General features: G+C 52.4%; 8 non-coding genes across 8 annotated transcripts; 4 read left to right on the top strand and 4 right to left on the bottom strand.

Moving 5' to 3' along the window:
* Positions 1-20509: 20509 nt before the first annotated feature.
* TRNAI-UAU (transfer RNA isoleucine (anticodon UAU)) lies at positions 20510-20583 on the bottom strand. Its single transcript has one exon. It is a non-coding gene; the product is annotated as a tRNA-Ile (tRNA).
* Positions 20584-22201: 1618 nt separating this feature from the next.
* Positions 22202-22274, top strand: TRNAF-GAA (transfer RNA phenylalanine (anticodon GAA)). Its single transcript has one exon. It is a non-coding gene; the product is annotated as a tRNA-Phe (tRNA).
* A 4426-nt stretch (positions 22275-26700) lies between these two features.
* Positions 26701-26772, top strand: TRNAA-UGC (transfer RNA alanine (anticodon UGC)). Its single transcript has one exon. It is a non-coding gene; the product is annotated as a tRNA-Ala (tRNA).
* A 6482-nt stretch (positions 26773-33254) lies between these two features.
* TRNAC-GCA (transfer RNA cysteine (anticodon GCA)) lies at positions 33255-33326 on the bottom strand. The gene has a single exon. It is a non-coding gene; the product is annotated as a tRNA-Cys (tRNA).
* Positions 33327-34857: 1531 nt separating this feature from the next.
* On the top strand, positions 34858-34939 carry TRNAA-AGC (transfer RNA alanine (anticodon AGC)). The gene has a single exon. It is a non-coding gene; the product is annotated as a tRNA-Ala (tRNA).
* Positions 34940-61513: 26574 nt separating this feature from the next.
* On the bottom strand, positions 61514-61585 carry TRNAC-GCA (transfer RNA cysteine (anticodon GCA)). The gene has a single exon. It is a non-coding gene; the product is annotated as a tRNA-Cys (tRNA).
* A 1754-nt stretch (positions 61586-63339) lies between these two features.
* TRNAS-AGA (transfer RNA serine (anticodon AGA)) lies at positions 63340-63421 on the top strand. The gene has a single exon. It is a non-coding gene; the product is annotated as a tRNA-Ser (tRNA).
* A 2250-nt stretch (positions 63422-65671) lies between these two features.
* TRNAT-UGU (transfer RNA threonine (anticodon UGU)) lies at positions 65672-65745 on the bottom strand. The gene has a single exon. It is a non-coding gene; the product is annotated as a tRNA-Thr (tRNA).
* Between the last annotated feature and the right edge of the window lie 4935 nt (positions 65746-70680).

The following is a 70680-nucleotide window of genomic DNA, read 5'->3' as shown; positions in this document are numbered from 1 at the left end:
TGTGGGTCCCAGCTGCTCCCTGCCCCCCTCATTGAAGCAGATGTGCAGGGTTACTGCCCTGGGAACTGCAGGGCCTCAGTGGACATGGGGTTGGCTAGAGGAGGGTCTGGCTGCAGGCAGGGCAAGGGGGTGCGGGGCTGGCTGGCTTCAGGCAGGGGGGTGCATCAGGGGTTGGATGGAGACAAGGCAGGGGGTGCAGGGTTGGCTGCAGACAGGGGGTGCAGGGCTGGTGCAGACTGGGGGTGTGTGGGGGCTGGTTGGCTTTGGGCAGGGCCACAGGAGGATGTGGCAGGAGTTGGCTGGAGACAGGGCAGGGGGTGTGTCAGGGGCTGGCTGTGGGGCTGGCTGCAGGCAGGGCAGGGAGGATGCGGCTGCTGCGGGCAGGGCAGAAGGTGCAGGGCTGGCTGGAGACAGAGGCTGGCTGCGGGCAGGGCAGGGCAGGGGGTGCAGGGCTGGCTGCAGGCAGGGCATGGGGCAGGGCCAGTGCGAGGATGTTTCATGCCCTAGGCGAAACTTCGACCTTGCGCCTCCCGCCCCCGAGCCCCCGCCCTGAGGCACCCCATCCATGGCAGCTCCCCCCCTCCACCCTGAGGCGTCCCTCTTGTGGTAACTTCCCTGCTCTGCCCTGTGGCACCCCCCTTGCCCCAGCTCACCCCTGCTCTGAGCAAGAGCACCCTGAGCACACCGTGGCCGCTTCACTTCTCCTGCCTCTCAGGCTCGCGGCGCCTAAGCCTGCCAGGCAGTCAAGCACCCTCCTCTGAGCCACAGCAGCCCTGACAGTTGACAATAGAAGCACCTTAACCCCTGAATTCCTTCAATGTGTCCCCCTCCAGGGTCCAGCTCCGATCACCAGATACTCAGGGTATGTCTATACCACCTGCCGAATGAGTGGGCAGCGATCGATCCAGCGGGGGTTGATATATTGCATCTGGTGTAGATGCAACACATCGAGTGCTCTCCCCTCGACTGCTGTACTCCAGCTCGGTGAGAGACGCAGGTAGAGTCTACGGGGAGCTGCAGCAGTCGACTCACCATGACTGTGACATTATAAGTATAATCTAATATCTCATTGAAAGGTGACAGGGCCAGAAAGAGTTAATTAACTCACTTCACCGACTGACCTGACCCGTGGGTGAACCTTAAGGACTGGTTAGCAAGGTATGAAAATGAACAGAGCTTTGAAATGCAAGTCTGCAGTGTTAGAGGTAGAAGAGGAGATGTTTGCTCAGGTCTTGTGATGTAAGCAAACAAGTCTTGTCTGTTGCTATAGTTTTAATTCAAAGATCAAAAAAGGAATATTAACATTTATGATGATACTTGAGTGAAATAGTATTATTGTCTATGTGTCTCTTTGAAGGTTGTGGTAACCTGTATTTGAACTGTTTGATGGATAAATTACCCTATACTAATTGCCAGGATGTTTGGAAGGAGAGTTAAGCCTATTGTTTTCTCAGGCCGAAAGGCTGCTGGAAATGTATAAGAACCTGGGACACGATCCTTCTTCATCTCAGATCTGCTTTGGGTTTCAAGAGGGGGAAACCTTAAGCCAGAAGGATTGAGATCCCCAGTCATTGACTAGAGCCACCCTGAATATGGAAATTGGACTATAACCTAAGGACTTTTGGCAACTAAAAGCTCATCTCTACTATGAATCTGAACCTCAAGAATTGAATTCAAGTCTATATGTCTATTAATCTTTTAACTAACACTCTATCTCTTTTCTTTTCTAATACATTTTAGCTTAGTTAATAAGAATTGGCTATAGCAGGTATTTTGGGTAAGATCTAAGTTATAGTTGAACCTGGGTGTGTGGCTGATCCTTTGGGATCGGAAGAATCTTTTCTTTCATATGATGAAGTAAGATTTTCAGGAATCATCATCATATCTGACAGGTGTGTCTGGACGGAGGCCTGAGGCTGGGTACTTTAAGGGAACTGCATGGTTTAAACTTCTAAGTAACCAGCGAGGTACTACAGAAGCTGTTTTGTGCTGGCTTGGTAAATCTAAGTATTGAAATAACCACCAGCATTTGGGATTTGTCTGCCCTGTTTTGTTTGCAGTTCACCCTGATCGAGTGACCTCAGCTGGCTCCGACGGGCAGCACCGTCACACCTACATCCAGGCTGTAGGGGTCCGGGGGATCTTAGGGGCTTGGGGTGCACAGATAGCTACGTCCAGGCCATAGGGGGTTCCTGAGGGGCTTAGAGAGTTTTAGGGGGGACACAGATACCAATCTCCAGGCTCTAGGGATCCCAGGGGGGCTTAGGGGGTTCGTGGGGGGCACATATTCCTACATCCAGGCTGTAGTGGTACCAGGGGAGCTTACGGGGTTAGTGGGGGGCATAGACACCTATGTGCAGGCTGGAGGCATCCTGGGAGTCTTAGGGGATTTTGGGGGGCCCAAGATACCTATGTCCAGGCTGTAGGGGTACCAGAGGGTCTTAGGGGTTCGGGTGGGCACAGATACGTATGTCCAGGCTATATCAGTCCCAGGAGGGGTTAGAGGTTTCGTGAGGGGCACAGCTATCTATGTCCAGATTGTAGATGTCTCAGGGAGGTTAGGGGGGTTGTGGGGGTACAAATACCTACGTACAGGCTGTAGGGGTTGCTGGGGGGTTAGGGGGTTTCTGAGGGGCACATATACCTTCATGCACACTGGAGTGTCCCGGGGGGCTTATGGAGTCTCTATGGGGCACAGATACCAATGTCCTGGCTGTATAGGTCCCTGGGGGGCTTAGGGGGCTTGTGGGGGGCACAGATACCTAAGTTCAGGCTGGAGGGGTCTCCAAGGGGTTTAGGTGTTTGGTGGGGGGCACAGATACCTACGTCCAGGCTGCAGGGGTCCCGGAGGGGCTTAGGGTCTGTCACGGACTGTGGGGGAGTCCGGTCCTGCACCCCTCTTCCTGGGACTCACAGTGACTCTCAGCCAGCCAGTAAAACAGAAAGTTTAATGGACAACAGGAGCGAAGGATACAGCAGAGCTTGGAGGCACAAGCAGAACCCCACAATCGAGTCCTTCTGGGAGTTCAGGAAACTTAGTTCCCAGTTTGGGATTCCCTGAATTCCAACCACCCAGACCAAAACCAAAACTGAACTAACCCAACTCCCTCCAGCCGGCCCCTTCCTGTGTCCAGCTTCCCGGGCAAAGGTGCTGGCCCCCTCCCCCTGCCTAGCTCAGGTTACAGGCTGAGCATGTGTCCAGTCCTAAAGTCACCCCCTGCTCTCCCATCCCCCACACAGACAGTCCCTACTCCATCACAATAATGCACAGAGCATTTCCCGCATGGAGCAACAGTGACACCGTGTGGCAATGCAGGGTAATGCATAGAGCATTTCCCGCATGGAGCAACAGTGACCCGTGTGGCCATACACAGTATTGCACAGAGCATTTCCTGCATGGAGCAACAGTGACACCATGTTGCCACACAGAGTATTGCACAGAGCATTTCCCGCATGGGCAAGAGTGACACCGTGTGGCCACGCAGGGTAATGCACAGAGCATCACGTCTATGTAGAGGCTGTAGAGATCCCTGGGGGGCTTAGGGGTAGTGGGGGGGCACAGACAGCTACGCCTAGGCTGGAGGCGTTCCGGTGGGGATTAGGGGCTTCATGAGGGACACAAATATCTACGTCTGGGCTGGAGAGGTCCCTGAATGGCTTAGGGGTTGTGGTGAACACAGATACATACATCCAGGCTGCAATGGTCCCTGGGGATTTAGGGATTTGGTGAGGGGCACAGAAACCTACGGATGGTCTGGAGGGGTCCCTGGAGGACTTAAGGGGTTGTAGTTGCGCAGATACCTACGTCCCAGTTGGAGAGGGACCTGGGGAGCTTAGGGGGTTTGTGTGGCATACACACACCTACAACCAGGCTGGTGGGGGCCCTATGGGTCTTAGGTCGTTTGTGGTGGGCAGAGATAACTATGTCCAGTCTGGAGAGGTCCTGGGGAGGCCTTAGGAGGTTCCTGGAGGTCACAAATATCTACATCCAGGCTGGAGGGGTTCTGGGGGTATTAGGGAGTTGTGGGCGGGGCACAGATACCTATTTCAAGGCAGTAGGGGTCCCGGGGTTGCTTTGGGGCATTTGGGGGTACAGATACCTACGTCCATGCTTTAGGGGTTGCTGGGAGGATCAGTGGGTTCTTGAGGGTGCACAGATACCTATGTCCAGGCTATAGGGATCTTGCGGAGGCTTAGAGTTTTGTGGGGGGGCACAGATACCTTCATCCAGGCAAGAGGGGTCCTGGGGGCCTTAGGGGGTTCGTGTTGGGCACAGATACCTGCGTCTAGGCTGGAGTGTTCCGGGGTTCTTAGAGGGGTTGTGAGGGCACAGATAACTATGTTGAGGCTGGAGAGGTCCCATCGTGACCTAGCAGGGTTGTGGGGGGCACAGATACCTGTGTCTAGGCTGGAGGGGTTGGGGGGTCTTAGGAGGGTTGTGGGGGCACAGATACCTATGTCCATGCTGGAGTGGTCCCGTCGTGGCTTAGGGGATTCGTGGGGTCAGAGATACCTACGTCTAAGCTGGAGGGTTCCCAGGGGGATTAGTGTGTTGGGGGGGAACAGATACCTACGTCCCGATTGTAGGGGGCCCTGGGGAGCTTAGGTGGTTTGTGGGGGTCACAGATACAAACATCCATGCTGTAGGGGTCCCGAGGGTCTTTGTGGGGTTCTGGGGGTCACAGATGCCTACCTACAGGCTGGAGGGGTCCTGTGGGTCTTAGGGGGTTTTGGGGGCATACAAATGCCTACATCTGGGCTTGTGGGTTCCCTGGGGGGCTTAGAGGTTTGTGGGGAGCATAGATATCTTTATCTGGGCTAGATGGGTCCCGGTGGGATTAGGGGGTTGTAGGGGGCACAGATACCTATGTAAGCAGAAGCAGGATGAACTCTACCCTGAGATCTGGTGGTGAATTATGACGAGTGTGGAAAAGAATTTCAGGGATTGATCGTGTTTGGATAGGCACACCCACCCTGCCTCACACTGCACGGCAGCCTGGGATGGTTGCTTTGGCAGCTGTGGTATCCCCAGTTTATTTGTTGCTGGGGCGTGAGATGTGGAATGTCGTCAACCTGATTGTGTGGATGAGGAACTGTGAAACTGCTTTGAGACAGGGATTCTCACCATCAATTGAGTGGCACTCGCTAGACAAGGGAGTGGGCTCCTTGGGTGAGCCAGAAACACCAATTGCCCCTTTTTCTCATTTAACAGGTGAATAGTAGAGCTGATTTTTGATTCTTTTAAGAATTGAAGTTTTAGGTTCTTGAGCTGAAATCAGTGAAAAGTTGTGCTAGTTAGTGGGGGAGTCTGAAGCTGTACAGCAGAGCAGTTGGCAGAAAGGGGCTATTTGTGAGAGTGGTCCATGGAGTGAGGTGAGCCTAGCAGTTTTTGGGGAAAGTTGGAGCAGTTCAGAGGTTGTCTGGCAAAGCAGCTAGTGGACCGAGCTGAGCAGTTTGTGGGGAAGGCGGAAGCAGAGTCCCATGGAGAGGCAGAGCAGTCGGCAGTGGACCACGTAAGGTGCCTCCTTTTACTCAGGCTAGCAGTGGGGGAAACTCTGCAGATAGACTCTTGAACTCTGGGGCTGTGGGACTGTGGGTGATTTTGGGGTTGCTGGACTCTTGAAACATTGGAGATATTGGACTTTGGAGCCTTGGGGTGATTTGGGGAGTGCTGGACTCATGAGCCCAGGGAAAAGGACACGGCCTAGTTGAGGTGTTTTCCCAATTTAATGCTATGTTGTTTATCTCACGTTATTAAACATTTTCTGCTACACCCAGACTCTGTGCTTGCGACAGGGGAAGTATTGCCTCTATGAGGCACCTAGGGGTGCGTATGTAAAATTTTCCCATGTCACTGGGTGGGGGCTCGAGCTGGTTTGCATTACGTTGTAGGGAAGGGACCCCTATGTATTGAACCCAGTCCTTGCTGCTCTCAGTTCAGCCTGGCAGAAAGGTCCACCTACATCCAGGCTGTAGGGGTCCCTGGGGGGCTTAGGGGGTCCGTGGGGGGAACAGATACCTAGGTCCAGGCTGTAGGGGTCCTTGGGGGGCTTAGGGGTTTGTGGGGGGAACAGATATTTAGGTCCAGGCTGAAGGGGTCCCAGAGGGGCTTAGGGGGTGTCACAGAGTTTAGTGGAATCCGGCCCTGCACCCCTCTTCCTGGGACACACAGTGACTCAGCTAGCCAGTAAAATAGAAGGTTTTTTTGGCCAACAGGAACGAAGGATACAGCAGAGCTTTTGGGCACAACCAGGACCCCTCAGTCGAGTCCTTCTGGGGGTTCAGGAAGCTTAGTTCCCAGTTTGGGATTCCCTGAATTCCAACAATCCAGCTCCAAACCAAAACTGAACTAACTCCCTCCAGCTGGCCCCTTCCTTTGTCCAGCTTCCCGGGCAAAGGTGCTGACCCCTTCCCCCCCTGCCTAGCTTGAGTTACAGGCTTAGGTCCTGTCCCTCACCTAAAGTCACCCCCTGCTGTCCCATCCCCCACACAGACAGTCCCTACTCCATCACAGTAATGCCCAGAGCATTTCCCGCATGGAGCAACAGTGACACTGTGTGGCCTCGCAGGGTAATGCACAGAGCATCACACCTACTGTAGAGATCCCTGGGGGGCTTAGGGGTCCTGGGAGGTACAGATAGCTACGTCCAGGCTGGAGGCATTCCGGGGGGGCTTAAGGGGGTTTGTAGGGTCACAGATATCTACAACCAGGATGGTCGGGACCCTGGGGGAGTTAGGCGGTGTGTGGGGGGCATACGTACTTGTGTCCAGGCTGTAGAGCTCCTGGTGGGGATTAGGGGCTTCGTGGAGGACACCAATACCTACGTCCGGGCTGGAGGGGTCCCTGGACGGCTTAGGGGGTTGTGGTGAGCGCAGTGATCCCTGGGGGTTTAGGGACTTGGTGAGGGGCACAGATACCTACGTAAGGCCTGGAGGGGTCCCTAGGAGGGCTTAGTGGTATTGTAGGGGACACAGATACCTACGTCCAGGCTATAGGGATTCTGGGGGGGGCTTAGGGCATCAGGGGGGCACAGATACCTACATCCAGGCTGGAGGGGTCCCGGGGGGCTTAGGGGGTGTGGGGGGGCCACAGATATGTACATCCAGGCTGGAGAGGTTCCGGGGAGGATTAGGGGGTTTTGCAGACGGCAGAGCTACCTATCTCCAGGCTCTAGGGGTGTCTGGGGGGCTTAGGGTTTTTTTGGGAGGCACAGATATCTATGTCCAGGTTGGAGTGGTTCCTGGGGGGGGGGTTAGGGGATTCCTGTGGGCACAGATACCTAGGTCCATGCAGTAGGGGTCCCCGGGTGGATTAGGGGTTTTCTGGGGGGCACAGATACATACGTCTAGGCTGTAGGGGTCCCTGGGAGGCTTAGGGGGTTTGTGAGGGGCAGAGATACCTATGTGCAGGCAATAGGGCTTCCAGGGGGAATTAGTGTGTTGAGGGGGCACAGATACCTAGGTCCAGGCTGGAGGGTTCCCAGGGTGGGGCTTAGGCAGTTTGTGAGGGGCACAGATACCTGCTTCCAGGCTGGAGGGGTCTTGGGGGGCTTAGGGGATTTCTGGAGGTCACAGATACCTCCGTGCAGACTAGACGGGTCCCAGGGGGATTAGGAGGTTTATGGGGTGCACAGGTGACAATTTCCAGGCTGTACAGGTCCCTGGGGGGCTTAGGGGGTTGTGGGGGGCACAGATACATATGTCAATACTGGAGGGGTCCCTGGAGGGCTTAGCGGTTCATGGGGGCACAGATACCTATGTCCAGCTGAGCTTTTCCCTGGGGGCAGCCTGCGCACAGCTGCGATCAGCTGTTTGCTGGGCAGGCTCTGCTCAATTGCTCCCCCCTCCCTGCTCCTGCGGGGGCTGAGTCCCCCCCCAAAACAGCCTCAGGGGTCGGGGTGGGCGGGGGTGCAGAGCCAGCAGCAGCACAGCCTGCCCCGCTTTCCTGGGGCTGCCCCACACCTCTCGGGGTGATGGCTCTGCCATGGCGTCCGTGTGAATCACTGCTCCCCGCCCGCCAGGCTCGGCTCCGGCCACAGCAGCATCGGGTGCCCCAGGGAGCCCGGCTACGCTGGGGCTGGGGGCAGTGGTAGGTTGGGGGGAGGGGAAGCTCCAGATACTGGCAGGGGGCGGGGGGGGAGAGGAGCCGAGCTGGAGTCGGGGAGAAGCCCAGGACTGAGCTGGAGCCACGCTGGGGAGGGGGCGGGGGGGAGGAGAAGCCCCGGGCCCCTGCAGGAGCTGCAGTGGGGGGAGGAAGGGGGAGAAGCGCCAAGCTGGGGCAGGGGAGGAGAAGCCATACAGGGTTGGGAGGCGGGGGGGGGGGCGGGAGAAGCCCAGACCCCAGCAGGAGCTGCACTGGGGGGGATGAAGGGGGAGAGGAGCCACCCTGGGGCAGGGAGGAGAAGCCCGGGACCCTGGCAGAAGATGTGGGGCTGAAGTTCCCGTCTCGGGAGCTTTTTAACAGGTCTGTGCATTTCATCATTTTATTTCTGTCTTATGCTTAAATTCAGTTTTTTGAGTAACGAGTTCTAAAATGCCTCACCTCTCCTGGCTGCAGTAATTATCATTATTACTGTTATTACCGTATTGTATCGCTTCTCCTCCCCCTAACCTCCCTCCCCGAACCCTGAGGCTGTTTGGGGGGGGAATCACTCAGCCCCCGCAGGAGCAGTGAGAGGAGAGCAGTTGAGCGGAGCCTGCCCAGCAAATAGCTGATCGTAGGTATCTGAGCTCCCCACGAACCCCCTAGTCCCCCACGGGACCCCGACAGCCTGGATGTAGGGTTATGTACAACCACAGCCCCTCTATGCACCCCAGGAACATCTACAGCCAGGACGTTGGTATCTGTGCCCCCCATAAACCCCCTAATCCCCATGGGAACCCTTACAGCCTGGATGTAGGTATCTGTGCCCCCCACGAACCCGGAAAGCCCCCCAGGGACCTTTACAGCCAGGAAGTTGGTATCTGTGCCCCCCATAAATCTCCTAAGCCTTCCCGGACCCCTCCAGTCTGCACGTAGGTATCTGTGACCCCCAGAAGCCCCCTAACGCCCCAGGAACCCCTACAGCCTTGACGTAGGTATCTGTGACTCCAACGAACCTCCTAAACCACCCAGGACCCCTCCAGCTAGGACGTAGGTATCTGTTCCCCCCTCAACCCCCAATCTCCTGGGGACCCCTAGACCCTGGACGTAGATATCTGTGTCTGCCCTGATCCCCTAAGCACCCCCATTACCCCTTTAGCCTGGACGTAGATATCTGTGCTCCCACAACCCCCCTAAATGCCCTAGCGACCCCTTCAGCCTGGATGTACCTATCTGTGACCCCCACGAACCCCCTAAGCCCCCAGGGATCCCTACAGCCTGGACACAGGTGTCTGAGCACCCCACGAACCCCCTAAGCTCCTCGGGACACATCCAGCCTGGATGTATCTGAGCCCCCAGTGAACCGCCTAATCTCCCCGGGACACCGACAGCCTGGACCTAGATATCTGTGCCCCTCACAAACCCCCTATACCCCCCAGGACCCCTCCAGCCTAGATGTAGGTCTCTGTACCCCCACGGCCCCCCTGGGACTCCTACAGCCTGGAGGTTCGTATCTGTGCCCCCCACGAAACCCCAACCCCCCCCCCGGGACCACTCCAGCCTGGACATAAGTTTCTGTGCACCCCACGAACCCATAAGCACCTGTAGGGACGCCTACAGCATGGACTTAGGTATCTGGGGCCCCCGAAAACCCTCTAAGCCCACCAGGGACCCCTACAGCCTAGAGATAAGTATCTGTGCCCCCCCCGAACCCCATAAGACCCCCCATACCTCTCCAGCCTGGACTTAGGTATCTGTGTCCCCCACAACCCCTAAGTGCTGAGGAACCCCTCCAGCCTGGAGGTAGGTATCTGTGCCCACCAGAAACCTCCTTAGCCCCCCAGGCACCCCTCCAGCCTGGATGCAGGTATCTGTGCCCCTCACAAACTGCCTAAGCCCCCCGCCCCTAAAACCCACCAACCTGGACCTAGGTATCTGTGCACCCACAACACACTAATTCCCCCTGGAAGCCCTATTGCCAGCATGTAGGTATCTCTGTCCCCCCCAAAGCCCCTAGCCTCCCAGGGATCCCTACAGCCTAGATGTATGTATCTGTGCCCCCCAGAAAACCCCTAATCCCCTGGTGACCCCTACAACATGGACCTAGGTATCTGTGCCCCCCTCCTAAACCCCCAGAAACCCCTCCAGGACATACATAGGTACCTGTGCCCCTCACCAAAAACCTCTGTGCTCCCACAACCCCCTAAGCCTAGGGACCCCTAGACCTGAGTAGGTATCTCTGCCATCCGCAAAACCCCTAATCCCCCCAGGACCTCTACAGCCTGGACGTAATACCTGTGCCCCCCACAACCCCCTAACCCCTAGGGTCCTGACCGTCCTAGATGTAGGTATCTGTGACCCTATGAACCCCCTTAAGCCCCCCCGGAATGCCTCCAATCTGGACGTAGCTATCTGTACCTCCCATGACCCCTAAGCCCCCCAGGAATCTCTACAGCCTCTAAGTAGGTGTGATGTTCTGTGCATTACCCTGCGTGGCCACACGGTGACACTGTTGCTCCATGTGGGAAATGCTCTGGGCGTTACTGTGATGGAGCAGGGACTGTCTGTGTGGGGGATGGGACAGCAGGGGGTGACTTTAGGTGAGGGACAGGACCTAAGCCTATAACTCGAGCTAGGCAGGGGGGAAGGGGTCAGCACCTTTGCCCGGGAAACTGGACACAGGAAGGGGCCGGCTGGATGGAGTTAGTTCAGTTTTGGTTTGGAGCTGGGTAGTTGGAATTCAGGGAATCCCAAACTGGGAACTAAGCTTCCTGAACCCCCAGAAGTACTCGATTGAGGAGTCCTGGTTGTGCCCAAAAGCTCTGCTGTATCCTTCGCTCCTGCTGGCCAAAAAACCTTCTGTTTTACTGGCTGGCTGAGTCACTGTGTGTCCCAGGAAGAGGGGTGCCAGGCCGGATGTCACCACACTCCGTTACACCCCCTAAGCCACTCCGGGACCCCTGCAGCCTGGATGTAGGTATCTGTGCCCCCCACCAAACCCCTAAGCCCCCCAGGGACCCCCACAGCATGGACCTATGTATCTGTGCCCCCACGAGCCCCCTAAGCCCCCCAGGGACCCCTCCAGCCTGGACGTAAGTGGAACCCTTCTGCCAGGCTGAACTGATAGCAGCAAGGACTGGGTTCAATACATAGGGGTCCCTTCCCTACAACGTAATGAAAACCAGCTTCAGCCCCCAACCAGTGACATGGGAAAATTTTACATACGCACCCCTAGGTGCCTCAAAGAGGCAATACTTTCCCTCTCGCAAGCACAGAGTCTGGGTGTAGCAGGAAATGTTTAATAACGTAAGATAAACAACATAGCATTAAATTGGGAAAACACCTCAACTAGGCCATGTCCTTTTCCCTGGGCTCTTGAGTCTATCAATCCCCAAATCACCCCAAGACTCCAAAGTCCAATACCTCAAATGTTTCAAGAGTCCAGCAACCCCAAAATCACCCACAGTCCCGCAGCACTAGAGTTCAAGTGTCTATCTGCAGGGTTTTTCCACCTGCCAGCCTGGGTAGAAAGGGGCACCTTACATGGTCCACTACCGACTGCCCTGCCTATCCATGGGATTCTGCTTCCGCCTTCCCCACGAACTGCTGAGCTCAGTCCACCAGCTGCTCTGCTCTACCAGCCAACCTGTGATCTGTTCCAGCTGTCCCCAAGAACTGCTCAGCTCACCTCACTCCATGGGCCACTCCAACCATCCAACAAACTACTCTTCTCCATCAGCTGTTCTGCTCTGCAATATAGTTTCAGACTCCCCCACTAACTAGCACAGCTATTTAGCAATTTCAGCTCAGGAAACTACAACTTCAATTCTTAGAAGAATCAAAAATCAACTCTGCTATTCAATTGCTAAAAGAGAAGAATGTGCAAATGGTGTTTCTGGTTCACTGAAGGAGCCCACTCCCTTGTCTAGCGAGTGCCACTCAATTGATGGTGAGAATCCCTGTCTCAAAGCAGTTTCACAGTTCCTCATCCACACAATCAGGGTGACAACACTCCACATCTCACACCCCAACAACAAATAAACTGGGGATACCACAGCTGCCAAAGCAACCATCCCAGGCTGCCGTGGCTGTGTCAGGCGGGGTGGGTGTGCCTATGCAAACACGATCAGTCCCTGAAATTCGTTTCCACACTTGCCATAATTCACCACCAGATGTCAGGGTAGAGTTCATCCTGCTTCTGCTTACATAGGTATCTGTGCCCCCCCCCACAACCCCCTGATCCCACCGGGACCCATCTAGCCTGGAAAAAGGTATCTGTGCTCCCTGCAAACCTCTAAGCCCCCCAGGGAACCCACAAGCCCAGATGTAGGCATCTGTATGCCGCACACACCCCCTAAGACCCACAGGACCCCTCCAGCCTGTAGGTAGGTATCTGTGACCCCCAGAACCCCACAAAGACCCTTGGGACCCCTACAGCATGGATGTTTGTATCTGTGACCCCCACAAACCTCCTAAGCTACCAAGGGCACCCTACAATTGGGACGTAGGTATCTGTTCCCCCCTCAACACACCTAATCCCCCCCAGGATCCCTCCAGCCTAGACATAGGTATCTCTGACCCCACGAATCCCCTAAGCCACAACGGGACCCTTCCAGCGTGGACATAGGTATCTGCCCCCACAACCCTCCTAAGACCCTCAAAACCCCTCCAGCCTAGATGCAGGTATCTGTGCCCCCCACAGACCCCCTAGGCCATGATGGGACCCCTCCAGCCTCGACATAGTTATCTGAGCTCCCCACAACCCCCCTAAGCCCTCCGGAACCCCTCCAGCCTAGACGCAGGTATCTGTGCCCAACACGAACCCCCTAAGGCCCCCAGGACCCCTCTTGCCTGGATGAAGGTATCTGTGCCCTCCACAACCCCCTAAGACCACCCCCCAGGATCCCTATAGCCTGGACGTAGGTATCTGTGCACCCTCATGAACCCACTGATCCTCCCAGCGACACCTACAGCATGGACATTGGTATCTGTACTCCAAAATGCCCCAAAGCAACCCTGGGACCCCTACAGCCTCGAAATAGGTATCTGTGCCCCCCACCACAACTCCCTAATACTGCCAGAACTCCTCCAGCATGGATGTAGATATTTGTGACCTCCAGGAACCCCCTAAGCCCTCCCCAGGACTTCTGCAGCCTGGACATAGGTATCTCTGCCCCCCACAAGCCCCCTAAGACCCATAGAGCCCCCACCAGCCTGGTTGTAGGTGTGTGTATGACACACAAACCCCATAAGCTCCCCAGGGCCCCCTCCAACCGGGATGTAGGTATCTGCATAACCACAACCCCTTAAGTCCCCCAGGGACCCATCCAGACCATACATAGGTTTCTGTGCCCCTCATCAACTCCCTAAACCCTCAGGGACCACTACAGCCTGGATGTATGTATCTGTGCTCACCACAACCCCCTAAGCCATCCAGGGACCTCTCCAGCCCGGACGTAGAGATTTGTGTCCTCCATGAAGCCCCTAATCCCCACCGGAATGCCTCCAGAATGGACGTAGCTATCTGTGCCCCCCACGACCCCAGTGCCCCCCAGGGAGCTCTACAGCCTCTACGTAGGTGTGATGCTCTGGGCATTACCCTGGGTGGCCACACGGTGCCACTGTTTCTCTATGACAGAAATGCTCTGTGCATTACCCTGCGTGACCACACGGTGTCACTGTTGCTCCATGCGGGAAATGCTCTGTGCATTACCCGGCGTGGCCACACGGTGTCACTGTTGCTCCATGCGGGAAATGCACTGGGCATTACTGTGATGGAGTGGGGACTGTCTGTGTGGGGGATGGGAGAGCAGAGGGTGACTTTAGGACCGGACACGTGCTCAGCCTGTAACCTGGGCTAGGCAGGGGGGAGGGGGTCAGCACCTTTGCCCGGGAAGCTGGACACAGGAAGGGGCTGGCTGGAGGGAGTTGGGTTAGTTCAGTTTCGCTTTTCGTCTGGATGGTTGGAATTCAGGGAATCCCAAACTGGAAACTAAGTTTCCTGAACTCCCAGAAGGACTTTATTGCGGGGTCCTGCTTGTGCCTCCAAGCTCTGCTGTATCCTTCGCTCCTGTTGTCCAATAAACCTTCTGTTTTACTGGCTGGCTGAGAGTCACTGTGAGTCCCAGGAAGAGGGGTGCAGGACCAGACTCTCCCACAGTCTGTGACAGACCCAAAGCGCCTTCGGGACCCCTGCAGCCTGGACGTAGGTATCTGTGCCCCCCAACAAACACCTAAGCCCTCTGGAGACCCCTCCAGCCTGAACTTAGGTATCTGTGCCTCCCACAACCCCCCTAAGCCCCCCAGGGACCTATACAGCCAGGACATTGGTATCTGTACCCCATATAGACTCCATAAGCCCCCTGGGACACTCCAGTGTGCACGTAGATATATGTGCCCCTCAGAAACCCCCTAACCCCCCAGGAACCCCTACAGCCTGGACATAGGTATTTGCACTCCCACAACCCCCCTAACAGCCCCCTGGGACATCTACAATCTGGACGTAGATATCTGTGCTCCTCACAAAACCTCTAATCCCCCCTGTGACCGATACAGCCTGGACATACGTATCTGTGCCCACCCGAACTCCTAAGACCGCCTGGTAACCCTACAGCCTGGACATAGGTATCTTGGGCCCCCACAAATCCCCTAAGACTCCTAGGATGCCTCTGTGCACCCCAAGGCCCCTAAGATCCCCCGGACCCCTACAACCAGGATGTAGGTGTGACGGTGCTGCCCGTGGGAGCTAGCTGAGGTCACTCAATCAGGGTGAACTGCAAACAAAACAGGGCAGACAAATCCCAAACGCTGGTGGTTATTTCAATACTTAGATTTACCAAGCCAGCACAAAACAGCTTCTGTAGTACCTCACTGGTTACTTAGAAGTTTAAACCACGCAGTTCCCTTAAAGTACGCAACCTCAGGCCTCCATCCAGACACACCTGTCAGATATGATGATGATTCCTGAAAATCTTACTTCATCATATAAAAGAAAAGATTCTTCCGATCCCAAAGGATCAGCCACATACCCAGGTTCAATTATAACTTAGATTAATAGATTCATAGATTCTAGGGTCAGAAGGGACCAATGTGATCATCTAGTCCGATCCCCTGCACAAGGCAGGCCACAGAACCCTACCCATTCACTTCTATAACAAACCCCTAACCTATGTCTGAGTTATTGAAGTCTTCAAATTGTGGTTTGAAGACCTCAAGCTGCAGAGAATCCACCAGCAATTGACCCATGCCCCACGCTGCAGGGGAAGGTGAAACACCTCTAGGGCTCTGCCAATCTGCCCCGGAGGAAAATTCCTTCCTGACCCCAAATATGGCGATCAGCTAAACCCTGAGCATGTGGGTAAGACTCACCAGTCAACTTACATCTCACCCAAAATACATGCTATAGCCAATTCTTATTAACTAAGCTAAAATTTATTAGAAAAGAAAAGAGAGAGAGTGTTAGTTAAAAGATTAATAGACATTAATCTTAAGGGCCCAAAAGCAAGCTATTCCTATGGGTAGGAAAGATAGAAAATGTGGCAAAAGAGCACCTTGGCTTAACCACGAGATCTTGCATGACCTACAAAATAAAAAGGAGTCATATAAAAAATGGAATCTAGGTCAGATTACAAAGGATGAATATAGGCAAATAACACAGGAATGCAGGGGCAAGATTAGAAAGGCAAAGGCACAAAATGAGCTGAAACTAGCTATCGGAATAAAGGGAAACAAGAAGGCTTTTTATCAATACATTAGAAGCAAGAGGAAGACCAAGGACAGGGTAGGCCCACTGCTCAGTGAGGAGGGAGAGACAGTAACGGGAGACTTGGAAATGGCAGAGATGCTTAATGACTTCTTTGTTTTGGTCTTCACTGAGAAGTCTGAACAAATGTCTAACAAAGTGAATGCTTATGGGAAGGGGGTAATTTTAGAAGATAAAATAAAAAAAGAGCAAGTTAAAAATCACTTAGAAAAGTTAGATGCCTGCAAGTCACCAGGGCCTGATGAAATGCATCCTAGAATACTCAAGGAGTTAATAGAGGAGGTATCTGAGCCTCTAGCTATTATCTTTGGGAAATCATGGGAGACGGGAGAGATTCCAGAAGACTGGAAAAGGGCAAATATATTGCCCATCTATAAAAAGGGAAATAAAAACAACCCAGGAAACTACAGACCAGTTAGTTTAACTTCTATGCCAGAGAAGATAATGGAGCAAGTAATTAAAGAAATCATCTGCAAACACTTGGAAGGTGGTAAGGTGATAGGGAATAGCCAGCATGGATTTGTAAAGAACAAATCATGTCAAACCAATCTGACTGCTTTCTTTGATAGGACAACAAGTCTTGTGGCTAAGGGAGGAGCGGTGGATGTGGTATACCTAGACTTAGTAAGGCATTTGATACGGTCTCACATGATATCCTTATCAATAAACTAGGCAAATACAATTTAGATGGGCTACTATAAGGTGGGTGCATAACTGGCTGGATAACTGTACTCAGAGAGTAGTTATTAATGGCTCCCAGTCCTGCTGGAAAGGTATAACAAGTGGGGTTCCGCAGGGGTCTGTTTTGCGACCAGCTCTGTTCAATATCTTCATCAACGACTTAGATATTGGCATAGAAAGTATGCTTATTAAGTCTGCGGACGATACCAAACTAGGAGGGATTGCAACTGCTTTGGAGGGCAGGGTCAAAATTCAAAATGATCTGGACAAATTGGAGAAATGGCCTGAGGTGAACCGGATGAAGTTCAATAAAGACAAATGCAAAGTGCTCCACTTAGGAAGGAACAATCAGTTTCACACATACAGAATGGGAAGAGACTGTCTAGGAAGGAGTATGGCAGAAAGTATGAGCTGCATGTCATTCTAGCCTCACTCATTGCTTCCCTTCCTCCCCTACCCCTCCTGGGCTACCGTGGCAGTTATCCTCCCATTTGTGTGATGAAGTAATAAAGAATGCAGGAATTTCAAACAACACTGACTTTATTGCTTCTGCAAGCAGAGATCAAAGGGGGGAGGGGAGCGCAGCCTCCAGCTGCTAGGATAGTCCAGGCAGGACTGAATGTCCATTAGACAAAGCTTAAAGAAGAGAATGAGCTGGGAGTCATTCCCATTTTTGCCCAGGCACTTCTGGCCGACCTCACTGTGGCCAGCCAGGAGCACTCACGGGATGACAATGACAGATACCAGTCCTACTGTACTGTCTGCCGTCTGCAAGGGAAGGGAAGGGAAGGGGATGCTGCTGTGTAGCGCTGTAGCACCATGTCTGCCAGCAGCATCCAGTAGACATACGGTGACATTGGAAAAAGGCAAGAAAGGATTTTTTTTCTCTTTCCTTTCACGAGTGGAGGGAGGCAACGACATATACCCTGAACCACCCACGACAATGTTTTTGACCCTTCAGGCTTTGGGAGCTCAGCCAAGAATTCAAATGGTTTTCGGAGAGTGCGGGAACTGTGGGATAGCTACAGTCGTCAGTCGCCCCTCCCTCCGTGAGCATTCATTTTATTCTTTGGCTTTCTGGTACGCTTGTCTCAGTTCCTTAAGTTTCAGCACTGCATTGAGTCCCTGTTGTGGCCTCTGTCCATCATAGCCTTGGAGATTTTTTTCAAATGTTTTGGCATTTCGTCTTTTGGAACGGAGTTCTGATAGAACAGATTCATCTCCCCATACAGAGATCAGCTTCAGTATCTCCCGTACGGTCCATGCTGGAGCTCTTTTTTGATTCTAGGACTGTATGGTCACCTGTACTGATCAGCACTCCACGCTGGGCAAACAGGAAATGAAATTCAAAATTCAAAAAGTTCGCAGGGCTTTTTCTGTATACCTGGCCAGTGCATCCAAGTTCAGATTGCTGTCCAGAGCGGTCACAATGGTGCACTGTGGGATAGTGCCCGGAGACCAATACCATCAAATTGCAGCCACATTAACCCTAATCCGACATAGCTATACCGATTTCAGCACTACTCATCATCAGGGAAGAGTACAGATACCGGTATTAAGAGCCCGTTATACTGATATAAAGGGCTTCGTTGTGTGGACGGGTGCAGGGTTAATGCGATTTAATGCTGCTAAATTGGATATAAACTCGTAGTGTTGACCACGCCAGAGAGAGCAGCAGGTTTCCCCTATTGTTTCCTGCTCTTGTTTTCTTGACTAGTTTCTCTTCTGCACCAACTTACACTTTTACTTGGTGAGCCTGGCTAGTTCAGTTGGTAGCACAGCAGACTGATAATCTGAGGGTCCAGAGTTCAAGTCCCTAGTCAGGTGATGAACTGCTCACTATATCTTTAAAAATCTGTCTTTCTGGAGTCGTCTTTTATCTTGTTTTTTCTCTTCAGGATTTTGCCTTTCCTAAGAAGGGCCTTTGTGGGGGTGGGGATTGAAGGGGCAACTTCCTGACATCCCCCCTGTCCTCACAGCCTGGAGGAATAAAGGCCTCTGAGCATATAGCATGTTCCTCCCCTGCACACATACACACAGAATATCCCTAAGGAATTAGAATCGCCTGCTGCCTTCCCCATCCTGCTGGATCCCCAAATGAGGATACTCTTCAGCCTAAACCCATGTCCCCTCTATTCCCAATGCCCCTCAGACCCAACCCTCAGTCCCTCCTATGCTCACTGCTCCTCACTCCCAACCAGAGCCTGCTCCTTTTCACCCTTCTCCTCTGCCCCAATCCACAGCCCCCTCCTATTCCCAGTGCCTCTCAATCCCAACCCACAGCCCCCTCCTATTCCCAGTGCCCCTCAATCCCAACCCACAGCCCCCTCCTATTCCCAGTGCTCCTCAGTCCCAGCCCACAGCTCCTTCCTTCCCTCCAGCAGCAGGTGCTTCAGACCCCCTCAGGAAGATTTTCTTGCAAGGTTTCGTGTATGAGTCTTCATGTGGATTTTACAGTATGTTGGAAATATGTTGGGTTGCTTGCCAAAATGATCACTTTTGGCTGGTGTTGGATTCCCAGTCTCCTTGTTATTGGGACAGGAGAAATAAAGGGTTGTTGTCCTTGTTGTGTGAATCGAGGGCAGCAGAACTGTGCTTGGCAGACCCCGATGGAGGGACTCACCCTCAATTCAATAGCACTCGCTAGGCAGGGGACATTGGTTCCAAAGCCAAGTGGGCTGGGGTCTGAGTCCTCATAGTAAAATTTAGGTATTAGACCAACTTTAGGACAGGGTGGCTGTGGAGGGGTGAGTGAGTCCCTAGACAACATAGTGAGTACGGTGCCTTCTTATTTTCCCCCTTTTCCACCCAGGATGGCAGATGAACTCTACAGAGGCACCTCTGGGCTTGCACTGACTAAGGACAACAGCTGTGAGTGGGGTGCAGAGAGGGGATGGCTCATGTTAAATGACTTTTGGTTGCTGGACTTACGAACCGTAGGGAAAAGGACAATGCCCAGCTTATTTGTGGGTGGATCTTTTCCTCGTGGTTTAGGTTTATGTGTTGGGGCTGCTGACATGACTTCTGCTAACCCTGGGCTTGCATTGCAATGTAGACGTACCCTGAGAGTGCAGCTATACTGAGATAAAATCCCTGTGGCCCGGCTGGCCTGGATGATCTGATTTGGGCTCCTGGGGCTCAGGTTGTGAGGCTAAAAGCTGCAGTGCAGACATTTGGGCTCAGACTGGAGCCCAGGCTCGGAGACCCTCACCCCTCGTGGGGTCTCGGAGGCTGGGCTCAAGCGCAAGTGTCTACACTGTAATTTTATTACCCTGCAACACAAGCCCCACAAGCCTGAATCAGCTGACCCAGGGTTTGAGAATAGTGACTTGGGTGTGTTAATGGCTGTGTAGACGTAATGCTAGGCTATGTCCACAGTGTAATGAAACACCCAGAGCTGCCCCATGCCAGCTCAGGCTCCTGGGGCTTGGGCCGTGGGGTGGTAAATTTGCAGTGTAGACGTCTCGGCTCAGGCTCAATACCGGGGTCTGGGACCCCACAAGGTTGGGAGGGAGTTTAGCAAGCCAAAAAGGTAAAACGGCAGTGGAGTATTACCGTGGACTCAATGGCATTTCTCCACTGGTCTGTCTGCTTTGGGACAGGGACAATGACATGTCCTGCTGCATTTGTTATTTCAAAGGGCGGTTTAGGATTTTCATTCTCAGACACTGGGCACAAAGCAGGACTCAACCCTCGATGCAAACTAAACGAGCTGCCCACAGATTCTGGCAGCCACAATGAGCATTTGGTGTGAGAGCTCAGATCTGCCCCTGTCCCAGAGGGAGGAGGTCATCTGCAAGGGGACTGGACCACTAAACTATCAGCTCCTAACTCCCAAACTTTCAGTAACTCTATTATCAGTGGCTGTGAGCATAATTTAAACCATAAGAAAAACCACACTGGGCTAGACCAAAGGCCCATCTAGCTCTGAATCTTGTCTTCTGACAGTAGCCAATACCAGGTGCCCCAAAAGCTACTCCCCCAGGCACCACTGGGAGTTGAACCCAGGATCCCCTGCTTATAAGGTAAGTGTTTTAACCAGCTGAGCCATGGTGCCTGCATGTAGCTAAAACACAGTGTCTGACCACACCTGACTCACTGACATCTCCACCAGGCCCTGACAAGCTTTGCTTGTGTTTGGATTCTGCAAAGCAGAGGAGCAGATGAGGTTTTCCTTGCAAGCTGTGCGTGTGTGTGTGAATCTTTGGCCAGGTCTGCACTACAAAGTTATTTTAGCATCATCACATTGCTGAGGTGCGTGAAAAACACACAACGCTCCCTCGGTCACCAGCTTTTGGCTGGTGCACACACTGCAATGCCACGTCTGGCCACAAAACTGCCCTGTTTTGGTGACAAAATAAAACCACCTCGACGAGAGGCCTAGAGCTTTTTGCAGCAAACTTAAAGTGACAGAGTGCCAGTTTAGATGCTGCCGTTCATTATATAACCATAACTGGCCTCCAGCAGTATCCCACAATGCCATCTGTGAGCTCACCTGCCCTGCATTCTGCTACAGAGCCATGGGGCCCTCCCCTTTCATAGCTCCAGGAAGTTCTGACAGCTGAGCCTGCTGCTCTGCTCCGGCAGCCAGGAGCAAATCTCTGCCATGGATGCTGCTCACTCCCACCCTGCAAACATAGAGCAGGTGGCAGGAGCTTCCTTACAGTGGGGGCGGCGGGGCATTGGCATCTGAACTCTGACACCCCCATGACACCCCTTCCCTCGAGAAGGCTCTTACCTTCTAAACAGGGATGGCTGTTTTCTAGTAAAATCACTAAAAGGGAAGGAGAAAACTTGAAAGAGGTTCCTCCTGGCGCTCACGTCCGTGAACCCGAATACTCTCTCAGTCCTCAAAGAGAGACCTGGAGAAGGAGACTTGCTGAAGCGAAGCAAAGCCACAGGGGTCTCTGAGAATTCCCTGGCCCCTTGCCCCGTCCTGCCTGGCTGATGTCAGCATCTCTCTGTGAGGTCACCATCTCCCCACCGCCTTGGACCAATAGTCTGAGGTCCTGCAAAAGGCCTTTATGATGTCACTGCCACACCCCTCCCTTGCTGTGCCAATGTCCTGCTCCTGGCCAGGCCCTTTGGAGGTCTGAGCTACTCCCTACTCAAGGCAAGAAGTGTCTTCGGTGCCGCCTACCCCTGCTCCATATGTTAAACCATTGAATACCTTATTTTTTATTGCATTTGTAGCTCATATCATGATTTCAATGCACAATCTGGACGCATGATTTTCTCGATCATATTAGACAATACATTTTCATGCTAGGATGTGTAAATCTGTATTTATTCATGCCATATATAAGAAAATAAAACAAATTCATTTCCTCTAAGCATATGGAAACTTTTTAATTTTCACAGTAACTGAAATGTACAAACACCTAGAAATGGAACTGTCACCAGCACAGGGTTGGCCAGTATTAAATAGTGTTACAGTAGGAGACAGCGTTAGGATGTTAACCCCAGGCCTTTTGTTCAAAGGTTGTGTCTCTCGCCTTTCCCCCATGAACTGAAGTGCAGCATTCAATAGATCCAGAGACTAGTTGATGACATTTCTGAGTGCTAAAATAGCAAGCGCTGTCCTTCCTGCATTGGCCAGTGGTGACTGGAGAGCTGGTTTGTTGAAAATAAGCTTCAAGGTGAGAAGCAGCAGCCCAAAAGAGGTCCCTACAGGTGCTGAAGTAGCTCAGTTGGGAGAGCGTTAGACTGAAGCTCTAAAGATCTGTGGTTCAATCCCAGGCTTCAGCAGCCTCTTCGATCCCTCTCGGTGCAGCTGTGGGCTGTTTCCTGGCAACACAGCAGTCCCTTTACCTAATGCACGTTCTTTCTTTCAGGCTATGCAGCAGGAAAAGGCAGCATTGGCTTCTGCAGCCAGTTGGCCCTCCTGAACTTTCTTTCTTCTCTTGCTCTTTCTCAGAAAGGGGAAGAAAAAGCAGCTCCCCCTCAAGCTGGAGTCACACGGGCGATGTAAGGACAACTTGCTGAGTGCCAGCTCCAGTCCTCTGCTCTGCCAGCTGACCCATCGAAGAGCTGCCGCCATTTTCTCCAGGTTCTCCCCTCAGTGTGTGCCAGGATGAGCACCACCAAAGTGCAGGGAATTTGAGGGCAGGGCAGGACAGGGCAGCGCACTGTGATGGAGTTTCTGTAGCGTGGTGGTTCTCACATTTGCCTAATCTGCAAAAGGGCCTCAGCCCGAAAACCAGGCAGAAACGTAGTGGCTTCCTTTTCCCAGCTCCCCTTGCTGTCCAGCAAGGCCTCCTCCTTCTGCCACTGGCCTGTCCCTGGGATAACCCCAACCCCCGCACGATAGAGGGTGGTGATATCAGTGGAGAAAATACCTTGGCGTCAGCCTGGGGAAGCTGGAGGAATTAGGCCAGTCGAACCCATGGAAGTGCACTTGGCTGCTGGGAGGTAGAATCTTGTTTCTACCTCTTGGCATCCCAGGGGTGGCTACTTGCAGCCCAGGAAAAGATGTGGGGTTCTGGGTGGAAGGAAAACAAGTTAAGGGTTAATGTCTCTTTTACCTGTAAAGGGTTAACAAACAGGGACCCAAACACCTGACCAGAGGACCAATCAGAAGACAAGATACTTTCAAATCTCGTGTGGAGGGAAGCCTTTGTTTGTGGGTTTTGGGTTTGGCTTTGTTCTCTTTGGGTCCTGGAAGGGGCTAGAGGTGCAACCAGGTTTCTGCCAATCTCCCTGCTACAGTCTCTTATCTATTCAGAATTGTAAGTAAGAAAAGGCGGCCATAGTCTTTTAATTTGTTTTTTTTCCATTTGCATATGTGTACTTGCTGGAATAGCTTAAATTGTGTTTCTGCTGGAGAAAGTTTCTTTCTATTGTTTATAAGTTGAAAGACCCTGTAACTTTTTACCATCTAAAATGCAGAGATAAACCTTTTACTTTTTTTCTTTCTTTTTTATTAAAAGTTTTGCTTTTTAAGACCTGTTTGATTTTTTTTCCCAGTTGAGGCTCTAGGGAATTGAGTCTGTATATTCCAGGGAATTGGTGGGGAGAAGGGAAGGATAAATTTCCTCTTTGTGTTAGATTCACACAGCTTGAATCTGTATTGCCTCTGGGTGAGGGGGAAGCAGGGAGGGAAAGGTAAATTTCCTCTTTGTGTTAGATTCACGGAACTTGAATCTGTATTGCCTCTGGGAGAAGGGGAGAGAGAAACTTGATCTCTCTGTGTTGTGTTTCAAGGAATTGAATCACGGTATCTCCTAGTGTACCCAGGCAGGAAAGATCTGGGAGGAGGTAAAGAGGTGGGAGGGAATGGTTTATTTCCCTTTGTTGTGAGACTCAAGGAATCTGGGTCGTGGGGTCCCCTGGGAAGGTTTTGGGGGGACCAGAGGGTATCAGGCCCTAGAAATTCCTGATTGGTGGCAGCGCTACAGAATCTAAGCTGGTAATTACGCTTAGAGGACTTTATGCTAGTACCCATATCCTGGACGCTAAGGTCCAGATTTGGGAATTATACTATGACACGAGTGGGCTGCTTTCTGGCAAGATGGTTTTCTGTTTTAGGCTTGGGAGAAGCCTGCGAGAGGAGTTGTTCCAGTGAGAACCGCTGCTCCTTTCTTGCCGACCTGGGGGTGCCAGTGACAGCTTGTGAGGGGGCAGGTGCTGGCTTGAGTGAATGGGATACAGGAAACCCCAGCCTGCCCCTCCAGGTCAAGTCCACTGCTTGGCTCCTGCGTTGTGACATCCAGATTTAAATCTTCCCAGCATGTGCTGTGGCTCGTGTATTAAGCCTTCCTGGTGGGCCTGGTCCTTGCCAAAGTAGCTCAGCTGGGAGTGCATCGGATTGAAGATCTAAAGGTTTCTGGTTTAATGCCAGGCGTTAGCACCCCCTTCACCCTGGGTGTGTTGTGCTGGGCTTTCTTCTGGGTGTGCAGCTGTGCCCTGAACTCACCAGTGTTCCTAATTTCAGAGGCAACACTTGCAGAGGGCGTGTGTGGGGTCATGTGCCCCACCTGGGTTAGCTATCGCCTGCTGCATTATGTGGTGCTGCCAGGCCCCCTCCCTGCAAAGCAGCTGCTGCAGGGGTGAATGGAGAGGGGCTGCCTTTGCTGCTTCCTCTCCCTGCACTGTTCACAGCTGAGGGGGCTGTTGATTGCAAGGGGATGGGGCTGAACCTTGACATTGTGCCCCCCCCCTTCAGGAGACACCAGTCGTCTGCACCTGGTTGGAAGCTCCGCAGCCAGAGGAAAAAGTGGTTTTCTGCACCAGAGCTGCCAGCTCTTACTTTCTTTCTCATGACGGGGAGGAAAAACGAATCTCTTTTTCAAAGCCCAGTCCTGCCATTGACCGAGGTCTGACTTTCTAAGTTCCTGCTAGAGTGGGGGATTTAGAGTTAGTGGGGTCCTGTGCACATAAAGTGCATTCAACAACCCCCCTTCCTCTGAGCTCTGCTATGTCTCCAGTAGCTGCTGTCCCCTGGTAGCAGGGAAGGACGTTTCTACCCATCCAGGAGATCCCAGCCTTGGACCAAAGGCAACTTCAGGCTTCTCCTCTCTCCTTTCTTGGAATCAAGTTCAGGTTTTTACCAGGAGTTAAAGCAGCCTGAAGCTGCAGAGTCTGGATCAAGGTCACAAGTTCCCAGTGTCTCTGTGGAAGGGAATTTGTTAAATCCCAGATGAGTGGAGTTAAATCAGTTCTCAACCTGAGTCCTTAGGTCTAAATCCTGAGGATATTGTCCCATCATGGGGCCATTTCCCACCTCTCTTTCATACCGAAGCACAATTTTCTTTGCACAGACACAGGAACAGCAGGATCTTTCTCTGTCCCTTGTGCAAAGCAGGTGGCCAAATTCCATGGAAACAATGGCCAAGCAGGGGGCCCTGGGCACATCCAGCCCTGGCCGTGAGACGTTCCCTCCCCTCTTTCTTTATACTGCTGTTGTCATTTCATGGAATGTCTGGGATGGGGAAAAGCTGAGTTCACTCCAGCTGGAGGGAAAAAGACCCCTGAAAATCTCAGGCCCTCAGGGAAAACCCAACCTCTGCTACCAGGGTCACTGAGGTGCTGGGGATTTGAGTAGGAAAGGGACTGTCTGAATTTTCAAGGTGGGGAATGAATAACAAACTACAAGATCCACCTCATTAACCACCGACACAGGCTAATCCTGCTGCAGACAGAGAGGAAACTGGGAGCTATTCTTTGTTGTGCAGCCATGGAAACACTGACCCAATTGCACTGCAGTGAATGTGCTGGGGAAAACCGGATTTTACAGGCAGGTGGAAATAATGGATCCTAGAAACACCTGGAGTCCCCCACACTGCGTCTGCCACCAGGGTTGGGTGTTGAGCTGCTCACAGAGTCCCCCACCAACATTACTTTCTAGCAGGGGATTGCAGCACCACCCACCCACCCAGAGCTGAAAGTAAGCCGGTCCAGTCTGGTATGGTGTACTGGCAAGAGCCAGTACGCCGTGTTGGACCACACTGGCATCCATGGCGGGCATTGAAAGGGCTCTGGACTGCCCACGGCCAGGGCTCTGGCGGCCAGGCTGGGGCCGGGATTGAAAGGGCTCAGAGCTCCCCGCGGCTGCGGGCAGCCTAGAGCCCTTTAAATCCCAGCTGCAGCTGAGATTTAAAGGGCTGAGAGCTCCATGCTGCTGCAGGCAGCCCAGAGTCCTTTGAATCCTGGCCGTGGCTCTGGTGACCGGGCTGGGGCCGGGATTTAAAGGGCTCGGGGCTCCCCTCAGCGGCAGGAGCTCTGGGCCCTTTAAATCCCTGCCCCAGTCCCGCAAAGCTTGGGGTTCTCCTGGTGGCTGGAGGCCTAGGCCCTTTAATTTGCCCCATGAGCCCCGGGGGGCTCCCAGCCCCCTCTTCAGCTAGGAGCCTCTGGTTGATTTAAAGGCTCTGGGTCTCCCAGCCACAGCTGGTGCCCCAGGGCCTTTAACTCTTGAGATGCCACGCCTCTTCTGGATGAGGCCACGCCCCCTCAGGACTCCCGCAGTACCGGTAAGTCCTGTAAGTTACTCTCACCCCTGCACCCAGCCAATGCAGTATGAAGGCTGAGTCTTGTATCGCTGCACCCTGGGTCCAGGGCATGCACTCTCTCTCCTCCTCTGCTGTATAGAATCCGGCCCTGCCGCAAAGTGTTCCCCATGAACCACCAACCTCCAGGACAGCAGGTTTGGCCCTCAGAGCAAGGACCAAACCAAGGTGGGGTTGTAGCTCAGTGGTAGAGCACATGCTTTGCATGTATGAGGCCCTGGGTTCAATCCCCCACATCTCCAGGTTTCTTTTTCATCCTGCTGCTTTGCTCATGCCCAGAGGGGATGTGGCCCACCAGGCTCCTTGCCCGAGCTTCAATCCTGCTCACTGAGGGGCAAGGGACAATTGCATGGAAGGTCCTGGGGGAGTTTCTGCTCCTAAGTCACCTCGGTATGTTTAAGATTCCCACCCGCTGTGCTGCTTGGGACAATGGTAGATGAGAAGGGCGAATCCTCCAGCACTGGAGGGAAAGGTCCCATCTGCACAGCCCGAGAGGCAAGGAAACAGAGGGGCTGTCAGTGCTCAGAGAGGAGAGAGGTCAGTGATTTACACCCACCAGGGGACACTGACTTTTTGAGGCGGGTGCAGCTGGCTTGAGATGGTGCTGACGATGGATAGAAAAAAGGCTGGAGTCAGTGACAGATGGGACCACAGAAGGGGAAGGGGAATGGCAGCCCCACAGAAGGTCCTGGGTGCTCAGATGCCCCAGTTATTGCACCCTGGCCTGTCCTAGAGAGAGAAAAGACCCAGAGGGACCCAGCCCCCCTACAGTGATCCCGTGGACAAGAACCTGGCTGGGAGTGGGGTGGTTTCCCTCTGGGCAAAGGGGAGCTGAAATCCCTCAGTGTCCTGGAATTTAAGCAATGAAAGCTTCAAACCCTGCACGGGTGTGGGCTGAGGTGCATCAGCAGAAGGTTGGGCTGGACAGAGCTGGCAGGTTTGTATAATTTTTGGTGGTTCCCAGAATGGGACCAAGTCCTGCCCCACCCCACACCTGTGTGAGGCTCTGGGAGGGAGTTTGGGTGTGGGAGGGAGGTGTTGGGCTCTGGGAAAGACTTTGAGTGCAGGGTCTGGGCTCAGTCAGAGGGTTGGGGTGCAGGAGTGGGTGTGGTGGGCAGCGTCTTGGAGGGAGTTTGGGTGCGGATATGGGGTTTGAGTTGGAGCAGGGTGTGAGGGGTGCAGGAGAGGGTGAGGGGTGCAGCATTTACCTCAAGCATTTCCCAAAAGCAATGTGCACCCCTCTCTGGAAGCAGCCTCTAACCAGGAGGGCTGGGAGTGTCTCTGTGCACCACTGCCAGCAGACTCCACCCCACAGGTCCCATTGCCACAGTAGGCAGAGTTGGCACTCGGGGAGACCCCCCACACACACCTCATGGGCTACAGTGACGTGCCAGCTGCTTCTGGGGGTGGCGTGCCACACGGAGCGAGGGTGAGCAGGAAACTGCCTTAGCCCCCTTGTGCTGGTGGTGGTGGCGGCGGCAGGGATCTCTGGGCCCTTTTAATTTCCCATAGGCAGCAGGCAGGACCAGAGGGGACACTCCCAAGGCCAAATATTGCTTTGCACAATGATAAATCTTGGAAGAGGACAGAAATGAAATGGCAGCAGAACCTAAGGAATGAAAAGCCTCCGGATTCTTGTGTGTGCACTGACGCTGAAGAGAAACTGTAATTTGACTCGCTTTGTGTCTGCGGCCGGTAAAATATCAAGGTAAAATCATTCCAGTGATTGTGACACCGGGTTTGAGGAGGCTTTGGTCTTATTAAAATGTAACTAGCATGATAGGTCCTGTCTTGATCATGGGTGGGAAGATGTTCTTTTTCAGGGATCTCAGACGAGAACTGGGCCACAACACCGGGTTTGTTTAGGCCACAAAAACGGAGGCAGGAACCTCTTCTCTCCTGCTGGCAAAGAACCCCAGGTACCGAAAAGACAGGGACTCACATCCCTGAATGGGCTTTTAAAAAGTTAGGGCCCGACCATTTCTTGTTTCCACAGACTAGACACTTTAGCAAACTTTAGAATTCCTTGGTGCTAAACACTGTGAAACTCCCCTTTCTCCATCACAGAGGGCTTTAACACCCCTTATCTCACTCAGGCTCACAACTGCCCAGAGTTCGAGAACTGTCCCTGTTCCCATTGGACAGACGGGGAGGAGCCTGAGGTACAGAGAAGGGAAGTGACCTACCCAAGGGCATACACAGAAAGGTGGTGGCAGAGCCAGAAAGAGAAGCCAGCGGTCCTGACTCCTGTTCTAACAGACAAACCCTCCCTCTCCTCCTTAGAGGTAGGGATAGAGCCCAGGAATCGAGATGGTGAGGAAATTTCATTGAAACCATTTCTGTCAGAAAATCCCATTCAGACTAAATCAGTTTGTTTCTCAAAATCATAACAAGTGGGATGAAAGTTCTTTGCAAAAGTATTTTGTTGCAAAACAAAAGCATCTCCTGTTTGTCACAGTGTGTTAAATTGTCTCCTCGCACACAAAGAGGAGACACTTAGATCTCAAACATTAGATAAGATGCTTCAGTCTGAGCTACGTCGTTGCTGCTTTTAACAATTTCAAAATAAAAACATACAAATCAAATAGACTATTTCAGCTATTCTATTATGTGTTAATCTGCTCTGAGTAAATGTGATAGGACACCTTATATTATGCACTATTCCTAGTGACACTCTCCAATGGATCCCCATCCTCCACCCACCGTGAGGTAGGTAGGAGCAGATCATTACTATCCCTACTTGAAAGATGGAGAAGCTCAGGCTGAGAAAGAGAATTGACTTGTCTCAGGTCACACAGCCAGTCAGGCTGGGCTGGGGCGGCAGGAGGTGCGGGTGGTGGGGGCAGAGCCCAGGGCTGAGGCGGCAGGAGTGTGTGTGGGTGGGGGAGCACTGGAGGGGGGGAGAGGAGAGCCCAGAGCTGGGGCAGCACGGGGTGTGTGCGGGGGAAGAGCCCAGGGCTGGGACAGCAGGGGGATGCGGTTGGGGGGAGGCCCAGAGCTGGAGTGTCAGGGGGTTCAGGTGGGGAGGGAAAGCCCAGGGCTTGGGCAGCAGGGGAGTGGGGGGGGCAGGGATGGGGTGGGGGCAGCCAAAATTTTTTTTTGCTTTGGGCAGCAAAAGACCTAGAACCAGCCCTGCCTCCACGCACCATGAGGTAGGTAGGAGCGGATCATTATTATCCCTACTTGAAAGAGGGAGAAGCTCAGGCTGAGAAAGGAGAATTGACTTGTCTTAGGTCACACAGGCAGTCGGTGGCAGAGTTGGGAATAGGACACAAGAGCCCTAATTTTCAAAATAACCATCGGATCTTGAATTTCAGACATTGAATGACCTGAATAAAGTGGTCTCAGATGAGCTCCAGACCAACAATAGTGACAGTAATTATTCAGCAAGTATTTGAGGAGAACTGCAATGTTAGAGAGAATCATGAACTGCTCAGAGACCATTAATGCAGAGAAGCAGCAAAATTCACCAAACATAGAACTGGTTCTGACTTATTTCCTTGGTCTTAAAAGAGAACAACAAGGACCTGAGTCTCCTCCCTGTCAATAACCCCCTGCTCAGCCAATCAGGGTAGAGACTGAGGACGGGAGGCTGAAGATGAGCCCAGAGAGCCCGAAGGATGGCCCAGGTCACTGGTGGGGATCACTGCCCAAGCACTATTTCAGCCCCACATTTTTCGGTGAACCTCCCACAGTGGGAGCTACAGAGCACTGCCCCGCAACACACACACACACACAAGCATACCTCCTGGTGTTGGGAGGGGAATAGGAAAAAGGAGAAAAGAAGCAAGAGAAGAAGAGAAACGAGGGAGGGAGGGTGGATGGAGGAAAAGGTGAAACAAAAAGGACAAACCCTTATGTCCCCACTGATTCTAAGGGACAAAATCCCAGCTGTGGAATAAAATTCTGCCTCCTTAAGCTCGTGTTTTCCATGCCTAGAATTCAACTCTCACCAGATGGATCAGACTGAACAGGTTTCAAACCTCCAGGAGGCTCTTACCTTCTAAACAGGGATGGCTGTTTTCTAGTAAAATCACTACAAGAGAAGGAGAAAACCCGAAAGAGGTTCCTCCTGGCGCTCACGTCCGTGACCCCGAATACTCTCTCAGTCCTCAAAGACAGACCTGGAGAAGGAGATTTGCTGAAGCAAAGCCACAGGGGTCTCTGAGGTTTCCCTGGCCCCTCGCCACTCTCCTGCCTGGATGATGTCAGAATCTCTCTGTGAGGTCACCACCTCCCCACCAATAGTCTTTGACCAATAGTGTGAGGTCCTGCAAAAGGCCTTTGTGATGTCACTGCTACACCCCTCCCTTGCTGTGCCAATGTCCTGCCCCTGGCCAGGCACTTTGGAGGTTTGAGCTACTCCCTGTGAATCACCACACTCAAGGAGCGTTCGTTCTAGGAAGCAAGTTGGCTAGACAGTAAAACATCAGACGCTGCTCCCAATGCTACACTCAGTTTTTCAGAAATTAGTCGATTTTATGTCCAGAAGAGACCATCAGAACATTTAATCATATAATCATAGAATATCAGGGTTGGAAGGGACCTCAGGAGGTATCTAGTCCAATCCACTGCTCAAGGCAGGACCAATCCCCAACTAAATCTTACCAGCCAGGGCTCTGTCAAGCCTGACCTTAAAAACCTCTAAGGAAGAAGATTCCACCACCTCCCTAGGTAACCCATTCCAGTGCTTCACCACCCTCCTTGTGAAAAAGTTTTTTCCTAATATTCCACCTAAACCTTCCTCGTTGCAACTTGAGACCATTACTCCTTGTTCTGTCATCAGGTACCATAGAGAACAGTCTAGATCCATCCTCTTTGGAACCCCTTTCAGGTACTTGAAAGCAGCTATCAAATCCCCCCTCAGTCTTCTCTTCTGCAGACTAAACAAGCCCAGTTCCCTCAACCTCTCCTCATAAGTCATGTGCTCCAGATTTCTAATCATTTTTGTTGCCCTCTGCTGGAATCTTTCCAAGGTTTCCACATCCTTCGTGTAGTGTTGGGCCCAAAACTGGACACAGTACTCCAGACGGGGCTTCACCAATGTCGAATAGAGGGGAATGATCACATCCATCGATCTGCTGGCAATGCCCCTACTTATACAACCCAAAATGCCGTTAGCCTTCTTGGCAACAAGGGCACACTGTTGACTCATAGCCAGCTTCTCGTCTACTGTAATCTCTAGGTCCTTTTCTGTAGAACCGCTTCCTAACCATTCGGTCCCTAGTCTGTAACAGCGAATGGGATTCTTCTGTCCTAAGTGCAGGATTCTGCACTTGTCCTCGTTGAACCTCATCAGGTTTCTTTTGCCCCAGTCCTCTAATTTGTCTAGGTCCCTCTGTATCCTAACCCTACCCTCCAGCATATCTACCACTCCTCCCAGTTTAGTGTCATCTGCAAACTTGATGAGGGTGCAGTCCACGCCATTCTCCAGATCATTAATGAAGATATTGAACAAAACTGGCCCCAGGACCAACCCTTGGGGCACTCCGCTTGAAACTGGCTGCCAGCTAGACATGGAGCCTTTGATCACTGCCCATTGAGTCTGACGATCTAGCCAGCTTTCTAACCACCTTACAATCCATTCATCCAGCCCATACTTTAACTTGCTGGCAAGAATACTGTGGGAGACCACATCAAAAGCTTTGCTAAAGTCAAGGAATAACACATCCACTGCTTTCCCCTCATCCACAGACCCAGTTATCTCCTCATAGAAGGCAATTAGGTTAGTCAGGTATGACTTGCCCTGGTGAATCCATGCTGACTGTTCCTGATCACTTTCCTCTCCTCTAAGTGCTTCAGAAGTGATTCCTTGAGGATCTGCTCCATGATTTTTCCAGGGATTGAGGTGAGACTGACTGGCCTGTAGTTCCCCAAATCCTCCTTCTTCCCTTTTTTAAAGATGGGCCTTTTTCCAGTCATCTGGGACCACCCCCGATCGCCATGAGTTTTCATAGATAATGGGTAATGGCTCTGCAATCACATCCGCCAACTCCTTTAGCACCCTCGGATGCAGCGCATCCAGCCCCATGGACATGTGCTGGTCTCCAGTTTTTCTAAATAGTCTCGAACCACTTCTTTCTCCACAGAGGGCTGGTCACCTTCTCCCCACACTGTGCTGCCCAGTGCAGCAGTCTGGGAGCTGACCTTGTTTGTGAAGACAGAGACAAAAAAAGCATTGAGTACATTAGCTTTTTCCACATCCTCTGTCCACTAAGTTACCTCCCTCATTCAGTAAGGGGCCCACACTTTCCTTGACTTTCTTCATGTTACTAACATACCTGAAGAAACCCTTCTTCTTACTCTTAACATCTCTTGCTAGCTGCAACTCCGAGTGTGATTTGGCCTTCCTGACTTCACTCCTGCATGCCTGAGCAATATTTTTATACTCCTCTCTGGTCATTTGTCCAATCTTCCACTTTTTGTAAGCTTCTCTTTTGCGTTTAAGATCAGCAAGGATTTCACTGTTAAGCCAAGCTGGCCGCCTGCCATATTTACTATTCTTTCTACACATCAGGATGGTTTTTTCCTGCAACCTCAATAAGGATTCTTTAATCCTTTAGAGGATTTGAACTGATTTCAGTGGAGGCACATGTTTGCTAGGTTTATATGCATTTGCACAGGAAGATATTGAGTGTTTGCATTCATTTCAGGGATCCCTACTCAGTGGAACTCGTGAACATAACAGAAATGCAATTACTTTTGTTGAAGGAAGAGGTGCGTAAGGGGGCATTTGGATCTGAACCAAGGACTACTTGATTTGCAGTCAAACACTCTACCACTGAGCTATACCCCCATGACTGCTATGAAAGTAAGTCAGTGATCTTAAAGAGTTTGAAGGACAGGCCCTGCCTCAGAGATCTCCTGTTCTCTTCCCAGACCACAGTGCTTTTAAAAATGGGGTTTCATTAAACTTATAGATGCATGGAGACACCACAGCTTGCACACCCACCCACATAGATTCCCCCAGTGACGTAGCTACCACCTCTCGGGGAGATGGATTAACTACACGGGCGGGACAGCTCTCTCCCCTCTGCTTAGAGCATCTTCATTATTTATGAATAGGTAGGAAAGAACCTCCTGAATGGACAGTAACCAATTGATCAAATATTGGTGGGTCTGCATTCAATATGGGTAACTGGTCATACTGGGCTGGATTAGAAGGAGTATTGGCAGCAGATGGAGGGAAGTGACTATTCCCCTCTATTCGGCATTGGTGAGGCCACATCTGGAGCATTGCGTCCAGTTTTCGCCCTCCCACTAGAGAAACAAGTTAGAGAGAGTCTAGGGGAGGGCAACAAAAATGATTAGGGGGCAGGGGACTTACAAGGAGAGGCTGAGGACAGGGCCACCCAGAGGGGGGGCACGTGGGGCAATTTGCCCCAGGCCCTGCAGGGCCCCCATGAGAATATAGTATTCTAGAGTATTGCAACTTTTTTTATGGAAGGGGCCCCCAATATTGTTTTGCCCCAGGCTCTGAATCCTCTGGGTGGCCCTGCCCACTCCACCCCCTGACTCATTCTCCTCCCTCTGAGGCCCCACCTATGCTCTGCCCTCACTCCCATTTGGCCACTTCCCACCCCTGCTCTTCCTCTTTGGCTGAGGCCTGCTGGTCCAACTTTCGCTTGCTCCTCTGCTGCCCGAAGGCCTCCTTATGCCTCTCCACCCCCTACCCCAAGGCCTGTCTGCTGCCCCCACCTCTCTGCCCTTCCCCTGAGACTCACCCTGCCCAAACCTCTCTGCCCCCTCCCCTAAGACCAGCCCTGCCCACCACTTGTGCCTCTCTGCTTCTCCCCTGGGACCCACCCTGCCCAGCACTCACACCTCTCTACCCCCTCCCCTGACCTGCCCTGTCCACCACCCACACCTCTCTGCCCCTCCCCTAAGACCCGCCCTGTCCACCTCTTTCCTCGGTCATCTCTTGTTATTCATTGAAACATCAAGGATGGAATAAATAGCTGAGTTTACTCCAGGGTGAGGAAGAAAGGAGCCACCAATCCCCTAGCAAAGCTCAGTGCCCAGGAGAAAACCTACCCTCTGCTATTGCAATCCCTGATGTGCTGGGGATATGATGGTAAAGGAACTGTCTGAATGATCAAGGCAGGAAATGGACAACAATCTACAGGAACGTCATTGACCACAAAAACACCCTCCTCATGCTCCAGCCAGAAGGGAAATGAGCAGGAATTCTTGCAGTTCAGCCATGGACACACTTCCACAACGGCACAGCAGTGTGTGTGTTGTGGAAGCTGGTCTGAGGGAACAACTGGAATTGATCACAGATTGAGAACAGAACTAGAGTGTAGTGAGAGACCCATCTCAAGCAAGTAGTTATGGCCGAGTGGCTAAGGCGATGGACTAGCAATCCATTGGGGTTTCCTGGCACAGGTTCACATCCTGTCAACTACAGGGGAAGTTGTGGTTCTTTAGTTTCAAGGGAGCTGGGTCTTGTCTCACTCTCAAGCTGTGGCTACACTATTGGGTAATGTGGCTTTAAAGTGTTTTAATTAAACAGCTGTTGCATATCCACACTATGCCCCTTGTGTCACCAGAGCACATCCAGGCTAGAATCTTGGATGGCCACAGAGAGCAGTGCATTGTGGGTAGCTGTGCAACTGGCTGCAGGTGTTTTGGGAAGGGTTTGCAAGACCTCATGGCTGGTACAGCATCACATGATGCAGGTTTGTCTATCCCATTGTTCCATGGGAATCCTACTAGATTGCCAGCTGCTTTTCAACTGCAATGTGCCTGGTGGGGTACAGAGTATGTGTGTGTGTGTGGGGAGAGTGAGTGTGTGGGCACACTGTCTCTAAGTCCAGACAGCTGCTGCAAGCAACCAGTCCTGAGGCAGGGGGAGGGAGACAGCCCCAACATCAGCCCCTGCTTCCCTCACTGGCTCAGGTCAGCACAGCAGCCTCTGTCACACACACACACACACACACACACACACACACACACACACTGCTGCCTGCTTAGCTCTGTGTCAGGGGTGCTGGAACAGGGGGTTAGAGGGCTGTGGCTCCACCACTGTTTACGAGCTGTTAGGACCAGTGATGGAGTGGGGGGAAGGGTGGAGTCTTAGGGGGGGAAGAGGCGTTCTGTGGGTGTGGCCTCGGGGGGAGGGGTGGTGTGAGTGTGGGTCCTTGAGGAAGGGGTGTCATGGGAGTGCCACAGTTCAGACAATGGTGCCCCCCCCACTGTAAGGAAGTTCCCGCCGCCCCTGCTCTGTGTTCGTAGCGCGGGAGAGAGCAGCATCCACGGCAGTGATTTGCTCCCCGGGGCTCCAGCAGGGGGGCTTTGGAGACGATTTAAAGGACCCGGGGCTCCAGCCACTGCAGGAAGCCCTGGGCCCTTTAAATCACCAGCCTGGGGAAGTCGGGCCGGGCTGGCACAGCATACCCGCTCTTGCCGGTATCCCATACTGGACTGGACTGACTTACTTTCACCTCTGGAAGGTCCTCACATGGATCAATAACTGGTTAAAAGCTAGGAAACAAAGGGTAGGAATAAATGGTCAGTTCTCAGGATGCAAATAGGTAACTAGTGGTGTCTGTACTGGGACCAGGACTAGTCAACATATTGATAAATGATCTGCTAAACAGCGAGGTGACAAAATTTGCAGATGATCCAAAACTACTGAGGATAGTTAAGTAGCCTGTGAGGAGCTAAAAAGAGATTTCACGAAACTGGGTGAAAGGGCAACAAAATGGCAGATGAAATTCAATGCTGATAAATGCAAAGTGATGCACATTGGCAAACATAATCCCAACTCTACATATAAAACGATGGGATGTCAAATAGCTGTTGCCACTCAAGTGAGAGATCTTGGAGTCACTGTGGATAGTTCTCTGCAAACATCCACTCAATGTGCAGCGGCCGGCAAAAAGGGAACAGAATGTTGGGAGTCATTAGGAAAGGGATAGAAAATAAGAGAGAAAATCTTATTGCCGCTGTATAAATCCATGGTACGCCCACATCTTGAATGCTGCATGCAGATACGGTCACCCCATCTCAGAAAAGATGTATTGGTATTGGAAAAGGTTCAGAAAGGGGTATGGAGTGTCTGCCATCTGAGGAGAGAATAATAAGCCTGGGACTTTTCAGCTTGGAGAAAAGATGACTAAGGGAGGATATGATAGAGGTCTATAAAATCATGGCTGGTGTGGAGAAAGTAAATAAGTAAGTGTTACTTATTCCTTCTCATAACACAAGAACTTGGGGTCACCAAATGAAATTAATAGGCAGCACGTTTAAAACAAACAAAAGGAAGTATTTTTTCACACAACGCACAGTCAACCTGCGGAACTCCTTGCCAGAGGATGTTGTGAAGGTCAAGACTATAACAGGGCTCAGAAAAAGAGCTAAATCGATTCATGGAGGACATGCTCTGAGCCAGGATGGGCAGGGAAGGTGTCCCTAGTCTCTGTTTGCTGGGAGCGGGTGACAGGGGATAGATCACTTGATGATTACCTGTTCTGTTCATTCTCTCTGGGGCACCTGGCTTTGGCCGCTATGGGAAGACAGGACACTGGGCGAGATGGACCCAGTCTGACCCAGTCTGACTGCTCTTACATCCTTATGCTCCTTTCATACAGATGCCTGGGATTCTGCCTGACAATGTGTCCCTGAGGTCTCAGCCAAAATGCCCAGACAGGCAAACACTCTGGGCTCCTGAAGCCTCTGCCCCCCACCTGGTGCCTATGGCTCATCCCTGCCCCTTGCTGCTGCTCCTTGCTGTAGAAGGTGAAAGGAGCGGAGGCAGCACAGGAGCCTTCTGGGGATGCAGATCTGAGGCTTTGGGAGAGACACATTGTCTGAGACATCAGAGCGCTGTAAACCATGCAGCCACCCCCTCAATCAGGGGCCTGTTCCAGCCCTGAGTCTGGGTTACCGTCATCCCACCCACACAGCAGGGTGCCCACTGTTGTGTATTTGGTTGTCATGGTTTTTGTTCCCATGCAACTGAGTTAGATTATTAGGGGTTAGCCCAGCCAGCTTCGGCCAATTGGGTGAGCTCTGTGTCTGTAAATAAATGGTAGTTTTGTTAGCTGTCTGCTGTCTGGCCTCAAGTGATTTCTTCTTAAACCGGCTGCCCCCAAGGATATAACAAGTGGCGACGAGGATGGGATTCTGGTGCTGCTCCAGCAACACAAGGAAGTAGAAGTCAAGGTACAGAAAGTGAAACTAAAAATCATGGCTACTCTGACCAGGCCACTGGAACCTTTTGATGAGAATATAGAGCAGTGGCCTGCGTATACTGAGTGTTTTGAGCTTTTTGTTATTGCAAATGACATTCCAGAAGAGAAGAAGGTGCCCATATTCTTAAGTGTTGTAGGAGCTAAAACCTACTCCCTGTTACGCAGCTTACTATACCCTGTTAAGCCTGAGACTAAATCTTGCAGTGACATGGTGGAAATCCTGGGGTCCCATTTTTCCCCAAAACCACTGGTAGTTGCTGAAAGATATCGGTTTCACAAAAGAGACCAAAAAGAAGATGAAACAGTTGTACAATTTGTAGCAATTTTAAAAAAGCTAGCAGAACACTGTGAATTTAAAGAGATGTTAAATGATGCCCTGCGTGACAGGTTAGTGTGTGGCCTCTACAGAGAAGCTATACGGAAGTGCCTACTGACAGAGGCTCAGCTTACATTACAGAAGGCTGTTGATATTGCTGTATCCATGGAACTGGCTACAAGGGAGGCGCAATACATCGGTGCATCCCCTAGGCTGCAAAAAGTGTCACAAGAACCTACCCACAAAACTGTGCAGAGTCAGGAATGTTACCGCTGTGGTAAGCCAGGTCACCAGGCATCAGAATGCTGGTGTAAGGACCTGGTGTGTCGACACTGTGGCAAAAAGGGACACATTGAGTGTGCCTGTAAACAAAAGAACAAGAGGCCTGTGGTCTGGCCGACAAAAAGAGGAACCCTGCATACCCTAGAGCAGACCCAGGATGATCAAGGTGGCACCTCATCGCAAGCGGAAGTGCCACTGCATGTTTTGTCTTTGGCAGTGGGCTCACATGAATTCGGGATAACCCCGTTATTGGATGGCAAACCTATATGCATGGAACTGGACACCGGTGCAGCTGTCTCGCTGGTCTCCGAAACTGTGTATAAAGAAAAGCTACAGCCTCTTCCGCTTAAGGCAACAAAAACTGTTCTGAAGACGTATACAGGAGAAGCTGTGCCCATGTTGGGCACTATTGATGTTAAGGTGGAGCTCAATGGACAGGCTGCTAAATTGCCACTGTTTGTGGTGAGAGGTAACTACCCAGCCTTAATGGGTAGGTCTTGGTTTGGGCAGATTCAGCTGATCTGGGCAGAAGTGCACCGGATGACTAAAGAAGAAACCAGTCTAACCCCTATACTAAGGAAACATGCTGCTGTTTTTGGAGAGGATTTGGGAAGTATGAAGGGAATCACTGTGACATTGAACATTAAACCTGATAGTCCACCAAAATATCTGAAAGCCCGTACTGTGCCATATGCCATCAGGCGAAAAGTTGAAACAGACCTGGAGCGCCTGGTCACCAATGGAGTCCTAACACCAGTTACCCATAGCTCATGGGCCACTCCTATCATTCCAATAGTGAAGAAAGATGGCTCTCTCTGGATTTGCGGTGATTTTAAAATCACTGTCAACCCAGTGTTGTGTGCAGAGCAATACCGTCTTCCCTGCATAGATGACCTCTTCGCAGGCCTGGCTGGGGGACAAAAGTTCAGTAAGATTGATCTGAGTCAAGCATATTTACAGACGCACGTCGATTACAAGTCCTAAGATCTGTTGACTATTGTGACTCATAAGGGGCTTTATCGATACTGTCGCCTACCCTTCGAAATAATGTCTGCTCCCGCCCTGTTCCAGAGGGCTATGGACCAGATCTTGTGTGGCTTGTCAGGAGTTCAGTGCTATCTGGATGATATCCTGGTCACTGGAAGGAATGAAGAGGATCACTTAAAGAATTTAGAGGCTACCCTACAAAGACTGGAAGAGTATGGCCTACGACTTCGCAAAGACAAGTGTGAATTCTTCAAGCTCTCTGTTGAATATTTGGGACGCATCATTGATTCTGCAGGTCTTCATAAGGCCCCTGCAAAAGTTAAAGCTATGGTAGAGGCTCCCCCACCTTGAAATGTAAGCCAGCTGCACTCGTTTCTAGGACTACTGAACTATTATGGAAAGTTCATCTCACAGTTAGCCACACTGCTAAAACCACTTCATGAGCTCCTGGGGCAGAACAAGGCCTGGAAGTGGACTGAAGCCTGTGATGTTGCATTTAGCAAAGCTAAGGATGCACTGCTAAATTCTGAAGTTCTAACGCACTTTGATCCATCCTTACCCCTACAATTGCCTGCGATGCCTCCCCTTATGGAGTGGGAGCAGTCGTGTCACTCATTATGCCTTCTGGAGAAGAGAGACCTATTGCTTTTGCTTCATGCACTCTAAGCAAAGCAAAAACTAACTACTCCCAAATCGAACGTGAGGCATTAGGAATTGTTTCTGGAATTCGGAAGTTTCATCAGTACCTGTTTGGGCGAAAGTTTACTATTCTCACAGACCATCGACCTCTGACGTCATTTTTTGGACCCTACACAGGCATTCCCCCATTAGTTGCTAGTTGTATGCAACGTTGGGCATTGTCACTTTCAGCACACACTTATAAAATTAAATATCGGAAATCCACTCTGCACGGCAATGCAGATGGCCTCTCAAGGTTGCCTTTGCCGATCAAACATCAAGATAGTGCCCAAAAGGAAATCTTCTACTTTGATCAGGTAGAGAATACACCCATCACTGCTACTCAGATAAAGAAGGCAACTCGCGTTGGCCCAGTATTGTCCCAAGTTATGGACCTGGTGATGCATGGAAAATCTCGACAAACCTTTCCGGTCTCACCCGACCTTGTTACCTACATGTCCAGGAGGATGGAGTTATCTGTCCAATCCGGTTGTTTGTTGTGGGGGAGACATGTCATTATTCCACCACCACTGAGATCACAGATGTTAGAACAGCTACATTCCAGTCACTGTGGAATAGTGCACATGAAGGAAATTGCACAAAGCTATTTTTGGTGGCCTGGATTGGACAGTGCTATTGAAGAGAAAGCAAAAGCTTGTATGTCATGTCAGGGTATGAGGAATGCACCCCAGTGGGCACCCCTACACCCATGAGACTGGCCTGAAAACCCGTGGCAACGTATTCACATTGACTTTGCTGGCCCCCTTGAAGGAAACATGTTCTTGGTGGCATTAGATGCCCATTCTAAATGTCCAGAAGCCTCTATAATGCAGTCCACTACTGCAGAGAGTACTGTCCAAAAACTACAGGGACTCTTTAGTCGTTTCGGTCTCCCAGAACAACTTGTGAGCGACAACGGACTGCAGTTCGTCTCTCAGGGGTTTCAAAATTTTATGAAGGCAAATGGGATACACCACGTCACGTCAGCACCATATCATCCATCCACCAACGGATTAGCTGAAAGATTTGTGCAGACAATGAAACACGCTTTGAAATCAGCAAGGGGACAACACTCCATTCAAAAGCGTCTGGATACCTTCTTACTTTCCTACAGAAACACACCTCATGCTACCACCCAGGCACCCCCGGCCTTTCTAATGATGGGACGACAGCTGCGCACTTGCTTTGATCTGCTGAAACCTTCTGAACCCCAACAAATTGTGCAACATCAGCAGCAACATCAAGTCATCAGACGTGCACCCAGAGCAAAAGACCGAACCTTTAGCCTGGGACAGCCAGTTTTGGCTCGGAATTATACTTCTGGAGCTAAATGGGTCCCTGCCACGATCATCACTCAAACAGGACCTGTTTCCTACACAGTCCGGACTGCAGAGAATCCTACCTGGTGGCGACATGTAGATCAGCTGTTGCCAGATCATGCCAGTCCTCAGACATATCTGCAGTTGAGTGGTCTGACTTCACCTCTTCTGGTCAGACACTGACTCACGAATCACCTGTTCCTGACTGTTCTACTCCCTTACTTCCGGCGGCTGAGATACCCCTTTGCCCAGCATGAGCTGATACCACCTCCTCACCTGTTCATGCTGCAGACCCTAAGCCCATGGTAATTTTCGGTGCAACAACACCAGAAGTTCGCCGTAATCCACCTAGAGACAGAAAGCCTCCTCATCGGCTGGATCTTTAGCTAGGGTGAACCCACGGTTATGGGACAAAATAATCCCCGGGGTTTAGCCGGGAATGGAGGCAGTCTACCCTCCTTCTCTAGTCTAGTATCAGAGGGGTAGCCGTGTTAGTCTGGATCTGTAAAAGCAACAAAGAATCCTGTGGCACCTTATAGACTAACAGACTTTTTGGAGCATGAGCTTTCATGGGTGAATACCCACTTCGTCAGATGCATGTAGTGGAAAGTTCCAGGGGCAGGTATGTATATGCAGGCAAGCTAGAGATAATGAGGCAGTTCAATCAGGGAGGATGAGGCCCTGTTCTAGCAGTTGAGGTGTGAAAACCAAGGGAGGAGAAACTGGTTCTGTAATTGGCAAGCCATTCACAGTCTTTGTTTAATCCTGAGCTGATGGTGTCAAATTTGCCGATGAACTGAAGCTCAGCAGTTTCTCTGCTGTACCCAGCAGCCTCCTACTGCAAGACAAACCCAAGAAAGAAACCAGCAGGACTCCACTGGCCATCACATACAGTCCCCAGCTAAAACCTCTCCAACGCATCATCAGGGATCTACAACCCATCCTGGACAATGATCCCATACTTTCACAGGCCTTGGGTGGCAGGCCAGTCCTCGCTCACAGGCAACCTACCAACCTGAAACATTCTCACCAGTAACTGCACACCGCACCATAGTAACTCTAGCTCAGGAACCAATCCATGCAACAAACCTCGGTGCCAACTCTGCCCACATATCTACACCAGCGACACCATCACAGGACCTAACCAGATCAGGCACACCATCACCGGTTCATTCACCTGCATGTCCACAAATGTAATATATACTATCATATGCCAGCAATGCCCCTCTGCTATGTACATCGGCCAAACTGGACAGTCGCTACGGAAAAGGATAAACGGACACAAATCAGATAGTAGGAATGGCAATATACAAAAACCTGTAGGAGAACACTTCAACCTCCCTGGCCACACTATAGCAGACCTTAAGGTGGCCATCCTGCAGCAAAAAAAGTTCAGGACCAGACTTCAAAGAAAAACTGCTGAGCTTCAGTTCATCTGCAAATTTGACACCATCAGCTCAGGATTAAACAAAGACTGTGAATGGCTTGCCAATTACAAAACCAGTTTCTCCTCCCTTGGTTTTCACACCTCAACTGCTAGAACAGGGCCTCATTCTCCCTGATTGAACTACCTCATTATCTCTAGCTTGCCTGCATATACATACCTGCCCCTGGAAATTTCCACTACATGCATCTGATGAAGTGGGTATTCACCCACGAAAGCTCATGCTCCAAAACGTCTGTTAGTCTATAAGGTGCCACAGAACTCTTTGCTGGTTTTACAGATCCAGACTAACATGGCTACCCCTCTGATAAGTGACACCGTGTGGCCACGCAGGGTAATGCACAGAGCATTTCTCTCATAGAGGAACAGTAACACCGTGTGGCCACGCAGGGTAATGCACAGAGCATCACACCTACGTAGAGGCTGTAGAGATCCCTCGGGGGCTTAGGGGTCGTGGGGGGCACAGATAGCTACGTCTAGGCTGGAGGCATTCCAGTGGGGATTAGGGGCTTTATGGGGGACACAAATATCTACATCCTGGCTGGAGAGGTCCCTGGATGGCTTAGGGGGTTGTGGTGAGCACAGATACATACGTCCAGGCTGTAGTGGTCCCTGGGGGTTTAGGGAGTTGGTGAGGGGCACAAAAACCTATGTATGGTCTGGAGGGGTCCCTGGGGGACTTAAGAGGTTGTGGTTGTGCAGATACCTACGTACCAGTTCGAGGGGGCCCTGGGGAGCTTAGGGGGGTTGTGTGGCATACACATAGCTACAACCAGGCTGGTGGGGGACCTATGGGTCTTAGGGGGCTTGTGGGGGGCAGAGATACCTATGTCCAGGCTGGAGAAGTCTTGGGGAGGGATTAGGGGGTTCCTGGAGGTCACAAATATCTACGTCCAGCCTGGAGGGGTTCTGGGGGTATTAGAGAGTTGTTGGGGGGCACAGATACCTATTTCGAGGCTGTAGGGGTCACGAGGTTGCTTTGGGGCATTTTGGGGTACAGATACCTACGTCCATGCTGTAGGGGTCCCTAGGAGGATCAGTGTGTTCGTGAGGGTGCACAGATACCTACGTCTAGGCTATAGGGATCCTGGTGGGGCTTAAGGGTTTGTGAGGGGCACAGATACGTTCATTCAGGCAAGAGGGGTCCTGGGGACCTTAGGGGGTTCGTGTTGGGCACAAATACCTGTGTCTAGGCTGGAGGCATTCCGGGGGGCTTAGGGGGGTTTGTGGGGATCTCAGATAACTATGTCGAGGCTGGAGGGTTCCCATCGTGGCCTAGGGGGTCTGTGGGGGGCACAGATACCTGCGTCTAGGCTGGAGAGGTTTTGGGGGTCTTAGGAGGGATGTGGGGGCACAGATACATATGTCCGTGCTGGAGGGGCCCCGTCGTGGCTTAGGGGATTCGTGGGGTCAGAGATATCTACGTCTAGTCTGGAGGTGTCCCGGGAGGGATTAGCTGTGTTGGGGGGGGAACAGATACCTACGTCCCGATTGTAGGTGGCCCTGGGTAGCTTAGGCGGTTTGTGGGGGTCACAGATACAAACATCCATGCTGTAGGGGTCCCGAGGGTCTTTGTAGGGCTCTGGGGGTCACAGATACCTACCTACAGGCTGGAGGGGTCCTCTAGGTCTTAGGGGGTGTGTGGGGCATACAGATGCCTACATCTGGGCTTGTGGGTTCCCTGGGGGGATTAGAGGTTTGTGGGGAGCACAGATACCTTTATCCAGCCTAGATGGGTCCCAGTGGGATTAGGGGGTTGTGGGGGGTACAACCTATGCAGGCAGAAGCAGGATGAACTCGACCCTGACATCTGGTGGTGAATTATGGAGAGTGTGGAAAAGAATTTCAGGGGCTGATCATGTTTGCATAGGCGCACCCACTCCGCCTGACATGGCCACGGCAGCCTGGGATGGTTGCTTTGGCAGCTGTGGTATCCCCAGTTTATTTGTTGCTGGGGCATGAGATGTGGAGTGTTGTCACCCTGATTGTATGGATGAGGAACTGTGAAACTGCTTTGAGACAGTGATTCTCACCATCAATTGAGTGGCACTCGCTAGACAAGGGAGTCTGCTCCTTGAGTAAGCCAGAAACACCAATAGCATCTTCTTTTCTTTTAACAGTTGAATAGCAGAGCTGAGTTTTTATTCTCTTAAGAATTGAAGTTCATGTTTTCTCAACTGAAATCACTGAAAAGCTGGGGAGTCTGAAGCTATGCTGTAGAGCAGAGCAGCTGATGGAGAGGAGCAGTTTGTGGGATGGTTGGAGTGGCCCATAGAGTGAGATGAGCTGAGCAGTTTTTGGGGACAGCTGGAGCAGATCACAGGTTGGTTGGCAAAGCAGAGCAGCTGGTGGGGAAGGCGGAAGTAGAATCCCAGGGAGAGGCAGAGCAGTCAGCAGTGGACCATGTAAGATGCCCCTTTCTACCCAGGCTGGCGGGGGAAAGTCCTGCAGACAGACTCTTGAACTCTGGGGCTGCTGGACTGTGGGTGATTTTGGGGTTGCTGGACTCTTGAAACATTTGAGGTATCGGACTTTGGAGTCTTGGGGTGATTTGGGGATAATGGGACTCAAGAGCCCAGGGAAAATGACACGGCTATGTTGTTTATCTTACATTATTAAACGTTTTCTGCTACACCCAGACTCTGTGCTTGCGAGAGGGGAAGTCTTGCCTCTTTGAGGCACCTAGGGGTGCGTATGTAAAATTTTCCCAGGTCACTGTGTGGGGGATCGAGCTGGTTTGCATTACGTTGTAGGGAAGGGACTCCTATGTATTGAACCCAGTCCTTGCTGCTATCAGTTCAGCCTGGCAGAAGGGTTCCACCTACGTCCATGCACAACCAGGACACCTCAATCGAGTCCTTCTGAGGGTTCAGGAAGCTTAGTTCCCAGTTTGGGATTCCCTGAATTCCAACAACCCAGCTCCAAACCAAAACTGAACTAACTCCCTCCAGCCGGCCCCTTCCTGTGTCCAGCTTCCTGGGCAAAGGTGCTGACTCCCTCCCCCTTGCCTAGCTCGAGTTACAGGCTTAGGTCCTGTCCTTCACCTAAAGTCACCCGCTGCTCTCCCATCCCCCACACAGACAGTCCCTACTCCATCACAGTAATGCCCAGAGCATTTCCCTCACGGAGCAACAGTGACACCATGTGGCCATGCAGGGTAATGCACAGAGCATCACACCTACGTAGAGGTTGTAGAGATCCCTGGGGGACTTAGGGGTCATGGGAGGTACAGATAGCTACATCCAGGCTGGAGGCATTCCAAGGGGGCTTAAGGGGTTTCGTAGGGTCACAGATACCTACGTCCAGGATGGTCGGGACCCTGGGGGAGTTAGTTGGGTTGTGGGGGGCATAGGTACTTGCGTCCAGGCTGTAGAGGTCCTGGTGGGGATTAGGGGCTTCGTGGAGGACACGAATACCTACGTCCGGGCTGGAGGGGTCCGTGGACGGCTTAGGGAGTTGTGGTGAGCACAGTGGTCCCTGGGGGCTTAGGGACTTGGTGAGGGGCACAGATACCTATGTATGTCTTGGAGGGGTCCCTGGGGGGGCTTAGTGGTATTGTAGGGGACACAGATACCTACGTCCAGGCTATAGGGATTCTGGAGGGGCTTAGAGCATCAGGGGGGCACAGATATCTACATCCAGGCTGGAGGGGTCCCGGGGGGCTTAGGGGGTTTGTGGGGGCACAGATATGTACGTCCAGGCTAGAGAGGTTCCGGGGAGGATTAGGGGCTTTTGCGGACAGCAGAGATACCTATCTCCAGGCTTTAGGGGTCCCTGGGGGCCTTAGGGTTTTTTGGGAGGCACAGATATCTATGTGCAGGTTGGAGTGGTTCCTGGGGGGCTTAGGGGGTTCCGGGGGGGCACAGATACCTAGGTCCATGCTGTAGGGATCCCTGGGTGGATTAGGGGTTTTCTGGGGGGCACAGATACATACGTCTAGGCTGTAGGGGTTCCTGGGAGGCTTAGGGGATTTCTGGGGGGAAGAGAAACCTACGTGCAGGCAATAGGGCTTTCAGGGGGAATTAGTGTGTTGAGGGGGCACAGATACCTAGGTCCTGGCTGGAGGGTTCCCGGGGGGCGGGGTCTTAGGCAGTTTGTGAGGGGCACAGATACCTGCATCCAGGCTGGAAGGGTCCTTGGGGGGCTAAGGGGGTTTCTGGTGGACACAGATACCTCCGTCCAGGCTGGAGGGTCCCTGGCGGGCTTAGTGGGTTTGTGGGGGGCACAGATACCTAAGTCCAGGCTGGAGGGGTCCAGGGGGGTCTTATGGGGTTCGGGGGGGTACAGATACTTATCTCTAGGCTGTAGGGGTCCCTGGTGGGCTTAGGGGGGTTTGGGGTGCCCCAGATACTTAAGTCCATGCTGTAGGCATCCCTACAGGTGCTTATGGTTTCGAGGGGGGGCACAGATACTTATGTCCAGGCTGTAGGAGTCCCAGGGGGGCTGTGGGGGTACTCACTCACTCACTCACTCACGCCCGTCACCCCAATCGGGGTATGGGCCGCCAACAACAGATCTCCAGAGTCCTCTACCCTGGGCCATTCATTCTAACTGGTTCCAGGTATAGCCCATTTTTTTAATATCAGCCTGAAGGTCACATCGCCAGGTGTTTCTTGGACGGCCTCTTTTCCGCTTGCCTTGGGGGTTCCACCGCAGTGCCTGTCTGGTGCCTCACGTTCCATGTGCCTATGGTAATCCTCCTGGTTGCAAGAAGGGTTATCGGCTTAGTGGCTTCCTCATGGCTTTTACCACCCAGCATCATGCATCTTCGAATTGAAGACCCTTCTTTTTCCAGGGTAAAAGTCTCTGTTGTCTCCATTGTTGGCGTTTCTGTAGCAGATTGATTTTTTACGAGGTGGAGTTGCTAGCCCCACGCCCAGCCCTCCTCCTTTATCCTGACTTGGGACAGGCAGATGGCCCTAAAGGACCTCTCTGGTGGAGTTTGTGGGGGTACAGATACCTACATGTAGGCTGGAGGGGTCCTGAGGGGTATAGGGGGTTTGTGGGGGGCACAGATACCTAGGTCTAGGCTGTTGGTGTCCCAGGGAGATTAGGCGGTTCACTGGGGGCTCAGATACATCCAGGCTGGATGTGTCCCGAGGAGCTTAGGGGGTTCGTGGGGTGCTCAGACACCTGTGTCCAGGCTGTAGGGATCCCTGGGGGCTTAGGGGGTTCGTGGGCGTCACAGATAGGTACATCCAGGCTGAAGGGGTCGCTGGGGCATTTAGGGAGGTTGTGGGAGCACAGATACCTACGTCCAGGCTAAAGGGATAATGGGGGTGCTTAGGGGATCGGGGCGGACACAGATACCTATATCCAGGGTCTAGGGGTCCTGAGGGGATTGGGGGTAGAGGGGGGAACAGATGCCTACGTCCTAGCTGGAGGGGTCCTGGGTGGTTTAGGAGGTTTGTTGGAGTCACAGATACCTACGTCCAGGCTGTAGGGGTTCCTGGGGCATTAAGGGGTTTCTGGGGGTCACAGATACCTACGTGGAGACTGGAGGGGTCCCGGAGGGCTTAGGAGATTTATGGGGGGCACAGATGCCAACATCCTGGCTGTAAAGGTCCCTGGGGGGCTTTGCAGGTTCGTGGGGGGCACAGATACCTACCTCCAGGCTGTAGGGGTTCCCGTGAGGATTAGGGGGTTTATGGGGGGCACAGATACAAACGTCCTGGCTGAAGATGTTCCTGGGGTGCACAGAGGGGCTGTGGTCGCACATAACCCTACATCCAGGCTGTGGGGGTGCCGTGGGGGATTAGGGGGTTCGTGGGGAGGTCAGATACCTACGTCCAGGTTGGAGATGTCCTGGGAAGGATTAGGGAGTTTCTGGGGTGCACAAATACCTATCTCCAGGCTGTAGGGGTCCCTGTGGGCCTTATGGGGTTTGTGGGGGGCAGAGATAACTATCTCCCATCTTTAGGGGATGCTGGGGAGGCTTAGATGGTTTGTGGGGGGCCCAAATAGCTACGTCCAGGCTCGAGAGGTCCCTGGGGGGCTTATAGGGTTCGTGGGTGGCACAGATACCTACATCTAGGCTAGAGGGGTGGCTGGGGGGCTTAGGGAGGTTGTGGGAGCACAGATACCTAACTTCAGGCTATAGGGGTCCCAGGGATGCTTAGAGGTCGGGGCGGGCACAGACACCTACATCCAGGCTGTAGGGGTCCCGGGAAGCCTTAGGGGATTGTGGGGGGCACAGATACCTAACTACAGGCTATAGGGGTCCCAGGGGTGCTTAGGAGGTGGGGGGGGCACAGATACCTATGTCCAGCCTGTAGGGGTCCCTTGGGAGGCTTAGGGGATTGTGGGGGTAAAGATACCTATATACTGGCTGAAGGAGTCCTCAGGGGGTTCGTGTGGGTCAGAGATACCTACGTCCAGGCTGTAGGGGTCTTGGGGGGCTTAGGGGGTTTCTGGAAGTCACAGATACCTCCGTGCAGACTAGACAGGTCCCGGGGGGATTAGAAGGTTTATGGGATGCACAGATGACAACTTCCAGGCTGTACAGGTCCTTGGGGGGCTTAGGGGGCTGTGGGGGTGCACAGATACCTATGTCAAGGCTGGAGGGGTCCCTGGAGGGCTTAGCAGTTCATGGGGGCACAGATACCTACGTCCAGCTGAGCTTTTCCCTGGGGGCAGCCTGCGCGCAGCTGCGATCAGCTGTTTGCTGGGCAGGCTCCGCTCAACTGCTCCCCTTCCCTGCTCCTGCGGGGGCTGAGTGATCCCCCCCCAAACAGCCTCAGGGTTCGAGGTGGGAGGTTAGGGGGAGGAGAAGCGGTACGATACGGTAATAACAGTAATAATGATAATTACTGCAGCCAGGAGAGGTGAGGCATTTTAGAACTCATTACTCAAAGAACTGAATTTAAGCATAAGACAGAAATAAAATGATGAAATGCACAGACCTGTTAAAAAGCTCCCGAGACGGGAACTTCAGCCCCACATCTTCTGCCAGGGTCCACGGCTTCTCCTCCCTGCCCCAGGGTGGCTCCTCTCCCCCTTCATCCCCCCCTTCAGTGCAGCTCCTGCTGGGGTCTGGGCTTCTCCCCCCCCCGCCTCCCAACCCTGCGTGGCTTCTCCTCCCCTGCCCCAGCTTGGCGCTTCTCCCCCTTCCTCCCCCCACTGCAGCTCCTGCAGCGGCCTGGGGCTTCTCCTCCCCCCCGCCCCCTCCCCAGCGTGGCTCCAGCCCAGTCCAGGGCTTCTCCTCCCCCATTCCAGCTCGGCTCCTCTCCCCCCCGGCCCCCTGCCAGTATCTGGAGCTTCTCCTCCCCCCAACCTACCACTGCCCCCAGCCCCAGCCTAGCCAGGCTCCCTGGGGCACCCGATGCTGCTGTGGCCGGAGCCGAGCCTGGCGGGCAGGGAGCAGCGATTCATGCGGAGGCCATGGCAGAGCCATCACCCCGAGAGGTGAGGGGCAGCCCCAGGAAGCGGGGCGGGCTGTGCTGTTGCTGGACCCGCACCCCCGCCCACCCCGACCCCTGAGGCTGTTTAGGGGGGGGACTCACTCAGCCCCCGCAAGAGCAGGGAGAGGGGAGCAGCTGAGCGGAGACTGCCCAGCAAACAGCTGATCGCAGCTGCACGCAGGCTGCCCCCAGGGAAAAGCTCAGCTGGACGTAGGTATCTGTGCCCCCCACAACCCCCTAAGCGCCCCAGGGACCTATATAGCCTGGAAGTTGTCATCTGTGCACCGCATAAACCTCCTAATCCCCCTGAGACCCGTCTAGTCTGCACGGAGGTATCTGTGACCTCCAGAAACCCCCTAAGCCCCCCAAGACCCCTACAGCCTGGACGTAGGTATCTCTGACCCACACGAACCCCCTGAGGACTCCTTCAGCTGGGATGTAGGTATCTTTACCTCCACAACCCCCTAAGCCCCCCAAGGGACCCCTACAGGCTGGACATAGGTATCTGCACCCCCTCCGCCTCCTAAGCACCCCTGGGACCCCTATAGCCTGAAGTTAGGTATTTATGCCCCCCATGATCCCCTAAGGCCCCCCGGGACCCCTACAGCCTGGACATAGGTATCTGTGAACCCCACAAATGCACTAAACCCCCAGGGAGCCCTCCAGTTTGGACGTAGGTATCTCTGCCCTCCACAATCCCCAATCCCCTCTGGACCCCTACAGCCTGGACTTAGGTATCTGTGCCCTCCCCGACCTCTAAGCACCCCCGAGACCCCTATAGCCTGAAGTTAGGTATCTGTGCTCCCACAACCTCCGTAAGCCCCCCAGCCACCCCTCTAAACTGGACATGGGTATCTGTGCCACCCATGAACCCTATAAGCCCCCCAGGGACCTCTCGAGCCTGGATGTAGGTATTTGGGCCCCCCACAAACCATCTAAGCCTCCCCAGGGACCCCTAAAGATGGGAGATAGTTATCTCTGCCCCCATGAACCCGTAAGGCCCACAGGGACCCCTACAGCCTGGAGATAGGTATTTGTGCACCCCAGAAACTCCCTAATCCTTCCCAGGACATCTCCAACCTGCACGTAGGTATCTGAGCTCCCCACGAACCCCCTAATCCCCCCCGGGACCCCAACAGCCTGGATGTAGGGTTATGTGCGGCCACAGCCCCTCTATGTGCCCCAGGAACATCTACAGCCAGGACGTTTGTATCTGTGCCCCCCCAAAACCCCCTAATCCCCACGGGAACCCCTACAGCCTGGACGTAGGTATCTGTGCCCCCCACAACTCGCAAAGCCCCCCAGGGACCTTTACAGCCAGGACATTGGTATCTCTGCCCCCCATAAATCTCCTAAGCCCTCTGGGACCCCTCCAGCCTTCACATAGGTATCTGTGATCCCCAGAAACCCCCTAACGCCCCAGGAACCCCTATACCATGGACGTAGGTATCTGTGACTCCAACGAACCTCCTAAACCACCCAGGAACCCTCCAGCTAGGACGTATGTATCTGTTCCCCCCTCTACCCCCAATCCCTTCGGGACCCCTAGACCCTGGACGTAGGTATCTATGTCCGCCCCAATCCCCTAAGCACCCCCATTATCCCTTTAGCCTGGACGTAGGTATCTGTGCTCCCACAACCCCACTAAATGCCCCAGCGACCCCTTCCGCCTGGACGTAACTATCTGTGACCCCCACGAACCCCCTAAGCCCCCAGGGATCCCTACAGCCTGGACACAGATGTCTGAGCACCCCACGAACCCCCTAAGCTCCTCGGGACACATCCAGCCTGGATGTATCTGAGCCCCCAGTGAACTGCCTAATCTCCCCGGGACAATGACAGCCTAGACCTAGGTATCTGTGCCCCCCACAAACCCCCTATACCCCCCAGGACCCCTCCAGCCTAGGTAGGTATCTGTACCCCTACAGCCCCCCTGGGACTCCTACAGCCTGGAGGTTCGTATCTGTGACCCCCACGAAACCCCAACCCCCCTGGGACCCCTCCAGCCTGGACATAAGTGTGCACACCACGAACCCATAAACACCTGTAGGGACGCCTACAGCATGGACTTAGGTATCTGGGGCCCCTGAAAACCGCCTAAGCCCACCAGGGACCCCTACAGCTTAGAGATAAGTATCTGTGACCTCTCGAACCCCATAAGCCCCCCCGGACCCCTCCAGCCTGGACTTAGGTATCTGTGCCCCCCACGAACCCGCTAAGCACCCCAGGGACCCTCCAGCCTGGACGGAGGTATCTGTGCCCCCCACAACCCCTAAGTGCAGAGGAACCCCTCCAGCCTGGAGGTAGGTATCTGTGCCCACCAGAAACCCCCTTAGCCCCACAGGGACCCCTCCAGCCTGGATGCAGGTATCTGTGCCACTCACAAACTGCCTAAGCTCCCCCCCGGGAACCCTCCAGCCTGGACCTATGTATCTGTGCCCCCGCAACATACTAATTCCCCCTGGAAGCCCTATTGCCTGGATGTAGGTATCTCTGGCCCTCACAAACCCCCTAAGCCTCCCAGGAACCCCTTCAGCCTAGATGTATATATCTGTGCCCCCCAGAAAACCCCAAATCCCCCCGGGGACCCCTACAGCATGGATCTAGGTATCTGTGCCCCCCAGGAACCCCCTAAACCTCCCAGGAACCACTCCAACCTGGACATCGATATCTGTGCCTCCCAAAAAAACCTTTAGCCCCCAAGGGACTCCTAGAGTCTGGAGATAGGTATCTCTGCTGTCCGCAAAACCCCCTAATCCTCCCCAGAACCTCTCCAGCCTGGACATACATATCTGTGCCCCCCAAAAACCCGCTAAGCCCCCCGGGACCCCTCCAACCTGGATGTAGATATCTGTGCCCCCCGACTCCCTAAGCCCCCCCAATCCCTATAGCCTGGACGTAGGTATGTGTGTCCCCTACCACACCACTAAGCCCCCCCAGGGACCCCTCCAGGACATACAGATGTATCTGTGCCCCTCACCAAGTCTCTAAACCCCCAGGGACTACTGTGCTCACCACAACCCCCTAAACCGTCCAGGGACCCCTCCAGCCCAGACATAGGTATTGGTGTCCTCCACGAAGCCCCTAATCCCCACCAGGACCTCTACAGCCTGGACGCAAGTACCTATGCCCCCCACAACCCACCTAACTCCCCCAGGGTCCCGACCATCCTGGACGTAGGTATCTGTGACCCTACGAACCCCCTTAAGCCCCCCCGGAATGCCTCCAGCATGGACGTTGCTATCTGTACCTCCCATGACCCCTAAGCCCCCCAGGGATCTCTACAGCCTCTACGTAGGTGTGCTGCTCTGTGCATTACCCTGCGTGGCCACACGGTGACACTGTTGCTGCATGCAGGAAATGCTTTGTGCATTACCCTGCATGGCCACACGGTGCCACTGTTGCTCCATGCAGGAAATGCTCTGTGCATTACCCTGCATAGCCACAGGGTGTCACTGTTGCTCCGTGAGGGAAATGCTCTGGGCATTACTGTGATGGAGTAGGGACTGTCTGTGTGGGGTATGGGACAGCAGCGGGTGACTTTAGGTGAGGGACAGGACCTAAGCCTGTAAATCGAGCTAGGCAGGGGGGAGGAGGTCAGCACCTTTGCCTGGGAAGCTGGACAAAGGAAGGGGCCGGCTGGAGGGAGTTGAGTTAGTTTAGTTTCGGTTTGGGGGCTTGGTAGTTGGAATTCAGGGAATCCCAAACTGGGAACTAAGCTTCCTGAACCCCCAGAAGGACTCAACTGAGGGGTCCTGGTTGTGCCCAAAAGCTCTGCTGAATCCTTCGTTCCTGTTGGCCAAAAAAACCTTCTGTTTTACTGGCTGGCTGAGTCACTCTGTGTCCCAGGAACAGGGGTGCAGGGCCGGATTCCACCACACTCTGTGACACCCCCTAAGCCCCTCCGGGACCCCTGCAGCCTGGACGTAGGTATCTGTGCCCCCACCAAATCCCTGACCCCCACAGGGAGCCCTTCAGCCTGGACATAGGTGGAACCCTTCTGCCAGGCTGAATTGATAGCAGCAAGGACTGGGTTCAATACATACGGGTCCTTTCCCTATAACGGAATGCAAACCAGCTCGAGCCCCCACCCAGTGACATGGGAAAATTTTACATACCCACCCCTAGGTGCCTCAAAGAGGCAATACTTCCCATCTCGCAAGCACAGAGTCTGGGTGTAGCAGAAAACTTTTAATAATGTGAGATAAACAACATAGCATTAAATTGGGAAAACACCTCAACTAGGCCGTGTCCTTTTCCCTGGGCTCTAGAGTCTAGCAATCCCCAAACCACCCCAAGACTCCAAAGTCCAATACCTCAAATGTTTCAAGACTCCAGCAACCCCAAAATCACCCACAGTCCCGCAGCCCCAGAGTTCAAGAGTCTATCTGCAGGGTTTTTCCCCTGCCAGCCTGGGTAGAAAGGAGCACCTTACATGGTCCACTGCCAACTGCCCTGCTTCTCCATAGGATTCTTTTTCTACCTTTCCCACTAACTGTACAGCTCAGTCCACCAGCTGATTTGCTCCAGTTGTCTCAAAAAACTGCTCTACTCACCTCACTCCATGGGCCACTCCAACCATCCCACAAACTGCTTTTTCTTTTCAGCCCCGCTGCAATATAGTTTCAGACTCCCCCACTAGTTAACACAGCTTTTTAGTGTTTTCAGCTCAAAAACCTGAATCTTCAATTATCAAGAGAATCAAAAATCACCACTATTATCCAACTGTTAAAAGAAAAAAAGGTACAATTGGTATTTTTGGCTTACCCAAGGAGCCCACTCCCTTGTCTAGCAAGTGCCAGCCAATTGATGGTGAGAATCCCTGTCTCAAAGCAGTTTCACAGTTCCTCATCCACACAATCAGGGTGACAACACTCCACATCTCACACCCCAACAACAAATAAACTGGGGATACCACAGCTGCCAAAGCAACCATCCCAGGCTGCCGTGGGTGTGTCAGGTGCGGTGGGTGTGTCTATGCAAACACGATCAGCCCCTGAAATTCTTTTCCACACTCGCCATAATTCACCACCAGATGTCAGGGTAGAGTTCATCTTGATTCTGCTTACATAGGTATCTGTGCCCCCCACAGCCCTCTAATCCCACTGGGACCCATATAGAGCTGGATAAAGGTATCTGTGCTCCCCACAAACCTCTAAGCCCCCCAGGGAACCCACAAGCCCAGATGTAGGCATCTGTACGCCCCACACACCCCCAAAGACCCACAGGACCCTTCCAGACTGTAGGTAGGTATCTGTGACCCCCAGAGCCCCACAAAGACCCTCGGGACCCCTACAGCATGGATGTTTGTATCTGTGACCCCCACAAACCGCCTAAGCTATCCAGGGCCCCCTACCATCAGGACATAGGTATCTGTTCCCCTCCCCCAACACACCTAATCGCCCCCGGGACCCCTGCAGCCTAGACATAGGTATCTCTGACCCCACGAATCCCCTAAGCCACGACAGGACCCCTCCAGCATGGACATAGGTATCTGTGCCCCCAAAACCCTCCTAAGATCCCTGAAACCCCTACAGCCTAGACGCAGGTATCTGTGCCCAAAATGAACCCCCTAAGGTCCCTAGGACCCCTCTTGCCTGGATGAATGTATCTGTGCCCCTTACAAACCCCTTAGCCCCCCCCAGGATCCCTATAGCCTGGACGTAGGTATCTGTGCACCCTCACGAACCCACTGATCCTCCCAGCGACCCCTACAGCATGGAAGTAGGTATCTGTACCCCAAAATGCCCCAAAGCAACCCCAGGACCCCTACAGCTTCGATATAGGTATCTGTGCCCCCTCCACAACTCTCTAATACCGCCAGAACTCCTCCAGCCTGGATGTAGATATTTGTGGCCTCCAGGAACCCCTTAAGCCCTCCCCAGGACTTCTCCAGCCTGGACATAGGTATCTCTGCCCCCCACAAACCCCCTAAGACCCATAGGGCCCCCACCAGCCTGGTTGTAGCTATTTGTATGCCACACAAACCCTCTAAGCTCCTCAGGGCCCCCTCCAACTGGGACGTAGGTATCTGCGCAACCACAACCCCTTAAGTCCCCAAGGGACCCCTCCAGACCATACGTAGGTGTCTGTGCCCCTTACCAACTCCCTAAACCCCCAGTGACCATTACAGCCTGGACGTATGTATCTGTGCTCACCACAACCCCCTAAGCCGTCCAGGGACCTCTCCAGCCCAAACGAAGATATTTGTGTCCCCCATGAAGCCCCTAATGCCCACTGGAACCCTCCAGCCTGGACGTAGCTATCTGTGCCCCCCATGACCCCTAAGCCCCCCAGGGATCTCTACAGCCTCTACATAGGCGTGATGCTCTGTGCATTACCCTGCATGCCACACAGTGTCACTGTATCTCCATTCAGGAAATCAAGAGTGCCTTACCCTGCGTGGCCACAAGGTGTCACTGTTGCACCATGCAGCAAATGTTCTGTGCATTACCCTGTGTGGCCACACGGTGTCACTGTTGCTCCATGCAGGAAATGCTCTGGGTATTACTGTGATGGAGTAGGGACTGTCTGTGTGGGGGATGGGAGAGCAGCGGGTGACTTTAGGACTGGACACATGCTCAGCCTGTAACCTGAGCTAGGCAGCGGGGAGGGGGTCAGCACCTTTGCCCGGGAAGCTGGACACAGGAAGGGGCCGGCTGGAGGGAGTTGGGTTAGTTTAGTTTCGGTTTTGGGCTGGGTGGTTGGAATTCAGGGGATCCCAAACTGGGAACTAAGTTTCTTGAACCCCCAGAAGGACTCGATTGCGGGGTCCTGCTTGTGCCTCCAAACTCTGCTGTATCCTTCGCTCCTGTTGTCCAATAAACCTTCTGTTTTACTGGCTGGCTGAGAGTCACTGTGAGTCCCAGGAAGAGGGGTGCTGGACCGTACTCCCCCACACTCCATGACAGACCCTAAGCCCCTCCGGGACCCCTGTAGCCTGGAAGTAGATATCTGTGCCCCCCACCAAACACCTAAGACCGTTGGAGACCCCTCCAGCCTGAACTTAGGTATCTGTGCCCCCCACAAACCCCCTAAGCCCCCCAGGGACCTATACAGCCAGGACATTTGTATGTGTACCCCATATAGACTCCATAAGCCCCCTGGGACACTCCAGTGTGCACGTAGATATATGTGCCCTTCAGAACCCCCCTAACCCCCCAGGAACCCCTACAGCCTGGACAACCCCCCTAACCCCCCCCCGGGACATCTACAATCTGGACGTAGATATCTGTGCCCCTCATGAAACCTCTAACCCCCCCTGGGACCGATACAGCCTGGACATAGGTATCTGTGCCCACCCGAACCCCTTATACCTCCTGGTACCCCTACAGCCTGGACATAGGTATCTTGGGCCCCCACAAATCTCCTAAGACTCCCAGGATGCCTCCAGCCTGGACGTAGGTATCTTTGCCCCCCACTAACCCCCAAAGCCCCCTGGTACCACTACAGCCTGGATGTAGGAATATGTGCCCCTCATGAACCCTCTAAGCCCTCCTGGGACCCCTAGAGCCTGGAGATTGGTATCTGTGTCCCCCTCAAACTCTCTAAGCCCCCCAGGGACCCCTATGGCCTGATATGTAGGTATCTGTGCACCTCAAGGCCCCTAAAATCCCCCGGACCCGTACAGCCTGGATGTAGGTATGACGGTGCTGCCTGTGGGAGCCAGCTCAGGTCACTCAATCAGGGTGAACTGCAAACAAAACAGGGCAGACAAATCCCAAATGCTGGTGGTTATTTCAATACTTAGATTTACCAAGCCAGCACAAAACAGCTTCTATAGTACCTCACTGGTTACTTAGAAGTTTAAACCACGCAGTTCCCTTAAAGTACCCAGCCTCAGGCCTCCATCCAGACACACCTGTCAGATATGATGATGATTCCTGAAAATCTTACTTCAACATATAAAAGAAAAGGTCCTTCCAATCCCAAAGGATCAGCCACATACCCAGGTTAAATTATAGCTTAGATCTTACCTAAAATACATGCTATAGCCAATTCTTATTAACTAAGCTAAAATTTATTAGAAAAGAAAAGAGAGAGAGTGTTGGTTAAAAGATTAATAGACATATAGACTTGAATTCAATTCTTGAGGTTCAGATACACAGTAGAGATGAGCTTGTAGTTGCCAAAAGTCCTTTTAGAAATAGTCCATAGGTTATAGTCCAATTTCCATATTCAGGGTGGCTCCAGTCAACGACTGGGGATCTCAATCCTTGTGGCTTAAGGTTTCCCCCTCTTGAAACCCAAAGCAGATCTGAGATGAAGAAGGATCGTGTCCCAGGGTTCTTATACATTTCCAGCAGCCTTTCGGCCTGAGAAAACAATAGGCTTAACTCTCCTTCCAAACATCCTGGCAATTAGTACAGGGTAATTTATTCATCAAACAGTTCAAATCCACACTGGAGACCTGCCCTACATGCCTATGGGTCCCAATCTGGCTGACTCATTATACGAGGAGCACTTCCATGCTGGGTAAACAATGGTAGCCAATGAGGGAATGTATCAGATTCCAAGTTCAGACTGCAGGATACGTGAATGCTGACTCCCAAGGCTGTGGTTTAGTCCAGGCCTGCATAACCCGTAAAGTGGAAAGGGCAATATTACTCCAAAGAAAACAGCTGAGGGCTGAAACCTCACAGAATGCCCCCCAGCACCGCCCAGCCCCTACGAAACACAACCCCCCCAACACCACCCACCCTGCAAAAACAACGTCACCAGTGCCGCCCAGGCCCCCCGAAACAATCCCCCCCCAAGTGCCACCCGCCTAGTGGAAACAAACCCTCCTTCCCCAGCACCGCCCTGCCAAAACAGGGGTAATGAACCTTGCTAATATGTTATAGGGGGCCCCTAAGGTAGTGTAATTAAGGTAAAAGAAAACTGTCTCTTTGCTAGAAGTAGAATAAGATCTTCCCCCCACTTGGTAATCAGTTGCCCTGTTGACTGAATGAGGTGTGACTGAGGAAGGCGTGGAAGGCAGCACCTCCAGACAGCTGCACCCCTTGGCGAGGGGCTGGGAGCCAGAGCAGATCAGTAGAACAGGTCAGCCACTGACTCACCATTCACCTCCTCAGCCCCTCGCTCACCTCCTCCACCCCCCTCCCCTGCTCACCTGCCCTGTCTGTCACTGCCCACCCACTTGCCTCAGCCCCCACGGCTCACCTGCCTGCCCACCCGCTCGCCTCCTCAGCTCTCCCCCACCGCCAGCTCACCTGACCCTCCTCGCAATGCCCGCCCGCTTCCCTCCTCAGACCCCCACTCCCCCAGCTCACCTGCCCGCTGCTCACCTCTGTTCCCCCCCTCCCTGGCTCACATACTCACCCCCCGCCATTGCCCACCAGCTCACCTCCTCAGCCTACCACCCCCGGCCAGTGATGAGCTGCCAAAATCTTAACAACCAGTTCCCTCCTCCCCCCAAGTGGGGGTTGTGGCCCACCCCTGCCCCTTAGGACTCCTGCCCCATCCAACTCCCCACGTTCCTTGACGCCCCCCCCGGGGACCCCTACCCCATCTACCCACCTTCCCTGTCCCCTGCTGCCCCATCCAACCTCTCCTCTCATTCCTGATGCCCCCCGGGACCCTTGCCCCATTATACCACCCCTCTCCCTGTCCCCTGATGGCCCCTGGAACCCTTGCCCATGACGGTTCACACGGGAAGGCTGGGAGGGCTGAGAAGCAAACGGCGACTTCGTGCTCAGGCCCAGGGAGGCAGAGGGGAGGTAGGTGAGCTGGTGTGGGGAGCGGTTCCCCAGTGCCCCCCGCGGGTTATCTGCTGCGGTGCGGGCGGTCCCCCTGCCCCAGCTCACCCTTTTCTGCAGAACTGCTGCCTGGCCATTCGGTCCCTAGTGTGTAACAGTGAATGGGATTCTTCCATCCTAAGTGCAGGATTCTGCACTCGTCCTTGCTGAACCTCATCAGATTTCTTTTGCCTCAGTCCTCTAATTTGTCTAGGTCCCTCTGTATCCTATCCCTACACTCCAGGATATCTACCACTCCTCTCAGTTTAGTGTCTTCTGCAAACTTGCTGAGGGTGCAATCCACACCATCCTCCAGATCATTAATGAAGATATTGAACAAAACCGGCCTCAGGACCGACCCTTGGGGCGCTCCGCTTGAAACCGGCTGCCAACTAGACATGGAGCCTTTGATCACTGCCCATTGAGCCTACGATCTAGCCAGCTTTCTATCCATCTTACAGTCCATTCATCCAGCCCATACTTCTTTAACTTGCTGGCAAGAATACTGTGGGAGACCGTATCAAAAGCTTTGCTAAAGTCAAGGAATAACACATCCACTACTTTCCCCTCATCCACAGAGCCAGTTATCTCCTCATAGAAGGCAATTAGGTTAGTCAGGCATGACTTGCCCTTGATGAATGCATGCTGACTGTTCCTGGTCACTTTCCTCTCCTCTAAGTGCTTCAGAATTGATTCATTGAGCACCAGCTGCTCCATGATTTTTCCAGGGACTGAGGTGAGGCTGACTGGCCTGTAGTTCCCCGGATCCTCCTTCTTCCCTTTTTTAAAGATGGGCACTACAGTAGCCTTTTTCCAGTCATCCGGGACCTCCCCCGATCGCCATGAGTTTTCATAGATAATGGGTAATGGCTCTGCAATCACATCCGCCAACTCCTTTAGCACCCTCAGATGCAGCACATCCAGCCCCATGGACATGTGCTGGTCTCCAGTTTTTCTAAATAGTCCCAAACCACTTCTTTCTCCACAGAGGGCTGGTCACCTCCTCCCCATGCTGTGCTGCCCAGTGCAGCAGTCTGGCAGCTGACCTTGTTTGTGAAGACAGGGGCAAAAAAAGCATTGAGTACATTAGCTTTTTCCACATCCTCTGTCCACTAAGTTACCTCCCTCATTCAGTAAGGGGCCCACACTTTCCTTGACTTTCTTCATGTTACTAACATACCTGAAGAAACCCTTCTTCTTACTCTTAACATCTTTTGCTAGCTGCAACTCCATGTGTGATTTGACCTTCCTGATTTCACTCCTGGATGCCTGAGCAATATTTTTATACTCCTCCCTGGTCATTTCTCCAATCTTCCACTTCTTGTAAGCTGCTTTTTTGTGTTTAAGATCAGCAAGGATTTCACTGTTAAGCCAAGCTGGTCGCCTGCCATATTTACTATTCTTTCTACACATCAGGATGTTTTTTCCTGCAACCTCAGTAGAGATTCTTTAATCCTTTAGAGGACTGGAACTGATTTCAGTGGAGGCACATGTTTGCTAGGTTTTTATGCATTTGCACAGGAAAATATTGAGTGTTTGCATTCATTTCAGGGATCCCTATTCAGTGGAACTCCTGAACATAAAGGAAATGCCATTATTTTTGTTGAAGGAAGAGGTTTATAAGGTGGCAATAGGATTTGAACCAAGGACCCTTTGATTTGCAATCAAACACTCTACCACTGAGCTACACCCCCAAGACTGTGGTGGATGTAAGTCAGTGATCTTAAAGATTTTGAAGGACAGGCCCTACCTCGGAGATCTCCTGTTCTCTTCCCAGACCACAGTGCTTTTAAAAATGGGGTTTCATTAAACTTATAGATACATGTAGACACCACAGCTTGCACACCCACCCACATAGCTTCCCCCAGTGACATAGCTACCACCTCTCGGGGAGATGGATTAACTACACGAACGGGACAGCTCTCTCCCCTCTGCTTAGAGCATCTTCATTCTTTATGAATAGCTAGGAAATAACCTCCTGAATGGACAGTAACCAACTGATCAAATATTGCTGGGTCTGCATTCAATATTGGTAACTGGTCATGCTGGGCAGGATGAGTAGGAGCATCACCAGCAGATTGAGGGAAGTGATTATTCCCCTCTACTCAGCAGTGGTGAGGCCACATCTTTTTTTTTTTTTTAAATAAGTAATTGGAGATATATCTATTTCCTAGAACTGGAAGGGACCTTGAAAGGTCATCGAGTCCAGCCATCTGCCTCCACTAGCAGGACCAAGTACTGATTTTTGCCCCAGATCCCTAAGTGGCCCCCTCATGGAGTGAGCTCACAACCCTGGGTTTAGCAGGCCAATGCTCAAACCACTGAGCTATCCCTCCCCTCCTTCTGGAGCATTGCGTCCAATTTTTGCCCTTCCACTACAGAAACAAATTGGAGAGAGTCTAGGGGAGGGCAACAAAAATGATTAGGGGGCAGGGGACTTATGAGGAGAGGCTGAGAGCAGGGCCACCCGGGGGGGGGGCAAGTGGGGCAATTTTCCCCAGGCCCTGCAGGGATCCCATGAGAATATATTATTCTATAGTATTGCAACTTTTTTTTATGAAAGGGGCCCCCAAAATTGTTTTGCCTCAGGCCCCCTGAATCCTCTGGGCAGCCCTGCCCACTCCACCCCCTTGACTCATTCTCCTCCCTCTGAGGCCCCACCTGTGCTCTGCTCTCACTCCCATTTGGCCACTCTCCCACCCCTGCTCTTTCTCTTTGGCTGAGGCCTGCTGGTCCACCTTTTGCTCACTCCTCTCCTCCCTGAAAGCCTCCTTGTGTCTCTCCACCCCCGCCCCCAAGGTCTACCTGCTACCCCCACCTCTCTGTCCTTCCCCTGAGACTCACCCTGCCCAAACCTCTCTGCCCCCTCCCCTAAGACCAGCCCTGCCCAGCACTCACACCTCTCTATCCCCTCCCCTGACCTGCCCTGTCCACCACCCACACCTCTTTGCCCCGCCCATGAGACCGGCCCTTCCCACCACTTGCACCTCTCTGCCCCTCACCTGAGGCCCGCCCTGTCCACCTCTTTCCTCGGTCATCTGTTGTTGTTCCTTGAAACATCAAGGATGGAATAAAAAGCTGAGTTTACTCCAGGGTGAGGAAAGAAAGGAGCCACCAACCCCCTGACAAAGCTCAGTGCCCCAGAGAAAACCTGCCCCCTGCTATTGCAATCCCTGATGTGCTGGGGATATGATGGTAAAGGATCTGTCTGAATGATCAAGGCAGGAAATGGACAACAATCTACAGGAACGTCATTGACCACAAACACACTCTCCTCATGCTCCAGCCAGAAGGGAAATGAGCAGGAATTCTTGCAGTTCAGCCATGGACACACTTACACAATGGCACAGCAGTGTGTGTGTTGTGGAAGCTGGTCTGAGGCAACAACTGGAATTGATCACTCAGTGAGAACAGAACTGGAGTGTAGTGAGAGGCCCATCTCAAGCAAGTAGTTGTGGCCGAGTGGTTAAGATGATGGATTAGAAATCCATTGGGGTCTCCCTGCACAGGTTCAAATCCTGCCAACTACAGAGGAAGTTGTGGTCCCTTAGTTTCAACAGAGCTGGGTCTTGTCCCACTCTCAAGCTGTGGCTACACTACTGGGTAATGTGGCTTTAAAGTGTTTGAATTAAACGGCTGTTGCATGTCCACACTCTGCTCCTTGTGTTACCAGAGCACATCCAGGCTAGACTCTTGGATGGCCAAAGAGAGCAGTGCATTGTGGGTAGCTGTGCAACTGGCTGGAGGTGCTTTGGGAAGGGTTTGAAATGCCTCACAGGCTGGTACAGCATCACATGATGCAGGTTTCTCTATCCCATTGTTCCATGGGAATCCTACTAGATTGTCAACTGCAATGTGTTTGGGGGGAGGGGAAGAGTGAGTGAGTGTGTGGCACACTGTCTCTAAGTTCAGACAGCTGCTACAAGCAACCAGTCCTGAGGCAGGGGGAGGGGCACAACCCCAACCTCAGCCCCTGCTTCCCTCACTGGCTCAGCTCAGCACAGCAGCCTCTGTGACACGCACACACTGCTGCCTGCTTAGCTCTGTGTCAGGGGTGCTGGAACAGGGGGGTTAGAGGGCCATGGCCCCACCACTCTTTACTGGCTGTTAGGACAAATGATGGAGTGGGGGGAAGGGTGGAGTCTTGGGGGGAAGAGGATTTCTGTGGGTGTGGCCTCTGGGGGAGGGGTGGTGTGAGTGTGGGTCCTTGGGGAAGGGTGTCATGGGAGTGCCACAGTGCAGACAACGGTGCCCCCCCCCACTGTAAGGAAGCTCCCGCCCCCCCTGTTCTGTGTTTATAGCGCAGGAGAGAGCAGCCTTCCACGGCAGTGATTTGCTCCCCTTGGCTCGGGCAGGGAGGCTCAGGCGGCGATTTAAAGGGCCCGGGGCTCTGGCCTCTGCAGGGAGCCCTGGGCCCCTTAAATCACCAGCTTGGGGAAGCCAGGCCGGGCTGGCACAGCGTACCCACTCTTGCCAGTACCCCACACTGGAACGTACTAGTTTTTGTTAGTAATACAGGAAATTGGGGGCTAATCCTGAAAAGCTTCTTTGATGTAACTTACCCCCCTTGGCCTAAAATGTCCTGATGTAAAACTTGACTCCAAAGGCTGGGGTGGGGGAATGTGTGTGAGAAATAGAGCAGAGGAGAAAACTGACCCAGTGTTGATTTGAATGATTTGTATTTCAAAAGTAACTTATTTTGATTGGCTTCCAAGTCAATTTCTGTGTAGGTGTGTTAGCAAAAAGAAGGTCAGAGAAAGTGTGGGCCCCTTACTGAATGGGGCAGGCAACCTAGTGACAGATGATGTGGATAAAGCTGAAGTGCTCAATGCTTTTTTTGCCTCGATCTTCACAGACACTGGCAGCACAGTAGGGGGAGGAGGTGAGCAGCCCTCGGTGGTGAAAGAACAGATTAAGGACTGTTTAGAAAAGCTGGACATGACCAAGTCCTCAGTTCCAGATATAATGCATCTGAGGGTCCGGATGGAGTTGGCAGATGTGACTGTAGAGCCGTTGGTCATTATCTTTGAAAACTTGTGGTGATTGGGGGAGGTCTCGGATGGTTGGAAAAAGGCAAATCTAGTGCCTATATGTCTCCACTGCAATTTGAGTCTTGCAGCCCAAGCCCCATAAGCCTGAGTCAGCTGACCGGGCTTTGAGACAGGTGCCCTGGGTGTCTTAATCACAGTATAGACATAACATTAGGCTACATCTACAGTGCAATGAAGCAGCCACGGCTGGCCCCTGTCACATTAATCAGAGTCATGCAGCTTGGGCTGTGAAGTTACAGTGTCCGTATCTCAGCTCAGGCTCTGTACCCTGCTCTAGGAGCCCAGAAGGTTAGGAGAGAGTTTAGCGAGTGGAAATGGTAAAACCGCAATGAAGTATGGACTCATGGCATTTCTCCATTGTTCTATCTGCTTTGGGGCAGGGACAATGACACGTCCAGCTGCATTTGTTATTTCAAAGGGCAGTTTAGGATTTTCATTCTCACCCATGGTGCACAAAGCAGGACTCAACCCTTGGTGTAAACTAAACGAGCTGCCCACAGATTCTGGCAGCCACAATGAGCCTTTTGGTGTGAGAGCTCAGACCTGCCCCTGTCCCAAAGGGAGGGGGTCATCTGTGATGGGCTGGAACACTGACCTATCAGCTCTTAACTCCCAAACTTTCAGTAAGTCTATTATCAATGCCTGTGAGCGTAATTTAAACCATAAGAACAGCCATACTGGACTAAAGCTGCATCTAGCTCTGTGTTTTGCCCCAAGAGCTACTCAGCAAGGCACCGCTGGGAGTTGAACCCAGGATCTCCTGTTTACAAAACAGGTGCTTTAGCCAGCTAAGCCATGGTGCCTGCCTGTGCCTAAGGGGCACTGTCTGTGCACACCTGACTCCCTGCCATGACAAGCTTTGCATGTGTTTGGATTCTGCAAAGCAGAGGAGCAGGTGACATTTTCCTTGCAAGCTGTGTGTGCGTAAATCTTTGGCCAGGTCTGCACTACAAAGTTATTTTAACATTAGGTGTGTGAAAAACACACAACGCTCCCTCGCTCGGCACCCTTCCCCTCTGTCCCAACCCACAGCCCTCCTATTCCCAGTGCCCCTCAATCCCAACCTGGACAAGAGGCCTAGAGCTTTTTGCAGCAAACTTAAAGCGACAAATTGTCAGTGTAAATGCTGCTGTTCATTATATCACCATAACTGGCCTCCTCCAGTATCCCACAATGCCCGCCGTGAACTCGCCTGCCCTGCATTCCTGCTACAGAGGCTGGGCCCCTCCCCTTTCATAGCTCCAGAACGTTCTGACAGCTGAGCTGCTAGCTACACCGGCATTGGTTTGCTATAACTGCATTGCTTGGGGGAGTGTAAATTTTTTATACATCTAAGTAATGTAGTTACACCAACCTAATTTTGTAGCGTAGACCTGTCCAAATAAACACTCACACACCTTGGGAGTAAACCTTCCCCTGCTCCTCTGCTTTACAGAATCCAAACATGAGAAAAGTTTATCAGGGCTCAATGGGGATTGGCAGAGTCAGGTGTGGGCAGACACGATGCTTTAAGTAACAGCAGGCACCATGGCTTAACTAGTTACAACACCTGTTTTGTAAACAGGAGATCCTTGGTTCAACTCCTAGTGGTGCTTGGTTGAGTACCTTTTGGGGCACCTGGTGTTAGCAACTGTCAGAAAACAAGATTCAGAGCTAGATGGACCTTTGGTCTAGCCCAGTGTGGCTTTTCTTATGGTTTAAATTACACTCACAGGCACTGCTAATAGAGTTACTGAAAGTTTGGGTGTTAAGAGCTGGTAGGTCAGTGGTCCAGTCCCCTCAATGCAGTTCTACCATTTCCACTTGCTAAACTCCCTCCCAACCTTCTGGGCTCCTAGAGCAGCGGACTGCCCCTGAGCCGAGACACGGACACTGCAACTTTACTATAGACCAAGCCGCATGACCCTGATTAATGTGACCTGGGCCAGCCGTGGGTGTTTCATTGCACTGGAGACGTAGCCTAATGTTATGTCTACGCTGCGATTAACACACTCAGGGCACCTGCCTCAAAGCCCGGCCAGCTGACTCAGGCTTATGGGGCTTGGGCTGCAAGACTATAAAATTACAGTGCAGACAGATGGGACTTGAGCCCAACCTCTGAAACCCCAGGAGGGGTGAGGGTTTCTGAACCCAGGCTTCAGTGTGAACACAAATATCCGGACCACAGTTTTTAGCCCCTCAGCTTTAGCTCCATGGGCCCAAGTCAGATGACCCAGGCCGGCCATGCTGCCATCTTTATCCCAGGAGAGAAAGACTCTACGGGTACGTCTCCATTGCAATGTCAGCCCTGGTGTGGCACGCTGTGCTCAAAGCACTACCTGGAAGCCCCATATTCACCACTCTCATATAATGATGATACGGTTTGTACAAAGTCTGCCTGGTGAGGTATCATTTCAAAAGTCTTGATCTGTTGAACACTAATATTGTGTTGGACTGTGTGTGTAGCATTGGTTGGGAAGTTATGAAGTTTGCTCTGTGTGTGTTACTGAGATATATTATGAGGTTGCGAAATGCCCACCACCAGCCTTTCAGGTGTGACAATGGAGGAGCCAGACTCGCTGCTGGCCCATTAAAAGGGATCCACACTCCCAAGGACTATCCCAGGAACTGTGTACAATGCAGACTTCTCCGAGATAGCACAGTGACAATGGACACTGCTTGACTCACATCCTAGCAAAGGTACTTCCTAGCAAGTTGGAAGAAACTATGAAAGAGGGGAAGAGACATCATGAGTTGGCCTCTCTCCCCCACAACTCAACACCTGGAAACACATCTGGAGGACAAACACTGAACCGAAATAAATCAGAAGAGAATAATAATAATATATTCAAATCAAAGTCTCCAAACAGACTAGTATTGGTTTCTCAGCAAAAATTTTCAGTTTGGGGAATTTTCTTTTCTCAGTCAGACTTTGCCAAGGGAAGTGGAGAAAAAATGTTTTTGAGTTGCTTCTTTCAGAACAGCCTGGCCTAGACACTAGCTCTGGTTCACTGTTTTGGTCTTGCTCAGGATGGGGGTATTTTAATTATTTTGGAAGGTCCCAGGGTGTTTGTGGGAGATTATGAGGATGTTCCCTTTTGAGATAAAAACTAAGAAATACAGGACTAGAGAATTTTTTTAGAAATCTGAGATTTAGACTTTTTATTTGAAGCGAGCGGGGGGGGCGGTTAGATTCTGAGAAGGTTTTTGATTGCAAGAAGAAACATTGTTTGATCTGTCATTGTACCAAAGGGGGAGATGGTTGTCTATAAAGGAGGAGTGAAGACTAAATGCTTCCAATGAGGATGAGATTTGAACCCATGCATGCAGAGGATAATGGATTAGCAGTCTATCACCTTAACCACTTGGTCACCTCATCTGAGCTGTCAAGAAAGGGACAGGAAGAGAAATCTAAGGCCGGCAGAGATAGGGACACAGGAGTTTTTAAATACTAAGCATAAGCAGAGTCTGAATGAGCTCCCCCCTCACATCTAGTGAGGAGCTGGGGAAAGACTTCAGGAACAGACCGTGTTTGCACAGACACACCTACTCTGCGTATGATGCGGCTGCTTCCCCAAAATGACCAGTTTGGGATGGTGGTGGGTTACAAATCACTTTAGGATTGAGTGCAATGAAATGTTATTCTCCTTCCTGTATGAGTGAAGGGCAGCAGAACATACCTAGTCTGTCCTGACGGAGGGGTAGGTGGGTGAGGAATAGCTTTTATTGGACTGCACTGCAGAGAAGTGATTGAGGACATCACCCTAAACCAGTGGTCCCCAAACATTTCACATTGTGCCCTCTTAGCCATGGCTGTGGCCCCTTGGAAGCCACGATTGAGAACCGAGGCTGGGAGGAGTGGGGCTGTTGCTTGCTGGGGAGAGGGGTGCAGACAGGGGTAAAGGGGTCGAGGCCGGGCTGGGAGCCAGAGTCTCAGGCTGAGGGTGGGGTTGGGGAAGAGCTGGGACAGAGTGGGGCTGAGTCGTGCTCCCTCCCTGCCCTCCATGGGGACTGGCTCAGGCCCTAAGGTACCCCCATGAATGTTCCTCTGTGTCCCCCTAGGAGTCATGCCCCACATTACAGGGACCACTGAACCCTACTCGCTAAGCAGGGGCTAATGATGCCAAAGCCCAGGGAAAGGGAGAACAAGTGCAGGGGCCCCAGCACAAGAACCATGGCCCCAAACCCTCTTCTGTCTGTGGCCTTGCCCTCTTTCAACCTTTCCACCCATGGCCCCATCCACTAGTCACCTCTTTTCCACTCCTTCCCCACTGGCCCCACCCTGCTCACTCATTTACTCCCCCTCCCCACACTGCAGCCCTGAGACCAGAGAAGCTCTGTAGCCCCTGGGCCATAGCGGGGAGTGGGAGGTCCTCCAGCCCTAGGGCCGATATGGGGGAGACTTTTCCAGGGGTCCCAAATCAGCCGGGGCACTCGGGCAGCATGCAGCAGTGCAAAGGTGCACGCTGCGGGTGTAGTGTCAGACACAGCTTCCTGGGGGGACTCCCACATTTCTCCCTGCATGTACCCGGTGGAGGAGCATTGTGGGGGGAGGGGCAAGTGGTGACACAAAGATACAGCTCACCCACCCCCAACGTTCCTCTGTGGCCCCATAGAGGGTTGGGAGGAGAGCGAGGAGCAGCACTATGTGCTCCATGCGTCCTGGTCACTTTCCCCACCTGGGCTGTGCTGTGAGGGGAGAATCAGAAGCTGCTGCTCTCTGCCCTCCCCTTATGCAGCCCAGTTGAGGAAAGTGACCTGGATGCAGGGAGCTCGGATGATCTCGCTTCTTGCCCCCACATCCCACAGCCCCTAGGGGTGCCTGGAGGAGCAGCGTTCCAGGGAGGAGTGGGGGGCAGCAATACCAGCTGCTCCATGCACACAGGTCAGTGTCCCCACATGGGCGCAGGAGGGGGTGCAGGGGTTTCTGTGATGCCTATTCTATCTATATCGTCACTCAGTACCAGGCACTCAAATTCACCCGTCTTATTACTTAGACATTTAGCATTTGTATTTAAGCACTTATAAAATGTGTCCCATTTTAGCTGTCTGCTATTACGTAATGTAATTGAGGGAGACTTTCATTTCACTGTTTCTGATCAGATCCTACCTGTACATTATCATCTTCCATCCTCTCCTCCTTACTAGGCTATAGAGAATCCCTGTGAATAGTTCCTCTCCTAACGGATGTCTCTGTGTGAACCCTGTGCTCCTCAGCGCCTGTCTGCTTTCCCCCAGCTCTGAGGCTGTGTCTACACTGCGCACCTTACCACGGTGCAGCTGTGCCACTCTAACCGTGCTGTTGTATGGTGCGCTGTGTGGCCATCCTTATCGCTCTGAGAGAGCTTCCCCGGCAACAAAACCAAACCACTACAACGAGGGGCAGGAGCGTCGTCACCAGGAGCACAGCTCCACCAACGAAGCGCTGTTCACACTGCTGCTTTGCATGGCTCAAATTTTGGCATTCGGGGAGTGTTTTTTCTCACCTGAGTGACAAAATTTTTAGCAACAAAAGCCTTAATTTAAAAAGAACTCCTCTGCAACCTATTTAATGTAACCTTTATACAACCTTTAAACTGCCTCCAGTTTTGGTGTCCTCATTTGAAAAAGATGTTGTGAAATTGGAGCTGGGGCAGCAAAGAGCCACCAAATGTTCTGAGGGCTGGAGAAAAATGCCTTCTAGTGAGCTATTGAAAGAGCTCAACCTGTTTAGCTTTTCAAAAGACGATTGAAAGGTGAGTTCATTGAAGTGTTGAAGT

Source organism: Gopherus flavomarginatus, chromosome 8 (assembly GCF_025201925.1).
Source record: "Gopherus flavomarginatus isolate rGopFla2 chromosome 8, rGopFla2.mat.asm, whole genome shotgun sequence".
Lineage (NCBI taxonomy): Eukaryota > Metazoa > Chordata > Testudines > Testudinidae > Gopherus > Gopherus flavomarginatus.
This window is presented reverse-complemented; position numbering and strand designations above follow the sequence as displayed.